General features: G+C 40.2%; 1 long non-coding RNA gene across 1 annotated transcript; it reads left to right on the top strand.

The window, feature by feature from the left end:
• Window positions 1–14,215: 14,215 nt before the first annotated feature.
• On the top strand, window positions 14,216–66,107 carry LOC133570067 (uncharacterized). The gene is made up of 3 exons (XR_009810043.1): window positions 14,216–14,336; window positions 60,551–61,685; window positions 65,636–66,107. It is a non-coding gene; the product is annotated as an uncharacterized LOC133570067 (long non-coding RNA).
• The last annotated feature ends 5,982 nt before the right edge of the window (window positions 66,108–72,089 follow it).

Below are 72,089 nucleotides of genomic sequence, written 5' to 3'. Positions count from 1 at the left end.
AATGATCTCAGCGTCTTTAGTGGACAGAATGGAGCGAATTTTAGCGATATTGCGGAGATGAAAGAAGGCCGTTTTAGTAACGCTTTTAATGTGTGCCTCAAAGGAGAGAGTTGGGTCGAAAATAATACCCAGATTCTTTACCGTTCCAGCTTTCTGCATAATAATTTCTGAGCTCTAGTTTCCTCTGCAAACCACGGGGTGCGCTTTTTTGGAGCCTTTTTTAACTTTAGCGGTGCTATGTTATCAATGGTTTCGCGCAGGGCGTCGTTAAAGTTGTTAGTGAGGTTATCAATAGAGCCCACATACTTTGGGAATGGTGCCATTACCGAGGGCAGTAGGTCAGCAAGAGTTGTCGTTGTGGCCGTATTAATGTTGCGGCTGCTATAGCAGTTATTATTATTATTAGTTTGACGAACATGCGTCTGAACCTCGAATTTTATAAGGTAATGATCGGACAATACTTTAGTGTACGGGAGTATCGTAACTTTGGAAACGGTGATACCCCTGACAAGCACTAGGTCTATCGTATTACCGTTGCGATGCGTGGGTTCATTTATTATTTGTGTGAGACCACAGCTATCAATTATAGTCTGGAGCGCTACGCATGGTGGGTCCGATGGGGTATTCATATGGATATTAAAGTCCCCCATTATGATTATATTATCGGCGTGTGTCACTAGATCAGCAACGAACTCTGAGAATTCATTGATAAAGTCCGAATAGGGCCCTGGGGGGCGGTAGATAACAGCAAGGTGTAGAGGCAGCGGTGTGACAGACTTCATAGTAAGCACCTCAAACGATTTATATTTATTATTTATGTTAGGACTAAGGTTAAAGTTTTCGTTGTATATTAGTGCGACCCCCCCACCCCTTTTAAGCGGACGGGCAATATGCGCATGTGTAAAGCTAGGAGGACATGCCTCATTTAGCGCAAAAAAGTCGTTTGGTTTAAGCCAGGTTTCGCTGAGACCGATGACGTTAAGATTGTTGTCTCTGATAATATCATTAACTAACAACGTTTTGGGAGACAATGATCTTATGTTTAAAAAACCTATATTATAGGTAGTGGGCTGTTTTAGGGAATTTTTGATCAAATTATCCGTAATAGCAATATTAATAATGTTGTGTTTATTATGCCCAGTGCATTCAGTATAATTACGACCATATCTAGGAATTGATACGACGGGAATTTTCCGATTGTTTGATTGTTGCTTTGATAAACTGCACGCATCATGGTTAGCCACCTCAGTAACGGGGATTTTCCGATTGTTTGTTTGTTGCTTTGATAAACTGCACGCATCATAGTTAGCCACCTCAGTAAAACACACGTCCAACTCTGAAACACTCAAAGCAGAAAAAACTTGTTCTAATTTAACTGACTCCTTACCCAGACCAGTAGTCTCGCATTTTCCATTTAAATCCGTCTTCAGGATGGAGGGAAGTGGTGTTCTGTGGGGATTAGCCTTCTGCTTTGTTTTAAGCCCCGCTCGGCATCCGCGTTTCCGATCACTGTTCAATATTTAACTACTTTTTCCACAACTTGCTGTTTTTTTAACAAGAAGCTGTACAACAACAAAAACCGGTAAAAAAAAAAAGAAAAAAAAGTCAAATGTTCTTGTGGTGGGCAGCACCGTGGAAGAGGGGTTAGTGCGTCTGCCTCACAATACGAAGGTCCTGAGTAGTCCTGAGTTCAATCCCGGGCTCGGGATCTTTCTGTGTGGAGTTTGCATGTTCTCCCCGTGAATGCGTGGGTTCCCTCCGGGTACTCCGGCTTCCTCCCACTTCCAAAGACATGCACCTGGGGATAGGTTGATTGGCAACACTAAATTGGCCCTAGTGTGTGAATGTTATCTGTCTATCTGTGTTGGCTCTGCGAGGAGGTGGCGACTTGTCCAGGGTGTAACCTGCGTTCCACCTGAATGTAGCTGAGATAGGCTCCAGCGACCCCAAAAGGGACAAGCGGTAGAAAATGGATGGATGGATGTTCTTGTGGTGTTTCTATATCTCAGTTGCAATCTGCTGATGACACTCTTTGATACTCTAAGCTTATTGGCCACGTTTCCTTTTGAGAACAGCATGGTTGAAGTCTTGTAATGGTTTGGTGGGGTCTTAGTCTCATGATTTAAAAAACAGCATGATAAAGAGGACGGTTTACATCCCAACTCTAACTTATAAACTAAGTGCAAATGAAAACTTGTGCAGCTTGGAAGTGTACAAACAACCAACACCTGTCGAGGTAGTAAAGCGAAATAGAATGATCCAGCCCTGTCCAGAGCAGTCATAAGAAGCATGAGGATTAGCAACTGGGGGCAAGTGTGTCCTAATTGCTAATCAGGCACAGGTGAGGGAGGCAGCGCTCAGGCCAGAGGTGAAGTGGCTGGTAATGGAAGTGAACAGGAAGAGGAAACAAGAAAACAAGAGTGCTGGAATGGAAATAACACCAAGCACAGGAAGAGAATAAATATAATGATAATAAATTATAAATGGGTTGTACTTGTATAGCGCTTTTCTACCTTCAAGATACTTTGACACTACTTCCACATTTACCCATTCACACAAACATTCACACACTGATGGAGGGAGCTGCCATGCAAGGCGCTAACCAGCATCCTTCAGGAGCAAGGGTGAAGTGTCTTGCTCAGGACACAACGGACGTGACGAGGTTGGTACCAGGGGCGTCGCCAGACAGATTTCACTGGGGCACGTGCCCCAGTGTTGATCTGCAGTGCCCCAGTACAAATTTCACCAATAGAAAAAAACGCTTCAGAGTTTTAAGTCTACATAACATAGACAACAGCGCACATACTACTTAGTATGGTAATTGATTGCTACTGTATTCACTCCACGTAACAATGAGCACATGGCTAATTAATATGGTAATTTATTCACATGTGGATGAGACTTCACTTGAGAGAGTGAAAGAGAGAGAGAGAGAGAGAGAGAATGCAAATCACTGCTGAGGTAGGTAACGTTAGCCAACAACAATTTGTTAATTATATTATTTTGATTTTGATTTGACTCAAACTGTAACTGGATATCAGAAAGTTATTCGCCCGCAGCAGAGAAGAAGCAGCAGGAATGAGAGATGTAAGTGAAGTTCTAGCTATCTAGGCAACATCATTGTCTTAAGTTGATGCTAAGTTAGCTAACGTTATTCCTTGTATCAAGACACACATATTCATTTGCTGTACGAGCTGTCGGGGGAATTTCCAATGAACATGAAACATAATGTTGGTTATTGTCTGCTGGTTCTGCATCAATGATGATTTGGAGTAAGCATGTGTGAGTTGAGTGCTTCTCAAATGGTTTATCTTCAGGAAGAAAAACATTTTTCCATATCATCAAGTCGTGAGCCACATTTTTAAATCATTGAAGTTTATTTCACAGAAAAATAGCACAATAGACTTGTCTTGTTAATCGGTGTGACTTTGACTAAAATAATCTTGTTTTGTCACCAGAAAAATGGCTACAGCTAAAGCATCTGGTTTTGTTTCCAGAAAAAATAGTAACATTTCTGTATTTGTTTTCAGAAAGATGGCTGAAAATATTGGGTTTTGTTGCCCCATTTAAATTTTTTTCAAATATATTTCCATGTCTGTCCTGAGTCCTCCTCCAACTTGTGAAGTCGGTTTGCCTTTTGCTAAAATACTCACTAATAGTCACAAGAAAAATGGCTAAAAATATCTGGTTTTGTTGCCACAATTTGATTTTTTTCTCCCTAAACTTTTTTTTTTCATGCACACATCTGACTGCTACTCACTGAAAATGACACACAATCCACTTTTATGTCACGACCCACAAGTTGGGAACCACTGGTCAACTGTATAACAGTTACTGTAATATTTCCATGTCTGTCCAGAGTGATTGACCACTTTGCAAAAATGAAAACGAGACGTTACAGTTTACTTCTCAGAAAATGATTCCCTGAACAGACACACAACAGTTGTTCATTTATTCTACTACTGTGGCTTTATTGTTTTGTGTATATTTTATAGTTTTGTGTATCTGAAATAGGATTAGCCACATTGCCATAAATAGAAATTAAATAATATAAAAGAACCCAGAGATGTAGGGGTGCTTTATTTTTTGTTTTACTTTTGTAGATGTTAAATTTGCAGATGATTACTGCAATATATATTTCAAAAAGATTAATTGCTCTTCCTTTTTGCTTTTACCAGTAGCAGTTTAGAAGTCTGGAGTAAAAAAGTGCACAAGTAGGTCAAATGCATTAGTTAATTTCAGGTGGTTAATCAAAGATCCATACAACATAATCTGATATGATTTCATAGTTTAAAGCACCATTCATGTATTTTTTATGATAAATAAGTGCTAAAAAATGTTTTTGCTTGCGTGTTTTGCACGCTCACATGAATTATTTGTGCCCCAGGTGTGCCCCAGTACAGTATTAAGTCTAGTGACGCCCCTGGTTGTTACTAGGTGGGGATTGAACCAGGGACCCTCGGGTTGTGCACGGCCACTCTCCCACTCTGCGCCACGCCGTCCCTAGGTGAACATAGGTGACCTGTTGTACAAGATGACAACCAGCATATTATAACTGCATACCTGTTGTGAAATTTTTTCAATAGATTTCCTTATTAGAGAATGGCAAGCTACGCAAAAAACACTGAAACATTCAACTATTAAACATTCATAAGTTTAAGAGAAGGTCAAATTAAGTTCACCTGTAGAAGTTATCGTGTATTTTGGATTCACCTAAATTCCCCCCCAAAAACAATATTAGTATTGTATTTTTCTGATAGGTCTCATTCAATTTATAAGGCGGACTGCATGTCTATTTTCATGCAGTAGGCACACCAAATTATAAGGCGCATTAAAGGGGTCATATTATGATTTTTTTTTTCGACATTTAAAACTATCTTGTAGTCCACATAACATGTAATGGTGGTTCTTTGGTCAAAATGTTGCATATTTTATGTTTTACAGACCATCTTCAAGTCGCTTTTGACCGTCGCTTCATGAAGCGCCGTTTTGTGGCCGTACGATCGGAACTCTTTAATTACTAAAGTCCTGTGGGTGAATTATATAAACCCATAACACCAGTAGTTTTAAGCGCTTCCATAGCGATTTTACTGACAAAATAAATTTGAATTTACGTTAATTTATATTGGAAATGGTAACAGCGGAGGATGAATGCCCAATAACAAGAAGATAATGAAAAAGAAGCTTATCGACCACGAGGCAAATCTTCAGGGGTATCTTTAATGCCTTAAATGTCCGGCGTTTTGTGTCAAGGTTGTGTGTATTTTCAATGTGCATACAGGGTTAAGAGGGTTTGAAAACAAAACAAATTGTGAAGGTGTGCGCACGCAGCAACATTCGTGAGGGAGGGGCAGAGAGAGCGAGAGAGAGAGGCAGTGGCTTGATCTTCAATCGAGGCGTACTTGGTCAACAGCCATACAGGTCACACTGAGGGTGGCCGTATAAACAACTTTAAAACCGTTGCTAATATGCGCCACACTGTGAACCCACACCAAACAAGAATGACAGACACATTTCGGGAGAACATCCGCACCGTAACACAACAGAACAAATACCCAGAACCCCTTGCAACACTGACTATTCCGGGATGCTACAATGTACACACCCACTACCGGGTAAATGAATGTTTATAACTGAAAGCTCTATGGAGATGATGATTTAATTTTCCAGCATGATCTGGCACCTGCTCACAGTGCCAAAACCAGCAGTAACTGGTGTACTGACCATGGCATTACTGTCCTCGATTGGCTTGCCAACTCTCCTGACCTAAACCCCATAGAGAATTTGTGGGGTATTGTGAAGAAGAAGCTGAAAGACACCAGGCCCAAGAATGCAAATGAGCTGAAGGCCGCTATTGAAGCATCCTGGGCATCCATAACACCTCAGCAATGTCACAGGCCGATTGCCTCCATGTAACGCCGCATTGATGCAGTAATCCGTGCAAAAGGATTCCCAACCAAGTACTGAGTGCATTAATTGACATTTTCAAATGTTTGATTTTGTTTTGCTGTTATAAATCTCTTTATTTTACTTGGTCTGAGGAAACATTCAAATTTTTTTGTTTTCTTAAGCTGTATGCCATAATCAGCAATATTAAAAAATAATAAAAGGCTTGCAATATTTCAGTTGATGTGTAATTAATCCAGAATTTAAGGCATTTTCATGTTTTTAGTTGAATTACGGAAAATAAAGGACTTTATCACAATTTTCTAATTCTCTGAGACAGTCCTGTATACTGTATGTGTCCTTTTTGAGGGATTTCAGAATATAGTCAGCCTAGACAACAGTAATATATATTTGATTATCCATCCATCCATCCATTTTCCAATGCTTATGGTTGATTAAAGGTGGTTATATGCATGAGTCAATATGCATGTCCTTGAGTATATACAATATGTATAGATGTTTGTTTGTACAGTGAATGTGCATGTGGATGTATCAAACTCTGCACTTACTCTCACTTCTTTTAATGCTGAAGCTGGTATGAATTAAGCTGCAAAGAAGCAAACGTCTGTAAGCCTGTCAAAGTGCAATCAAATTCTACAGGTTGGAGTTGGACACTTACTGTAGCTTACAACCAAATTCCATGAAGAAAGCAATGTTACTTCTGTATTAGCACAGAAAACAAGTGCTGGAGCATGATGGAGCAGCATGTAGACATTATGCCCCCTTCATAGCTCAGTTGGTAGAGTGGCCGTGCCAGCAACTTGAGGGTTGCAGGTTCGATTCCCGCTTGTGCCATCCTAGTTACTGCCGTTGTGTCCTTGGGCAAGACACTTTACCCACCTGCTCCCAGTGCCACCCACACTGGTTTAAATGTAACTTAGATATTGGGTGTCACTATGTAAAAGCGCTTTGAGTCACTTGAGAAAAGCGCTATATAAATAAAATTCACTTCACTTCACTTCACATTTCTGACTGCCCCCTCATCTATGCCAGTCTAAAACCAGCCCTGCGAGTAACACTTTTGTTATTTGAGAAAAGGTGTTTGTCATCGTTTAAGTGGAATATGCCCCTGGTGACTATTAGAGGCACAGTGTGACCACTATTTCAGGATGCCCAATAATACACATAATGTCTACACCTGACTGGAACTCAAAATACTGTGCAGGCATATTTAATGGTGTGTTCTGTTAGCGTGTATACAATGATTAAGTAATCTAGATGTTTTAAATCCATACCAAGCATAATATACTGTACATATAAAGCCATATTAACAAACCAGTAATGACCCAGTTCCTGGGCATTTCCATCAGTCAATATCAGTTACCTCTAGTTAAAGGGGAACATTATCACCAGACCCATGTAAGCGTCAATATATACCTTGATGTTGCAGAAAAAACACCATATAATTTTTTAACCGATTTCCGAACTCCAAATTAAACGCCTTTCTATTATTTGCTGTCGGAGCGATGACGTCCCAACGTGACGTCACATCGGTAGTCAATCCGCCATTTTCTCAAACACATTACAAACAACGAGTCGAATCAGCTCTGTTATTTTCTATTTTTTCGACTGTTTTCCGTACCTTGGAAACATCATGCCTCGTCGGTGTGTTGTCGGAGGGTGTAACAACACGATCAGGGACGGATTCAAGTTGATTTACGTGGAGTGTGCATCGATGCTAACATGCTATTTAGGCTAGCTGTATGTACATTTGTAGCTATATTTGCATCCATCCTTTCCCTCTCCCCACATTTAATGCCAAACAAACACTTACCAATCGACGGATTTAAGTTGGTCCAGTGTCAAAAGATGCGAAATTCCCTTGTTTGGTCTGCACATTTTACCGGCGACGCTAGGACAGACATAGAACAGTGATGTATGGATATCCTGCGACACTCAATCATTGGTTAGAAGGCGATCGCTGAATAGCTTCAATAGCTATTCGCTCAATAGTTTTAGTTTCTTCTTCAATTTCGTTTTCGCTATCTGCTTCCATACTCCAATCATCCGTTTCAATATATGCGTAATCTGTTGAATCGCTTAAACCGCTGAAATCCGAGTCTGAATCCGAGCTAATGTTGCTACATCTTGTTGTGCTAACCACCATGTTGGCATCACTAGATGACGTCACAGGAAAACGGACGGTGGATTTACAGATAACAAAAATCAAGCACTTTAAAGCCTTTTTTCGGGATATTCAATGATGGATAAAATTTTGAAAAAAACTTCGAAAAATAAAATAAGCCACTGGGAACTGATTTTTATTGGTTTTAATCCTTCTGAAATTGTGATAATGTTCCCCTTTAAACAACAACAAACTTACCCTCCTTTATAGCATCATTTAACTCTTACTTAACGCTGGTGCAGAAAACAAGGTTAATCTACTTCCTGTACAGCTGTGCACAGCATGTGGCAGAACTGGCCAGGGAACAATGATACGGAATTTGTGAGTCCAGTTGGGCTGCAGTGCGCTCCCCTGCCAACCAGCTGGTGTCATTGGATATCTTCTGTCCAGGGCTACAGAAGGTGGTTGCTCAGTAGGGGCTGGCAATTTGGATAATAGTTTAGTATCTTAAACGCAGCTCTTTATTGGAGTCATTGTATCAGCAGGGTGCTCCCAAGAACACAGTCCATGGGCACATTGTTACTGGAACATACCCCACACCCCCATCACACACATAGTAAAACATTTACATCAATAGCTAAATGAGACCGGCCATACTGGTGTTTAGGAAATAGAGCCCCACACCATCACTTTCTCTCAGGGACTGGAAGTCATTATGCCTGTCTAGGCCAGTCTAGCAGACACAAGTGTGAAAGCATCTGTGTCCAGAGGCAGCGTTTAAATTAAGTCACCTCACCAAACATTAACCTATGGTAAGCATTTTAATTATTGGTGAGGCCAAAAAAACCTAAGTATGAGTTTTAGTCTGAACTTTCCCTAATTTGTTTGGAGAAGTGGAAAGGTACTCTTCATCTTAATCTGTGAATATAGATTGCAAAGTTGCAAAGTACCAGCCACTGTGCCGATAAAGAGAAAACAAACACATGTGTTGTATTTATTCTTTACAACTAAGAATACAGTATACGATAAGATCTCACTTAGGAAGGCAAAAAAAGAAAAACTTAGAGATTATCAGTGTTGACGATTATGATCTTATCTGCGCAAAGATAAGCAAGCAGCAATTTTCAGTGATTCTATTTGTATAGCATGTCAAATTAGACAAAAGGGTAAAAATTACATGTTGATGTGAATTATGCATAGTCAACCTGGATGTAGATAAAGGTTATGCATAGTTTACCAAACTGCCAGAAGTCGAAATGTCTTAATAAGTCACTGTGCTTTACTCGGGCTCATCGTTCACATCAGGTCCCTTATCTATTGTCTCATGAAAGGCAGTCCATTACTGCATATTAGCAGCCCAGCGAGGCAGAGAGATAAGGAGGACTGATGATCAAACAGACAGACAAATCACTAGTGACAGAAAGACACATTTGTTGCTCAACATTTAACTTTGATCTCACCCTCTGCCAAGAGCCAACGTGAGCGGCAAGTCTTAGCCTTTGAACCACGGCTCTTAAGTGGAGATCTCACTTTCGTTTTATGGAGTTCTATCTGCTCCTTCTAAATTCACCATCTTGCTTTAGCACTTCTTATATAGCCCTATTCAGAAAAATGGTTATGCCATGAATATGAAATAAGCAGAAGGAGAAGATCCAAATCGCTGTCTTGAGTTTGTGACACAACGATGAAGATGGGTTTCAAGGGTTTATAATATCATAAATGTTCTAGGTTCAGCAACAGTAATAACATTGGTACTAGGGATGTGCCAATTGATTGGCCACCGGTCAGTATCGGCCAATGGCTGTGAAAAAAGGATGTGATTGCCATTGCCATTGCCCGAATTCTGATTCAAATGAAGCCTGCATTTTACACATATCCTTTTTTGCTTTACAACAGTTGCAGTATAAGATCCAGGCAATGTTTTTAAATATGTGATATCTGTATTTATTTTACTTTTGCACTTTTTTTTTAGAGTCCAGATTATTTCAATCTGTTAAAGATTGTGATGCTCGCAAGTAGGTTAAATTGTCAGTTGTACTTTTGACTGAATAAATGCTGTATTGTGCCTGCAAATGTTTTGTATTTATTCTCTTGAAAAAGTAAGTAAAATATGTTTGTCTAAACTAGGGTGAATATATGGTTAATTTTTTACACCCACTATAAAGATATACTTTTTTGTTTTTTGCATGTAATCTATTTGATTGGCATCGGTATCGGCCAATCTCACCCATAGATGTTCTATATTTAAGGTTTTTGTTTGATATTCTTCTTTGTTCCCTTTTCCTTGTTTTTTACTTGTTGTTCCCCTTTTTTAATGGCCCAGGTGGAATTTGGCAGTTGTTGAGTGAATTTTGGATGTTTTTCTCTTCTTTGTTTCTATCTTGTTCTTCTGTTATGATGTTCATAGAGTGTTCTCATGACTGATAGTTTGTGTGCTGTGGAATAATAATAATAAATTGGATTTATATTGCGCTTTTCTAAACACTCAAAGCGCTCACAGAGAAGTAGGACTCAACATTCATTCACACCTGGTGGTGGTAAGCTACAACAGTAGCCACAGCTGCACTGGGGTAGACTGACGGAAGCGTGGCTGCCAGTTTGCGCCTACGGCCCCTCCGACCACCACCAATCATTCATTCATCATTCATTCACCAGTGTGAGCGGCACCGGGGGCAAAGGGTAAAATGTCCTGCCAAAAGGACACAACGGCAACAATTTTTTGGATGTCAATAGCAACCTGCAACCCTCAGGTTTCTGGCCGGTCGCTCTACCCACTACGCCAGGGGTCGGGAACCTTTTTGGCTGAGAGAGACATAAAAGCCAAATATTTTAAAATGTATTTCCGTTAGAGCCATACCATATTTTTTAACACTGAATACAAATGCGTGCATTTTTTAAGTAAGACCAACCTTTTTAGGGTATAATGATTCATTAATTATTTTTAATAACATTGTTTTTTCTTGAACAGGTGCGGTAGAAACGGATGGATGGATTAAAATGCAAGAGAATGTTTTATATTTTGAACGCTATCTTTAACATAGTGACTACCAGTGGAATTATTCATTACTTATCGTGTTAAGCAATGTCAGATAAGATTTATCTGAGAGCCAGATGTAGCCATCAAAAGAGCCACATCTGGCTCTAGAGCCATAGGTTCCCTACCCCTGCACTACGCCATGCCGCCCCTAATGTTCGGAGGTCCAGATTAGATAATGGTCAGTATGTGTCGGTTTTCGATGAACAGTAATGTTTTGACTGCTGTCATCTTAGCGGTGGATTTTCCTGTCCAAAAAAGTTATGGTCCCGTTCATTTCCTCTTCATGTGTGAATTTGATGTTTCCAGTCTTGTCAAAACTGTTGAGGTGGTCTGTAAGATCGTGTGTGTGTCCCACTCTTATCTCCTCCAAAATGTCATCCTTGTACCTTCTCCAGGTGTTGGGTCTGCAGTGTATGGGTGCTGTATTGATGGCGGTGGTTTCCATGTCTTCCATGAAGAAACTGCTCAATATTGTTGTTCGAGGGTCTCCCTGAAATTCAGTCGTAATTTGCTGTAAGATTCTCATCCGTACAAAACATGTAACTAAACACATTTTCTGGACAATTGTCTCATCCACCAAGAGTTCTTATGAAAATTGTTTTATTATTAAATGTGTTGTTATACATTTGTTGCATTCCCCAACATTTACTTACTTGTTTGCAAACATTGTTTTGGTCAGTTCTATCACAGAACAGAACCAAACAATCAAATCATGTTGTGTGTCTTTATCTAAACATTTAAATGTATCCTTTGCATATACATAATATGTGCACTGAATGCCGGATAGTTGACAGTACAATACACAATAACCTCTTGACAATTTCAATAAAAATTTGGTATTTGAAGTATTCGATTCTGGTAAGGCTCCAAATCAAGGTGCAGTTCCGAGACTTTTCTATTCTAACAATTTGAGCCTTGAGGATTGTCTGCACTTCTTGTGCAGTCCTGTTTTTAAGCAGAGCTCTGTTTTTCAACTGGTTTTACAAATATCCATCCATCCATTTTCTACCGCTTATTCCCTTTTGGGGTCGCGGGGGGCGCTGGCGCCTATCTCAGCTATAATTCCTTATTTTGTCCACATTTTGCAGTATTTTTTCCAGTCACTACTTTCTCTCGCCACACAATCCTGCATACTAATATCCTTCAATGGGAAATGGAGGTTGGGTTAGGGGTGCATTTCAGGGGGTGGGGGGTTAAATAGGAGCAGCATGCATGCAGTTGCATCTTTTTTGATTCGAAAACAGGTGCAAACAATTGAGCAACTCTTCATGATGCTGCTTATTTCTGTGAACTTTTAAGTGGGGAAACATGTTGGTGTTTCAGATCCAATGTCTTAAGAATCAGCACTTTTGAAGTGTGTGTGTAATAGAGGCTTCGCGTTATGTTTTCAGCGTCACATACAAGGAAATACGACAAAATAAAAATATTATTCCCTACTATCTGCTAGTATGTCTTGATATCACACTTTTCTTTTACACCTGTGCAAACACATATGCACACACTGAGGCCCAAAGATTTCTGAGCGAGATTGTTTTTTCAGCAAAGTAATAACAGATAAGTGGCCGCTGTGTGTCTAAGCTGTCAGCCATGGATCATCTCATTTCCTGACTGGACCCGCCCCTGCCCCCCTGTGTATTATTTCACAGCCCCAGATCATGTGACAGCAAAGAGAGATGACTGGAGCAACTAATTGAGGCTACTCTGTGTGTTCTGTGGCAGAGAACAGTGGGGGGACTGTTTGGCCGAGGGACCTGATACTCGACCCTGCAACCACAGAAAGACTCTTTCAAACAATGACCCTGGCAAAACTAACAGATCTGGCCAGCTTGTAGTCAATCACATTGCTCCTTTTAAGCTTTGGGATTCCCCCTTATCCTGCAGCAAGCGTGCGGGTATAGGATTAAAAGGGCATCAGTGCACCTGGTTCAACATGTCATGTGATTGGCAGGGTCTGACTTCTCGCAGTGCTGTGGAAATATTCTTACTGAAATGGTAGAACTGAGCATGAGCCGCAAAGACAATAGCTACAGTATCTGTCCACCCAGCATGCACTGACCTGGCTGTATTGTTGATAATGCTCTGCCTGCAGTTTAACAACAACAGTGTGGCTCAGAGCATCAACCAGTGTCTTTCAGTGGTATTGTGAACAGCAGCACAATGGAGAGAGGCCACCACCAGCAACAGCTTAAGCCCACAGGTCCTCACACAGGAACAACTGTCAGCTACTATTTGCTCTGAGTGGAGCAGCTATGCTGTCACACAGAGCTATTATTGCGACACAGCCCTGGGTAACACTGAGGCTCTTGGGTAAAACAAAGTGATCCTGAGTCATCACTTCAAGCTATGTTTTTCCGTATTATGAAATGCTGCAAGGTTGCTTTTAGCACTCAATGACATTAAGAACCACAAAAGTTCCATTTAAAAAGCAACCATGGATATGAGAATCTTGAACTTGGAATTGCATATAGAGACCTAATTTTCCAATATTGCTTACAACTGTGACCCTAACACCCACTGTCCTCACATAGCGCATAACAATTATGTATCCGGCAGCCCAAATATCACAAACACATTTATTGGTAGATCCAGGTCCTGGTCACTGAAGCATACAGTGGTGGAAGGGATTGCAGAATTATATATTTCACCTGGTGCCGACAGTGTTGTATGGGTTCTCCTGCCTGATGCTAATGCCAAGAGTAGCAAAGGCAATTTGGCTTGCTAATCAAGTCAGACAACTTTTTCGAAATCGGTTAAGCAATAAGCTTTTAAAGGGGCCACATTATGCAACCCCACCTGATGCTACCTGCTTATGTGTATTTGGGATTTACATAAGTCCTGAAAATTTGAAATCCAACTGTGGAGGTATTGCAGAGACATTTATAAAACAATCTTGCTGGCCCTCCGACCCACTACAAACGATCTGTTTGGAATTTTGTTCAAATGTGATGTTTTGTTCAGAGTGACGTCAGCGGATTATCCATATATGGTAGACTTTTACTGTCACACCTGTGGATCATGTTTTGTTTTGTCATGTTATGTTTTGATTTTGGACATTCAGTCACGTTTTGCACTTCCTGGTTTTGTTTGTTTCCATGCCAAACTATTAGTTTTCACCTTGCCCTCCTAGTCACGCCCCTGCCCTCAGACCCGCACCTGTTCCTAATTATCACAGCCACTACTTAAATTATTTTCTTTCTGTCCATCAGTCTGGGATTTTTGCATTCTGCTTCATGGATTCAGGATTACCTGCTACGCACCCTGCTATCCATGCCCCTTGTTTCGGTCACAGTAAGTGTTTTTGTTTTAGTTGTTCATAGTTCTGCCACAGTGCAAGTTTAAGGTTAATGGTTTATTGTCTTTCATGCCATCGAGCAGGTGTTTTGTTTTCCTGTTTGTATTTTTGTAACCAAGTTTTGTACCTCTTTGTGGGCGCCCTTAGTTTGATTATTTTTGTAATTAGTATTCAAATAAACCATGTACTTACACTCTCGTTTGGTTCGTCCCGTATCCTCTCTGCATCGAAGAAGCAAAAATAACCATAGTCCCAGCTTGACATTTACTCAAACATCCTTCTGTGAGTCAGCCAATTACATTTTATGTAACACTGGCTGTGCTACAACATCATATCGACGATGAAACCCAGTGAAGGAAAATGCTCTGTTGTTTGTTTGCTTTGACCAGCGCAAGTCACGGCACTAACTTTTAGCCTCATGTGATATAAAAAGTGCCTTTCTCTTAAGATTTGTGGCACTGTGAAGAAGTTGCTTTGAGTGTGCAAGGAAGTGCAAATGTGTGAATGATACGTTAGCAATGTTAGCTCATTTGGTTGAGTAGCTCGCTTAGCCTTCTAATGTAAGACAATAGCATCCCAGTCCACTAGCAAAATAAGTAATGCATTTTCCTAAATACGACTTATTGTTGGATCAATGCCTACTGTGTTTGGCAATGGACCAGTTAGTGTTATAATCTGTTATTACATTTGCGATGTTGCTCGTAGCGTGGTTTACTGCATCCGGCTTGAGCCTCAATTGTTTACTAGTGTTCAAAGTTGCTTTAGTGAAAGTATTAACATGATTTAGAAAAGATAAGCACTTTACTATCAATATACACAATGGATTAAGCAAAGAAATCAAACAAAGCACTAATATATTTCAGTTAAAGAGACTGTGTGCAAACTACAAGTGTTCACAAAGTACAAAGAAGAACAATTATAATGAACATCTTGAACCTTTTTTTAAGATAATGATTATTCATGTATTTTATATTTGTTTACTTACTATTGGTATTAGTGCCACACCAAACAAGAATGACAAACACATTTCAGAAGAACATCCTCACAGTAACACAACATAAACGCAACACAACAAATACCCAGAATTCTTTGTATCCATGACTATTCCAGACTTTATTTTACACCCCCGCACCCCCAACCCCGCTCACCTTACGGACCCACGGGGGGAATCTATTTAAATCTATTTTTTCGTCATGTCACCCACCCGACCCGCGGTTTATCCGCAGGTGAGACCGCTCATCTCTGATCTATATATATATATATATATATATATATATATATATATATATATATATATATATATATATATACATATATATATATATATATATATATATATATACATATATATATATATATACATATACATATATATATATATATATATATATATATATATACATATACATATATATATATATATATATATACATATACATATATATACATATACATATATATATATATATATATATATATGGACTCATGTTATCATTAAAGTTTAAGTTAAGTTAAAGTCCAAATGATCGTCACACACACACTGGATGTGGTGAAATTTGTCCTCTGCATTTGACCCATCTCCATGTTCACCCCCTGGGAGGTGAGGTGAGCAGTGAGCAGCAGCATGCGCCGCGCACGAGAATCTTTACTGATTTAACCCCCAATTCCAACCGTCGATGCTGAGTGGCCAGCAGGGAGGCAATGGGTCACATTTGCATAGTCTTTGGTATGACTCGGCCGGGGTTTGAACTCACGACCTTCCAGTCCCAGGGCGACCACTCTAACCAAAAGGCTCTGAGCTGGCCTTAAGAGTGTGCATGTATTCACCTATAATGATCAAAAACTCCTATATTTGCCATAATGCAACTTTATTATTCTTTCTTTCATTAATGTAATTCTAAAATTCAGACAGGGCAGCTTGTTACCATCTAAATAGAATGAAAAAGCACCGCTGTCATGTCCATACATGTTTTGACTATTAATGGGAAAACACTACAGGTAATGTTTTTGATCGTTTTATACAAAACTCCCCCATACACTATGACTTAGATAACTGACCTCCTTTTCACTGTACTCATAAAATGATTTTGAGTTTTTCGAAACAAAGCTCAACTCATGCTGCTTGCCGTTCTTGCGTTAAAGGCCAACACCTGAGAAAAAATGCAGCACATCCAACAAAAATCCCTGAATGTATTAATGTCTGCCACTCCCTGCTTGACAGTCAATCATGTTTTGTCAAGCACACAGTAAATATATTACTTAGGGGATGTCCATTGCATGTTCACCACCAATGGATGATGGGTAGTGTCTCTCAACAGCAAGGGTAGCGAATGAAGTCAGCTATCCATTATCCTCTCCATCCAACCCTTCAGAACTAATGAGTTAAAAAAATACAAGGGGAGAGAGGCATGAAGGACAGGTCCACCTGCAGCCAGGATAATGTTTCCACTTTACAGCCATCCCTCCCGCTTCATGACCCCTCATCCTTTTTCCCTCAGGCATTTTCTCTATCGTTTTTGATGTGTTGTGAACAGGTTGCTGTTTTACAATGATTGCACATATTAAAAAGCAACATGTGTGTGGCTGTGGTGCGCAAGTGATGGCAATTAAAGCAAAATTAGAGGTACAATTCCGATTCATTATGGAATTATCGTTGTCATGGAGCGTTCAGTGCCGCCATAAAAATAATCACACCCCATTAGGAGCAGCTTTGTGGTGAAGGTAGTTGTTAGTATGCCAAAGCACGTTGATGTGAATTTGTTTATTTACAACTGGCTGGCTTTTGAACGCTCAACATTTGACAAGAACAAATCCACAGTCATGCCAATTTTCTCCTGAACCATCCAGCGTGATAAAAACAACAGGGCTTTCATGGGTTCTCTCAGGGGACCGATCATGTCAGCAAGATATCAGAACACCCCTTAAGAGACACATGCAGGGTCTTTTGAACAAATTTGATTAGATTTGTAAATTACATGCATTCCCAGTGGAGTTGCCATCAGGATTCAAAGCATCCAAGGATGCAAGTGAAACTCCAACTGTGCCTTCATTTATAGATGGATGTACAAACTTTATAGGTTGTGTGTATCCTTGCTATTGACTTTAGGAAAAGTGGCATCTCAAAATATAGAAGTGTCTGACAAGTATGCTCTAGAGAAGTGTCAGTTTAATGGCGGAATCATACAGCCTTGATGTATGAGAGTCAAACAGCATATGAATCACAGAGAGAAACCGAGTGAATACGAATCAGGACAGGTCTCCTCCCCAAGCATTTTACCAGCTTCCTAACATTCATTATGATGATCTATGACTGCTCTTTATGTCCTGACTTGATATTCAGACTCATGCATGGTGTGGATCATTAGGGAGAGCTTTTACCATTAATAAGCCAGTGTTGTTTACATAACTAATACTCCAAGAGGCAATGAGGTTGAAGCATTTAGAAGAGGGCATTCATCTTCCCCACACCAGTTAATATCAACCATAAGCTATGAGTGTTTACTGTGCTATTGAGAAAACACTGGATTGGATTTTGGTGAGAAAATGCTTGGTCGCTTTGTTTTATTTGTTCAAATCATAACAGCTGTATTTGCACCAGAGAACTGTGAAAGTATCTGATTGTTGGACTGTTTTGCTTAGGGAGTTAGTCGAAGCTGAACAATTATTATCCAACCAGTGGTAAACCAGCCACATACTGTTGCACAATCAGTCCCCAAAGGGAAAGCAGGTTATTGAATCAAGAAATACAATTATTTGAATACAGTATGGTTACAATGGAAGAACAGGTATGCATTCAAATGAAAAAAACAAAACAGTAAGGTGATGATAAATGAAGCCCTCATTTGTGAACAATGTTTTGTCATGGGGATTAGTGGCATCTTGAGACTGTATATATCGGTGACTTTTAAGCCTATAACATGTTCAGGGCCTATATCCAGGGCCCCACTCACAGGGTTGCTCTGTAAGGATGGACATAGGTTTCAAAAACTAAGCTATACAAATCATGCAAGATCATGTCAAAAGATGTAGCAAACCATGATGTGAAAAGGCATAAAGAAAACATGTTGTATCTATTGGGCAGTCATCTAACCCAGTGGTCCCCAACCACCGGGCCGCAGAAGAATTTTTTATTCATTTTTATTTAAAAAAAAAAAAGTTTTTTTTTTTAAATATAAAATCAACATAAAAACACAATATACACTTACAATTAGTGCACCAACCACGAAAAAACTCCCTTTTTCATGACAAAAACGTTCCTTTTGCATGACAAAGAAAAAAAAGGAGTCAACCCCCCCCTCCCCCGGGCCGTGGGACAAATTATTAAGCGTTGACCGGTCCGCGGATACAAAAAGGTTGGGGACCACTGATCTAACCTATTAGCAATATTACTATTACAATATATCAATAGCTTCCTTAGTCTAACTAAGCATGTGGATTTTGTAAAAGCCTCCAAATGATTAAAAATAAAATAATAAACTCCATTCAATTTAAGTTTCAAGGAACAAAAGATTCACAGGGTGCCATTAACCATGTCCTTTAAAAACAGAAAAATAAGGAACCAGTTCAAGTGTAGAAAAAATATTTAATACCTGACAAGTTTTGACAGTGATTGAGGGTTGACCAGTTCAGGGTCAAAAGTCCCAAAAGGCCCAAGCTCACAGATCAAAACAGTTGACTATTTTTAAGTCAGGGGCTTTCAGTGATAAATTAGGTAAGGTCCGTTTGTAACAATATTCTCAGAGTGAAAGTCTGAACCTTGTATTACCTAGTAAATATTGTTACAACGTTGGATGCTCGTGTTGAACAATGCCCAAGTGCCAACTCAATAGGTTCATGCTTTTTAGGTTCACGGTTTTGGAGGCCTCTGAATGTTTGCATATTCAGACATACTTTTGTGGGCATTCTAGTATCTACTGTGGGTCAGGCTTTTTCCCTCTGCTGTTATTCCTCTTTGTTTTATGCCCTCCTGTCTGCTCTTGAGTCTATAAAGTAAATACGTCTGTGTTTATTTTTCCACAAACATTTTCCACAGGACTTTGTTGTCAATACTGAGCAGTACAAAGTTGGATTAATAACTCTCCTACAAAAAAGATTGTGCTACAATTTGGACACCCCTGGACTAGTAATGACATACTGAACCGCACATCTACCTCTTGTTTTAATAATGTTTATTTTAAAAGGGAACTGCACTTATTTTGATGTTGCCTTTTGTTCACAACCACTATGAGAGACAAAAAGACAAAAGGTTGTTTTTTACCGCTTTCTAATATATAAATTGGCTCATTCTCGGTGGCTAACAATGCAGCTAATGGGAAAAATCCATTCTACATCTAAATAACTTTTAAAATGCATTCAAAAACCGCCAACAATACTTCATTTACAATCCGTAACCTTTTTAATAACCAAGCTGTAGTGACGTAGTTATTGTAAAAGTGAACACTGAGGAACTCTTTTTGTAGCGTAGTACACATCGCCATGCTACGGTATTGGCCGTAACAGCTAACTACGGCAAGAGATAAGCTGGCTTGTACGTGAACACAAAATGCGTTTGAGTCTGTAATGCACAACACAGTAACACGACACCAATTTGTACTGACTGAGAAACATGAACAATTATATGACAGTGTCTATCTATCTGTGTTGGCCCTGCGATGAAGTGGAAACATGTCCAGGGTGTACAACGCCTTCCGCCTGATTGTAGCTGAGATAGGCACCAGCGCCCCCCGCGACCCAAAGGGAATAAGCGGTAGAAATGGATGTCTGTAAAGTATTAGCCCACATTTCATGTTTTGTTTGTAAACAGCTAACCAGACAGCATATGTACGGTAGTTGTACTAACACGCATTATAATTGATATTAAAGTGACTCACTTGATGGACTGTTGTTCGTCTGGTCCAGCTGACTGGGGACGTTTCCTGTATATGTTGGGTAAGCACTCCATTTACTTGGATTCAAGTTCCATATTTATAGCGTCAAAATCACTCTCCCGGCTTCCGTCTGCTCCAACGTCTCCCTCTTCCTTTGTGCCTGCTTCTATAAGCAGTAGTATATTTAGCTTTAGAAGTATAAAGTTGAGAATCCTCATTTGTCAAAAAAATAGTTGTCTATTACCAAGTCTGCCATGATTAGAAAACACACTCGTGTTTGATTCCGGAAATAGGAACAAACATTTGTTGCCAGGAGTCAGACGTGCTCTGACATGGACAAAGGAATCAATGGGCCGGAATAAATCACTGCCGGAAATTATTGAAACGATCAAAATACTGTAAAAATTAAACATATTACATATTGTTGTGAATGTGTCTGTTACTACATTGTATGTATACTTGCAGTATGTATACAAACTTTTTAGAGGGCTTAAAAGACTACAACGGTGACTACCATTAACTGTATCTTTCAAGCGTTTTTACCATCAATCCATCCATCTTCTGCCGCTTGTCCCTTTTGGGGCCGCGGGGTTGCTGGAGCTTATTCCAGCTGCATTTGGGCAGAAGGCGTGTACACCCTGGACAAGTCGCCACATCATCGCAGGGCCAACGCAGATAGACGGACAACATTCAAACAACAGGGCCAATTTAATGTTGCCAATCAGCCCTTTCATCTTTAAAATTGTAAAAAAATAAATAAAAAGACGTGTGTTCTTGGCTCTCGTAATGATTTTGAACTATAGGCACAATTCCAAAAAAGTCCAGTTCCCCTTTAAGTTAATACAAAAAAGTTATATTTTTGTTTAACCTCAAATAAGGTATGTGCTGTGCTGTACATAAATGGGTCATGACTCTTGTACATATTTCATACTAAGCTCCGAGCTCCGTTGTTCTGCAGCACCTAAGGCTCTATATCAGGGGTCCCAGACACGCGGCCCACAGGCCAATTGCGGCCCGCGAGACATTATTTTGCGGCTCGCACCTTGATATTTAATTTTGTGTTAGTGTGGCCCGCATGTTTTGTATGAATGCCGCTTGACAGCGTTATATTTGTCATATTTGCTATAATTACTAACCCTCCAGAATTTCCCGGAAGACCCCGGAATTTCAAGGCAATCATTCAAGAGTAATCATTCCCTCGAACATCGATTTTCAATGGGTACCGTGTTGACACTGCCTTTGACGCCCTCTACAACTTGTACTTACAGCGTCCCATCTCAGACTTCTGTGTATTTGGCTTTTATGAACACACGTCATAGCATCCGTTTCTTCATAAAACCTACAGCCTACAGTCTCAGCCACATGTTCTTCAATTCTTCTGCAAACACGCATCAGTGACTGCAAGGCATACTTGAGCAACAGCCTTACAGGTCACACTGACAGTGGCCGTATAAACAAGTTTATCACTGTTACAAATATGCGCAACACTGTGGGCCCACACCAAAAAAGAATGACAAACACATTTCGGGAGAACATCCGCACCGTACTACAACATAAACACAACAAAACAAATACCCAGAATCCCATGCAGCCCTAAGACTTCTGGGCTACAATATACACACACCCCTTTACCACCAAACCCCGCCCCCTCAACCTGCCCCCCCCCCCCGACACACACACTTCACCACACTAGGTGTGGTGAAATTGTTCCTCTGCATTTGACCCATCCCCTTGTTCATCCCCTGGTAGGTGAGGGGAGCAGTGGGCAGCAGCGGTGACCGCACCCGGGAGTCATTTTGGTGATTTAACCCCCAATTCCAACCCTTGATGCTGGGTGCCAAGCAGGGAGGTAATGGGTCCTATTTTTTATAGTCTTTGGTATGACTCGGGTTTAAACTCACGACCTATCCATCTCAGGGCGGACACTATAACCACAACGCCACTAAGAAATTTTAAAATTGTCAAAAAGTTCCGTTGCCACACCAAGCATTAATTGTTTGGCCTACTCGCCATGTATGTACAGTATGTTCCGTTCCTCACTATTGCTAAAGAACCAACCAAGCGAGACTAATTCCAGTCTCCTTGTCTGGTGCATATGTGTTTGTGCTGCTGACTTGCTTGCACTCTGCAGAGTAGCTCTTGGCACGCCATCTTCTTGCTGTCCACGCCGGATGTTTTTAATGCGAATGTAGCATGGCGTGTGTCTAAGTTCCACTTCACATTGAACTGTTTCATTGAGGACATTTTATCATTGCACATTGTTCTTTCCACAAAGGTATATTCCTCTATCCATTCATTCTGAAATGTATGGTACTAGTCTTCAGTTTTTTGTTCTTTTTTGTTATCTTCTGAGTAAAGGGATTTTATCTACAAAAGGTCAAGCTGAATTGTTGATTGAAAGGCGGGGAATTTGCGTCTAAATCTAAGAATCGGTTGGGTAGACTTGCAGGTAGTTGGAGCCAAACCCTGGCCAGAACTCAACTGGCAGAGAATGAAAAGATGGATTAAATTGTATTGGAATGCTTAAAAGGAGACCTATTGCGCAAAATCAACATTTACTACCTATTGGTTGTTGTCTGTAAATGAATTGATATGGAAATGATAAAAAAGGTTTTTGAAGCGTTACTAAAACGGCCTTCTTTCATCTCCGTAATATGGCTAAAATTCGCTCCATTTTGTCCATTAAAGACGCCGAGATCATTATCCATGCGTTTGTTATGTCTCGTCTCGATTACTGTAACGTATTATTTTCGGGTCTCCCCATGTCTAGCATTAAAAGATTACAGTTGGTACAAAATGCGGCTGCTAGACTTTTGACAAGAACAAGAAAGTTTGATCACATTACGCCTATACTGGCTCACCTGCACTGGCTTCCTGTGCACTTAAGATGTGACTTTAAGGTTTTACTACTTACGTATAAAATACTACACGGTCTAGCTCCATCCTATCTTGCCGATTGTATTGTACCATATGTCCCGGCAAGAAATCTACGTTCAAAAGACTCCGGCTTATTAGTGATTCCTGAAGCCCAAAAAAAGTCTGCGGGCTATAGAGCGTTTTCCGTTCGGGCTCCAGTACTCTGGAATGCCCTCCCGGTAACAGTTTGAGATGCTACCTCAGTAGAAGCATTTAAGTCTCACCTTAAAACTCATTTGTATACTCTAGCCTTTAAATAGACCTCCTTTTTAGACCAGTTGATCTGCCGCTTCTTTTCTTTTTCTCCTATGTCCCCACCTCCCTTGTGGAGGGGGTCCGGTCCGGTGACCATGGATGAAGTACTGGCTGTCCAGAGTCGGGACCCAGGATGGACCGCTCGTCGGGACCCAGGATGGACCGCTCGCCTGTGTATCGGTTGGGGACATCTCTACGCTGCTGATCCGCCTCCGCTTGGGATGGTTTCCTGTGGACGGGACTCTCGCTGCGGTCTTGGATCCGCTTTGAACTGAACTCTCGCGGCTGTGTTGGAGCCACTATGGATTGAACTTTCACAATATCATGTTAGACCCGCTCGACATCCATTGCTTTCGGTCCCCTAGAGGGGGGGGTTTCCCACATTTGAGGTCTTCTCCAAGGTTTCTCATAGTCAGCATTGCCACTTGCGTCCCACTGGGTGTGAGTTCTCCTTGCCCACTGGGTGTGAGTTTTCCCTGCCCTTTTGTGGGTTCTTCCGAGGATGTTGTAGTCATATTGGTTTGTACAGTCCTTTGAGACATTCGTGATTTAGGGCTATATAAATAAACATTAATTGATTGATTGATTGAAGAGATTTCAGAACCTTTAAAATATATCAGCAACCTACCATTTCAAACAGGCAACTTCCAAGACAAAGTGAAAATAGCAAAGGTCATACAAGACTGGAGCCAAGTTTAGAAACAATAGAGCTGTCTTTCTACTTCCACAATTTTCAAAAATTATTGAAAAACTGTTAGACGACAGATCGGAGAAATTCATAAATAAAAATGAAATTATCACAAACCTGCGATGAGGTGGCGACTTGTCCACCGCCTTTCCCCCGATTGTTGTTGAAATAGGTTCCAGCGACCCCGAAGGCAATAAGAGCTTAAAAATGGATGGATGGATACTCACAGACAACAAATACGGATACAGAGCCAACATTTCAACATCAATCGCAATCTAAATAACGGAAGAGATTACAAGTCAGTAGATAGTAAACCATGCGCGACGCCAGTCTTTATGGATATATCAAAACCATTAGACACAATTAATCATAATATGTTTATAAACAAATTAGAACGGTATGGTATCAGAGGGTCGGGATTGAACTGGGTAAGAAGCTACTTAACTAACAGGAAGCAATATGTGAAGATAGGCGAACACACGTCTACGGAGCTAAAAATATCTTGTGGCATACCTCAGAGATCTATACTTGGACCAAAATTGTTCAATCTTTATATAAAAACTTTTGTAAAGTTACAAAGAACTTAAAGTTAGTATTATTTGCAGATGACACAACTGCATCTTGTTTAGGAGAGAAAACGCAATAGGTAATACAAATAATAACAGAAGAAATTTACAAATATAAAGATGGTTTGACAGAAACCGATTATTTTTTTAATCTCAGTAAAACAAAAATAATGCTATTCGGTAACAGTAGAAGGAAAAGTCAAGACAAATACAAAATATGCCGAGCAGACATTGAAAGGGTAAAATAAACCACACTTTGGGTGTTATAAAGGATGATAAAATGGACTGGAAACTGAATGTAAAAATATACAACATAAAGAAGCAAAAAACTAATCAATAATGAATAAAGCAAAACATGTTCTAGACCAAAAATATTTTCATATTCTGCTCACTATAGTGTTACCATAATGGAGTTATTGTGTAGAAATATGGGAAAACAACTACAGATGTGCGCTTCATTCACTAATGGTGTTACAAAAAAGATCAGTTAGAATAATACATAATGTTGGATATAGAGAACATACAAACCCTTTATTTATTGAATTAAAAATATTGAAATTCAACAATGCGGTGCATTTGCAAACATCTAAAATTATGTACAAAGTCAACTATAACCTGTTACCCATAAATGTACAACAATTATTCTCAACAAAAGTGTAGAATATAACCTTGGAAGAAAATCTAATTTAAAACATTTGTATGCGCGTACAACACTTGAAGCCTTTAGCATATCTGTATGTGGAATTTAATTATGGATTTGATTTAACAAAGAAATCAAACAAAGCATTAATATGATTCAGGACTGTTCAAACTACAAATGTTCACAAAGTACATAGAAGAACAATCATAAATATCTTGAACATTTTATATAAAAAAAGAGACAATTATTAATTACGCATTTAATATTTGTTTACTTATTTAGGGTGTATTTATTTTTGATGTATTCACGGTTTTCTTACAAACAGAGAACAAAGAAATGGGATAAAACTGCTATAATCTGAAAGGGGGTAGGATTAAATAAGATATGCTTTTTCCTACTCCTTTTCGGACATGTTATAATGAAACAACTGGAAATATATGATGCATTACATTGTAATTGTATTGTTTACATGTTCGAAATAAACTGAACTGAATTGGTTGTTGTGTATTTGGGATCTGCAAAAGTCCCGAAAATATGAAATTAAAACTGTGGAAGCATTAAATAGATATTTATAAAACAATCTTGCCTTCCTTCATACTTCCGATCAATTATGTTGTTACCCACTCGACCGCAGATTATCCATCTATGGTTAAGTTTTACCCGAAGAGCTTTCCGGCAGGCCGCCTTTGTAGTCGGATGCTATCGTCAATAAGCTCCTTCTGTCAAGGTTGTTTGGTGATGAACCCCAAGATGCAGAGATGGAGGCAGGCATGGAATGTGAACACATGATTGAATTAAATACTAAGACAAAAACAAAACCAAAAGGGTTCAAACAAAGCACGCACGTGGGCGGATATAACAAACTAAGGGCGATGAACAAACAAAAACTAAAAGCAGGGAACAAAAAGCAGTAAGCTACTCAAAGTGACCAAATCTAGTTTACCGCTACGCTGCAACGACACGTCAGGAACCACAATACAAAAGCGACATGCAATACAATGATCCAGCCCTGACTGGAGGAACCAAGCAGGTAAAATAGGAGCTGGCCGATTGACATCAGGTGTGACCAGATGCCAATCAGCCGCAGTTGAGTGAAAACAGGACACAGGGAGACAAACAGGAAGCTGAACCAAAATAAGAGCACTAGACAGGAACTAAGGACAGGAAATACTAAACACACAAAGGAGAAACTAAAACACTAACAAAACTGTCAGTGGCGACTCTGACAATAGCCCCCCCTCCCAAAACGGATACCAGACGCTTTACGAACCCTCCCCCTTAGAAAAAAAACAATCCAAAGACAAGGGAGGGTGGAGGGAGGACAAGGTGGTGGGCCGCCAGTGTCCCCGCACCCAGCGGGGAAGAGTCAAGTGGCGACGGCGACTGGAACGCCGCTGCCATTTGCGAGGCGGTCGCCCATGAAACAACCACCTCTGTGGCTGACAGTTGTATGGTGGTGCCCTCTGCTGGCCCACCGGAGAGGATGGTGGTGGCGCCCCCTGCAGCTGGCCCACCGGAGAGGTTGGTGGTGGCGCCCCCTGCTGCTGGCCCACCGGAGTGCGTGGTGGTGGCGCCCCCTGCTGCTGGCCCACTGAAGTGCGTGGTGGTGGTGACCGCCGCTGCTGGCCCACCTGAGTGCTTGGTGGTGGTGCCCCCCGCTGCTGGCCCACCTGAGTGCGTGGTGGTGGCACCCCCTGCTGCTGGCTCACTGGAGTGCGTGGAGGAGTCTGCTGGCCCATCGGAGTGCGTGGAGGAGTCTGCTGGCCCACCGGAGTGCGTGGAGGAGTCTGCTGGCCCACCGGAGTGCGTGGAGGCGCCATAGGTTGCAGACCCACCGGAGGTGATGGCGCCGTAGATTGCAGACCCACCGGAGGTGATGGTGGCGTCTGCCAGCCCACCGAAGATGGCACCGCCTGTTGCAGACCAATTGGAGATGATGGCGCTGTAGTTTGCAGACCCACCGGAGGTGATGGCGCCGTAGGTTGCAGACCCACCGGAAGTGATGGTGGCGTCTGCCGGCCCACCGGAGGTGATGGCGGCGTCTGCTGCAGACCCACTTGTGATGATGCCGCAGTCTGTTGCAGACCACCCAAAGATGATGGCGCCGTCTGTTGAAGACCCACCGGAGATATGGCGGCGTCTGTTGCAGACCAACTGGGACGAGAAGTAGCTGTGCCTCCCCAGCTGCACAGCCACTGATAGCCCCCCTCTCAAGGGGCGGCTCCAAGACGTCCCCAGATAGGCCCACAGTCAACAGGGGTGGGTGGGAGAGGGCTTGAAATGCGGCCGAACTTCTTTTTAAATTAGCCATTAGCTCTAGCGCTAAATTAAGCCTCTCCGCCATGGACAACTCTGCGGGGTTCGTATTTGGCTGGATCATTCTGTCAAGGTTGTTTGGTGATGAACCCAAAGATGCAGAGATGGAGGCAGGCATGGAATGTGAACACATGATTTAATTAAATACTAAGACAAAAACAAAACCAAAAGGGTACAAACACAAAGCACGCACGTGGGCGGATATAACAAACTAAGGGCTATGAACAAACAAAAACTGGAAGCAGGGAACAAAAAGCAGTAAGCTACTCAAAGTGACCAAATCTAGCTTACCGCTACGCTGCAACGACACGTCAGGAACCACAATACAGAAGCGACATGCAATACAATGATCCAGCCCTGACTGGAGGAACCAAGCAGGTAAAATAGGAGCTGGCCGATTGACATCAGGTATGACCAGATGCCAATCAGCCGCAGCTGAGGGAAAACAGGACACAGGGAGACAAACAGGAAGCTGAACCAAAATAAGAGCACTAGACAGGAACTAAGGACAGGAAATACTGAACACACAAAGGAGAAACTAAAACACTAACAAACTGTCAGTGGCAACTCTGACACCTTCTTTTTCTCTATCCTCTTGTCGTGGGGCAAAATGGCTTGTACATGCATCCTCGGCTGTTGCCATTTCTAATACAATTTAGCGTATAGTTCTAACTTATATCTGTCAACAGACCTGCTATAGATTGGAAGCGCTAAAAACTAGCCAGATGCAGTCATCACAAGAGTCACATTTGGATTGCGAGCCATTGGTTACCAACCTCTAGCAGAGTAGAAGGGAGGAAAGATTCCGTATTATTCGGACTATAAGTCGCAGTTTTTTTCATAGTTTGGGGGTGCGACATATACTCCGGAGCGACTTATGTGTGATATTATTAACACATTACCGTAAAATATCAAATAATATTATTTATCTAATTCGTGGAAGAGACGAAGAAAATGTCAGCAATATTCACACGGACGTCAACCAATAAGAATTCGGCGGGGGAGGGTCATGGCAGAAGTGCATTGTGGGTCATGGAATGCTAACTGCTATATGCTATATGCTACTGCCGCAGTTATTATAATGGATAATTTCATCGTTGGTGGTAATTTATAAAAACTGAGAAGGGTTGAACAAAAATGGCACCGAAAAGGAAATCATGTACTGCAGAGTACAAGCTGGGCGTAGTGAAATATGCAGCAGAAAACGACAAGAGGAAGCGGTGCATACCTTTGGAGTTGGCAGAGTTGTTTAGAAGCGACATCGAGGAAGAAGATTTCATGGGATTTATCGATTAGGAGTGACAGATTGTTTGGTAAAGGTAAAGGTAACATGTAACGTTAACATACCAGGCACCTTCTCAGTTGGTTATTTATGCGTCATATAACGCACACTTATTCAGCCCGTTGTTCACTATTCTTTATTTATTTTAAATTGCCTTTCAAATGTTTTTCAAACAGGTGTTGGATTTTATCAAATAAATTTCCCCCAAAAATGCGACATATACTCCAATGCGACGTATATATGCTTTTTTCCTTCTTTGTTATGCATTTTCGGCTGGTGCGACGTATCCTCCGGAGCGACTTATAATCCTAAAAATACACCTCAACATAATATATGTTGAGGTGTTTGGAAAACAATACAAGTAATTAGGATTTACTGTAACCGGGTCAATTATGTCATGTCAATATAATGTGTAAATTACTTGAGAATACCTGAAATTTGTTTGATGTTTTGTCTATATGTGGAACAAAGTTTTGGCAGTGCAATAATTGTTGTGACACCTACCTCTTTAATTGTGTTGGACTCGCCGTTCTACTTCCCTTTTGTCCACGATATCAACGTGAGGTGGGTCCGTGTGACGACAGAAAAGCGTTGCTTTCTGCCAACGCACCTGAACTCTGGAACGCTCTCCCCGACCATCTTAGAGCACCACAGTTGGTCGATCGTTTTAAGAAGAGACTAAAAACCCACCTTTTAGCACAGTTTTTATCTAATTTCTCTGCCTTCTTTTTTTTTTAAATGCACTGCTTACCTTACCTATCTGTTTTATCCAGTGCTTTCATGTTTTTATTTCTATTTTATCAATGTTTCTATGTTTTATCTAGTGTTTATCTAGTGTTTTTCATGTTTTTATCCATCCATCCATTTTCTACTGCTTGTCCCATTCAGGGTCGCGGGGGGTAGCTGGAGCCTATCTCAGGTGCATTCGGGCGGTAGGTGGGGTACACCCTGAACAAGTCACCATCTTATCGCAGGGCCAACACAGATAGACAGACAACATTCACACTCACCTTCACATTCTATTTAAATTTTTGTATTATATAGATTTGGGGGGTGGTTTGAGGTTGGGGGGGGGGGGGGGGGGGGTTGGTGGTAGCGGGGGTGTATATTGTAGCGTCCCGGAAGAGTTAGTGCTGCAAGGGTTTCTGGGTATTTGTTCTGTTGTATTTATGTTGTTACGGTGCGGATGTTCTCACGAAATGTGTATGTCATTCTTGTTTGGTGTGGGTTTACAGTATGCCGCATATTTGTAACAGTATTAAAGTTGTTTATACGTACACCCTCACTGTGACCTGTATGGTTGTTGATCAAGTACGCATTGCATTCATTTATGTGTGTCTGTAAGACTGGAACGACACGCTGTTTGTATGGAGGAAAAGCCGGAAGACGTCAGGTTGTAGAACAGGGCTAGGGAACCTATGGCTCTTGAGCCAAATGTGGCTCTTTTGATGACTGCACCTGGCTCTCGGATTAATCTTAGCTGATATTGCTTAACACGATAAGTAATGAATAATTCCGCTGGTAATCCATCCATCCATTTTCTACCGCCTGTTCCGCGTTCGGGTCGCGGGGGAGTGCTGGAGCCTATCTCAGCTGCATTCACAGTGTTAAAAGTAACGTTCAAAATATAAAACATTCTCATGCATTTTAATCCATCCATCCATTTTCTAGAAGTCCCATTCATGGTAAGAAGTTTTTTATTTATTATTGCTTAGCTTCAAAATAACAGTGTTATCAAAAAGAAAAAGAGACTTATTATACTTAAAAAATGTAGGTTGTACTTAAAAATGCACACATTTAGTTGTATTCAGTGTTAAAAAATATTATATGGCTCTCACGGAAATACATTTTAAAATATTTGGCTTAAATGGCTCTCTCAGTCAAAAAGGTTCCCGACCCCTATTGTAGAGCATGGGTGTCAAACTCTGGCCCGCAGGCCAAATTTGGCCCGCCGTGTAATTTAATTTGGCCCTTGAGGTAATATCAAATTAAGATGAGAGCTGGCCCGCCGGTATCATACAGCGGCGCTGCTGCTGTAACACCGCATTCAGCACAGCTACTCATACTTGCCAACCGTCACGATTTTCTCAGGAGACGCCCAAAGTTCAGTGCCCCTCCCAAAAATCTCCCAGGGCAACCATTCTTCCAAATTTCTCCCAATTACCCCCCCCAATATTGGGGGCGTGCCTTGAAGGCACTGCCTTTAGCATCCTCTACAACCTGTCGACACGTCCGCTTTTCCACACTACAAGCAATGTGCCAGCCCAGTCACATACTATATGCGGCTTTAACACACACAAGTGAATGCACTGCATACTTGGTCAACAGCCATACAAGTCACACTGAGGGTGGCCGTATAAACAATTTTAACACTGCTACAATTATGCGCCACACCGTGAACCCACACCAAACAAGAATGCGGGAGAACTTCCGCACCGTAACACAACATAAACATAACAAAACAAATACCCAGAACTCCTTGCAGCACTAACTCTTCCGGGATGCTACAGTATACACCCCCGCTACTACCAACCCCCACACCCCCAATTTTTATTTAAATTGTATTTGATATGCCATTGATATTTTTATTATTGTTATTATTTGGGGCAGCACGGTGGAGGAGGGGTTAGTGCGTCTGCCTCACGATAAGAAGGTCCTGAGTTGTCCTGGGTTCAATCCCAGGCTCGGGATATTTCTGTGTGGAGTTTGCATGTCCAGGGTGTACCCCGCCTTTTGCCCCATTGTAGCTGAGATAGGCACCAGCCCCCACCGCGACCCCAAAGGGAATAAGCGATAGAAAATGGATGGATGGATATTAATATTTGAAACTCGGTTTTGCATGTCACTATAAAGTTATATAAGCCTTGCTTGTTCAATATTCAATGCAAAACTTGTTTAGGTCCCTGTTAAAAGGTTAATTTGTTCAACTTTGGCCTGCGGCTTTGTTCTGTTTTGAATTTTGGCCCACTCTATATTTGAGTTTGACACCCCTGTTGTAGAGAATGTTTAAGACAGTGCCTTTAAGGCATGCCCCCAATATTGTTGTCCGGGTGGAATTCGGGAGAATGGTTGCCCCGGGAGATTTTTGGGAGGGTTACTGAAATCCGGGAGTCTCCTGGGAAAATCGGGAGGGTTGGCAAGTATGATAATTACACGCATTGCATGTATACTTGAACATTGGAGAAGACCAATGATGTCAGTAACTCACTCATGTGTATATGTAGGACCCCAACGCAGAGAATAAATAAAGAAATTGACAATAAGCACACTCAAAAAGGAGTCCGGAAAACAATTAATGATACACACAGAAGATGTGGAGAGGAAACAGTTAACACCACACAGCAGCGCTGGTGAGGGCCACAGGAATGAGGAGAGTGAGTGGATCCAAAGCAGAGGAGCTGAACACCAAATGGAAGATCATGACAAATTCTCACCAGATGCAATTAGCCTGCCATCATAAGGTTTTCTCTCTTCTACACGCACCACAGTACCTTTGTCTTCTCCCATCGTTCAGTCATGTTCTGTCAGTATCATGCAGATTTCCTTATAATCATAGGGGGAAGATTTCTGAATGGTCATTAAAACTCACTCACATACTGTGTCACTTTTGTGTCTGTAACGCAGACAGAATGTAATGCTGTCAATGTCAACGCTACAAAGGAGCAGAGCATCAAGTGTGAGACTGAAAAGTGACGTGAAAGGCTGCGTAGCCATTTCAGTTCTTTTTCTGTTTAAGCTGACAGTCGATAGATCTACTTTCTTAGTTTAAATCACTGATGAGCAATGTGTCTGTCCACTTAATGGATCACTGGGATTATTTTAGGACTGCCTCCACGCCTCAGACCCCAGCAGGAGAAAAGGGAAGCTTAACTTGTCATCCCTTTAGAGAACGATGTAATTAACAGGCTCTGATGAGTAGCTCAATCTCCACAGACAAAAGGAGAGTGGCCTGGATTTTTGCAGAAAAGTGTGCGAGTGAGAGAGACAAAATCAAGATACACCAAACAATGTGATGGCCTCTTGTCCTTGAAAAAAGCCGTGTTTATTTCACAGCAATGTGTTTTTTCAATTGATATGCATTTGTACAAATGTAAAATGTAAAAACGTCACTTTTGTTTAGACATATGACCACGTCACTGCCTGGAAATAGACAAACGTGAAACGGACGTAACAGCATTAGCTCAGTGACGTCTTGAAGGGATGGCGAGGAATAGATGAGAGTGCTCACGTCTCCACTCAGTACGGCACTTCCTTCTGGGTCCCCCGGGGATAAATATTTGAATCAAATTATGTCTGTTATTTCTGTCTCTACTTGACGTTGGCTGGCAGCACCAGAGGAAACACTATTAAACACAGGAGCAGAATGTTACATCTTCAATATGAGCTAGGGATGGAGTTTTAGAGCCATTTAAGATGCATGGCTACACAATGCATGTTTTTTTTCCAGCAAAGAGCATTTTGTCAAACGTATGCGATGATGCACACAGTGTGTGCTTGTTAATTCATGAATGCTGCTGCCATTAATAGAAAAATACAATTACAACACTAAAATGCAGTATTATTTTACTACTGAATGTATTTGGCAAATCCATGTTCAAGTTACAAGGTCGGTGTTGATCAGCATTTCTGACCTGGCAATACTTGTTTAAGTTTATTTTAAAACTGCCAATGTCTGATTAACAATATTGTACTTGAAGGAGAACTGCACTTTTTGGGGGAATTTTGCCTATCGTTCAAAATCATAATGAAAGAAATGACAACGGATGGATTATATTTTATGCATTCTAACTCTGAATGTGAATAAATGTAAATAAAAGTCCGCCTACATCGGAGCTAATGGGAGGTCCTCTATTCCGCCTATAAAATCCAATAAATAATTTTCCAAAAAGCGCCAACAATACTCCATTTGTGACTTGAATATTAACTAAGTATTAGTGATATTGTTATTATAAGAGTGCTAAAGCAGACAAAGTAATTTTTGTGATTTTAAGCTGTGATCACAAGCTTGCGTGTCAATGTTGACATCATCGACTGATGAGCTGCTTCCTCGTTATTTTACTTATCAAACTTTATTCTAGATCAGGGATCCCCAAACTTTTTGACTCGGGGCCACATTGAGTTAAAACAATTTGGCCGGGGGCCATGCTGTGTATATATATATATATATATATATATATATATATATATATATATATATATATATATATATACACACTGTATTTATTCCTTGCGCACTAATTGACTGAAAGAGCGCGCACGTTATCGAAGGGAAAATGCATTTTTTGACAATATGATTTGACTGAGCAGCTAGGAGACACCGAGAGTAATAAGCGGTTGAAAACGGATTAGAAAGGACAGATTTTTACTTTGGATTTACGGGCCGGATCCGGTTTGGGGACCCCTGTTCTAGATCATAAATCATGTCTCTCATCTGGAAAGTAGAAAGATGAGGATGTAATCCGACATGTTGGTACACTTCCACAGACAATGTAGACCCGGTAATGGCAAGAACAACACGAAAAGACACTTGGTTTCACCCTGTTATCTTTGTGAGGATTATGACCGCATACCTTATAAAGTAAGTGATGTTTCTTTATATTTGTTGGCCCTTTTAAAGTCTGCAGTGAGTAAAAATCAATAATGTGAGAAAAAAGTGAATATTGTGATACATTTTTGAAATTAATATGCTACGTATGTCTAAAATGTTATTATAAATGTGCTGTTACTACAGTACATATATACTTACAGCATATATATAAACCCTAATACTGGTGTTTGGATGTATTTTTAATGTTTTTTTAGGCAGAATAGAAATACTCCAATAGACTCCATTGTAAGTTTTGAAGAGTTTTGATCGCATTTATTTAATATTTAAAATACATATAAAAATACATTCGTCGACATGTCTTTCAAAATGATTGTGAACGAAGTTCCAAAAAATGTGTAGTTCCCCTTTGAGAGTATGTGCAGATCAGACTCACAGAGGCAGTTCAAAAAAGTATAACTCAAAAGTAGGGTAGTTCCGGTCAAGGTTTTTTGCTGCCAATTCCAATCATCCATGAGCGAGATTGACCGATACCAATACCAATCACATGTATTAACTGTACATTTTTAAATGTATTGTTGGTGAGTGCTCTTGACAATTTAACAAAATTAACACAATACTTAAACTAGATAGTTATTGTCTTTCATTACATACAATTGTTTGAGCAAAACAACATCAAAGCTATACAATAACTAAACAAAAGCAAATCTACTAACTTCTACTCATTAAAATCCTTTGTTTTTTGCCCCTAATGTCAAGAGGAATTGTTACCTGAGTTTGAATACATGAACAAAAACAACAAAAAAAGATTTTGAGAAAATGAGAATATCGATATGATCACTCTAGTATTGTAGTATCGATCACATCCACCTTGAACACCACCAATTTATGGATTGATCTGATCCTCCTCTATCGTGTATTGACTGTGACAATGCTGACATACCAACAGTTGTGGTTATATTATTCTGTCTCCAGACTAGGGGGGTCGCATTGGGCTGTAAAAATTTGTCCCGGGGCTGAAAGCCAACTGCATGTAAAGTAACCACAAATATAGTGCGTGTGTTTACATATTTTAACAATATAATGGATATATAATTTATAATTATTATAGTTGATTATTAAAGGGGATGTAGAAGTTCTATTCCTACCTTGTTTACTTCTGTGACAACCTCTTTAAAGCTTTGAAATATCAGAAATATCAAGCAGCTAAAAGTCAAACATAGATAAGTGTAAAGAGAGTATTTTGCATTTTCCCATCATGCCTTGCCATGGATTTATTCATCCATCCATCCATCCATTTTCTACCGCTTATTCCCTTTTGGGGTCGCGGGGGGTGCTGGGTGTAATTTCTATGTTTTTGTAGTACGTGGTGGGACGTTTTTCTTCATAATATCCAAAAAGTTCAGTGAATAAGTTGCGTTGTATAAGTGTGACCACCTGTGTTGACTTTTTTGGCTGGTAGATTTTTTTTGGTTTTGCAGCATGACTTGGGAAGGGTGTTTGGATTGGGTCATATAAAAAAAAAAATGCTGTGCCTCCAATATCAAGACAGTCATTACATGGTCAATGATCAGAGATGCTCACTTGCTGAGTAGCCTGATGGTCAAAGTGTCCACCCTAAGATTGGTACATTGTGGGTTCACACTCCGGCCGAGTAATGCCAAAGACTATATAAATGGAACCCACTACCTTCCTTTTTGGCACTCAGCATCAAGGGTTGCAATTTGGGGTTAAAACACCAAAAATGATTCCTGGTTGCGGGGACCACTGCTGCTCACTGATCAAGGGTGATGGGTCAAATGCAGAGAATAATTTTGCCACATCTCGTGTGTGTGTGTGTGTGTGTGTGTGTGTGTGTGTGTGTGTGTGTGTGTGTGTGTGTGCGTGCGTGTGCGTGTGTGTGTGTATGCCAAACATTGGTACTTAAACTTTTAACTGTGATGGAGACAATTTGCTTCACCTTGCAAGGATAAGTTGCCCTTTGAAATTGAGCTCATATCAACATCTCGTGGGCCAAATTGAAGATGCCGCCGGATACAATTTGGTGAACTTTAAGGAAGGAATGGCATCTGTCTGACCACTATACCACACAAGACTGGTTATTGGATTTTTGCAGCTATGGTTGTCCACCTTTAAGGTTCTCTCCATAGAGGAATGCTGTAGATCTGAAATTTTCTGAAAAACTTTTTCACATTGTCATTATGGGGTGTTTCGTGTACAATGTTGAGGACAAAAATGAATTTATTCCATTTTGGAACAAGGTTGTAAAACAACAAAATGTGGGAAAAAGTGAAGTGCTGTGTCTGGATGCACTGTAAGTAAACTTTAGCATGTTTCTGTATTTGCCATTTGGATCAAACTCTTTCACTGATTGTCTTCTACTGAAGCCTTCACATCCTAAGTGGTAGCAAAGATGGATGGATCAATGATGCATGGGCGGGTGAATCAATGATGGCTTCAAAAATAGATTAACCTTTGACAAGCAAAAACTAATTCTACACAGTTGAATGAAATTAAAGAGTTAATGGGGAAATCTTAATTAGGTGTTTGGGGGATCGGTGCCTTGTTCAAGGGCACCTTTAGAGTTCTTAGAAAGCATCTATATCTCCAGCATATAGTCCCAGTTTTGTCAGTTTATCTTCAACCTGTGACCTTGGGGCCCCCAATCCGAGTCCACATAGATTTGCGACTGTCACCCCACCCCACCTGATACCATCACTCTTCTTTTAAACAATACCTTTCCACTTTGCTATTGGAGCTTTCATTAAGATGATGTTGTTGAACATGTCTGGTGATCCAATCCAATCAATTGGATGATTTTATTTATCCACATTTGAAATTCAAAACAGATTGGTGGGCCATTAACCCAAGCAATTTGTCAATGTGGAGACAGCAGTGAAAGCACTTAGAGGTAGACTTATAAAAGACATTCAGGGATATTCCTATTAGGGTTTAAGATTAATTCATCTTTAACTTCCTGGGAGAAGGTGTTTTTAAAAAGAAAAACACAACTTTTAGAAAATAAATATTGGATGAAAATATATCGCAACCTTGACGGATCTGTAAATAGTTACGAAATAGCAGAAATATGTCAAATTAACTACACTGCAAAGCGTTCATAAAAGGCAAAGTCACATGAACTGTTTTTCCAACATTATTACCCCTTCAATCATTTTTGTTTTGATTGTTATTTACTTATGCATAGCTCCATTGAATAGACATACGCCACCATAATTTCAAAGTTTGCTTTTTTCTGTTCTGAAATGTAAAACACATGATTATCACTTTCGGTTGAAAACAATGTTACATAAGACAGGTCAGTGACAGGCTAGTAATGTTTAACAAAACAAGGAGTAAATCTTTTTTTCCCTCATGTTTTTCTTTGAAGGACATGAAGCTCTAAATCAGGGGTCCCAAAACGTTTTGACTCGGGGGCCGCATTGGATTAAAAAAAAATGGGCCGGGGGCCGGTTTGTGTGTGTGTGTGTGTGTGTACGGATATATATATATATATATATATATATATATATATATATATATATATATATATATATATATATACATATATATATATATATATATATATATATATATATGTATGTATATATATATATGTATGTATATATATATATATGCATGTATATATATATACATATACATATGTATGTATATATAGATATATATCTATCCATCCATCTTCTTCCGCTTATCCGAGGTCGGGTCGCGGGGGTAGCAGCCTAAGCAGGGTAGCCCAGACTTCCCTCTCCCCAGCCACTTTGTCTAGCTCTTCCCGGGGGATCCCGAGGCGTTCCCAGGCCAGCCAGGAGACAAAGTCTTCCCAACGTGTTCTGGGTCCTATATATATATATATATACATACATACATACACACACATATATATATATATATATATATATATATATATATATATATATATATACACATTTATGCATCAGTGGTTCGATCGAACCCTAGGGGTTCGGTGAGTCAGCCTCAGGGGTTCGGCGGAAGTCAAGAGACACCCGACTCATTGTGTAAATAAAAACCCCCAAACAACGTTCACGCTATTGTTCCATCTGATTTACAGGTGTGTAATTAATTGTGAGTTCATGCACTATGTTGGTGTTGTTCTTTGACCAAGGTGGTGTTCATGCACGGTTCATTTTGTGCACCAGTAAAAAAAAAAAACTAAAAAAAAAAAAAATTCACTAAAGAAGGGTTCGGTTAATGCGCATATGAAACTGGTTGGGTTAGGTACCTTTAACAAGGTTAAGAACCACTGATATATATATATATACAGTATACATATTCCTTGCAGTGGAAGAGTGGTCGTGCGCAACCCGAGGGTCCCTGGTTCAATCCCCACCTAGTACCAACCTCGTCACGCCCGTTGTGTCCTGAGCAAGACACTTCACCCTTGCTCCTGATGGGTGCTGGTTAGCGCCTTGCATGGCAGCTCCCTCCATCAGTGTGTGAATGTGTGTGTGAATGGGTAAATGTGGAAGTAGTGTCAAAGCGCTTTGAGTACCTTGAAGGTAGAAATGCGCTATACAATTACAACCAATTTATCATTAATTTATTAATATTTAATTGACAAAAAGAGTGCACACTTGCCACATGTTCGCCCGACAGCGCGATGATGTCACGTTTTCGATGGGAAAATTCATTTTTTGACAATGTTATTTGCCTGTGCAGCTAGGAGACCCCGAGAGTAACAAGCGGTAGAAAATAGATTAGAAAGCACAAATAAAAAAAAAAAACTTGAGACTTCACGCGGGCCGGATGTTGGACCACAGATCTAAACTTTACCGCTGCCGGGTATTTTTTTCCATAGTTTTATTGTCATGTTTTCAGAATGTGTTTGGTCTATTTTTGGCCAAAGTAGGACAAAGAAAACAATCTTAAGTTGTCTTTTTTAGTTTCAATGCCATAATAGTCCGGCCCGCGTGTGCACAGATTTATCCCTCCATGCGGCACCTGAGCTCAAATTAGTTGGACACCCCTGAATTGAAAAAAAAAAGGGGCAGCATAAAATAGAGAGTAGATCCAGCAGAAAATAGACATTCTAAAAAAAGAGAGGTAGCCAACATAGAAGCGGTCGGACGAATAAAAAAAAAAAAAAAACTTGAAACTTCCTGCGGGCTGGATTTTGGACGCCGGTGGGCTGTATTCTGCCCGCGGGCTGCAGTTTGAGGACCCCTGCTCTAAATGAAGAAACATGCAAGCTGCTCTTGTTTAGCGTCATTTTCAAGTCCTTGTGATGAGATATCTTTATTTTCAACGCTAATTGACAATTCAACCAACCTGGGGCCCTTTCAGACACCACAATGTGGCTACAATGTATAGATTCAACTGGACCCTTGTTGGGGCTTAAATGCTGGTTATGACGCAATGACAGTAGCAATACGGTGCAGAAAAAGCTGCAAGAACAACCTTTGAACATGTATTATTTATAAAAGTCTACCTCAGGTTTTAAACATGTGGAAAACTGTTCCAACTTTACACAGTCACAGCCGGTGAATAAACTTGTGCCCAAATGTCAAATTAAGCTTCTTCTGAATTCCCAGGGGCCCTTTCATTTTCCCCATATCCATCATTGTTGATGTTACTCACTGAGCTATTTCTGCCTTCCTCGGGTGGCTTTCACCTTGTAATCTTTTAAGGATCCCCAGTGCAGTGCACATTTTCAACAACAATGTGAGGCAACAGTACACAAATACAAAGCGCAAACTGCTATTTAATGTGCTCATACCCTTTCAGGAGAATAAAAAAAAGAGCTACACGCTACACTCATACCTCGCTCTGTGTCTTTGGGTTAATATTAGAATAGTAAGGGCAAAGATGTTAAACCAGCTGCATTTTCTCTTCTCTCCGGGGCCCTATCTACTGCTGTATCATTTAGAAGAAGATTAAAAGATTAAATTCTGGACAAGACATCAGCGTATATCTCACAGTAATTACTCTAATCAAATAGAATTACCGTTATTTTTCTGGACTATAAACTACTCCCTTTTCCCCCAAACTTTGACGCCTGCGTCCTATAAAAATGTGCCGCCAATCCATGGATTTTTCTACACTAACGGCTAAATTATGGAATTAAATAAGCAAAGAAATAAAACTATGTACAAAAATGATCCACTTTAAGAAACTGTTAAATTTCACAGTGTGCAACTGTTTGTGCGGCACTACACAATCAATACCGGAATACACAAGAATGCAGAAGTGTCATAAAAAAAACAATTTACGACTTTCTAAATACGTTTTTTTAACTTTCATAATTAGACTAAACATAAAATAACATCCAGACAGACACCCTTCCACTCATCCGATATAGTGAGCCTGGAGGATCCTCTAAGTGTCATTGCTATGGCTGTTGCCACTTAAACACGGCCACTATGTGGAAATACTTTGGCGCATCCCGGGTAATTCCTTAAATTTGAATTGGGCGTCGAGTGCTGAAACCACAAAAAGTAAATCTGCAAAAAGTAAATCGACTTGACAGTCGCAGCTATTACATATTAGGAGCGTAGTTAGCATTTTATGTTATTAGGTGTCCGACGTCATTCCACATTGCCCTCACCAAAGTTCAAATTTCATGTGGAGCGAATAATGGCTATGTTCACACTGCAGGGTTGGATGTCCAATTGAGATTTTTGTCAAATCCGATCTTTTTAGTGACCGTTTACATCACCAAAAAAAAAGTTATTTTTCTAACGTGAATGCAATCTGAGCCGTCATGACATGTCACACACTGCAATGATTACGGAAGTAAGCATAGCTTCCACTCTTGAGTCTGGACTCAGTAATGGCACATTTGCGGAAATTTCAAGGATTGTGTACAATCGAACTCAACTTTTTATAAAAATCAAATTATTGCACATAGAAGATTAGGAAGAAAAAGGACAAGTATTTTGGTTTTGGCATTTTTACGAGCTTCTATGTCTGCTTGAAGAGCTTATGTGTGGGCTAGCAGTCAGAGACAGGAGTAGTAAATCTTTCACATGAGTTCCTAGAACATTATTTTCACCTGTTTTCTGCTCCGTTGACAACTATTTATTTTGTAACTGTGTACTTTGGCGAGTAATTATGACGCGTATTGGTTTTTGATGACATTCTGGTGGAATGAATGCGACGTCAGTGCGGGGCCGTTTACATTCAGGAGGCATTGCATATATATCCGATATATATCCACATATGAGAGAGGCCTGGGTCGGACATGAAAAAATCCAATAGAGGTCGCATACAGGCAAAAAAAACATAATTGACCTGCAGTGTGAACAAGGCCAAAGTCAAAGATTAAGTGAATCAACTCAGTTCATCTCTTCTTAACAATGTCCGGACAGCTGCTGATAGCTGAGCTGATAGCAGCCATTTTTCCATCCAGACCTGTTACGTCTTGCGTCTTGTCTTATGACATCGCTCACTTCAAAGTATCACCGAAGTGGAGATGTGTGATTGATGAAGCAGGGGTTGAAGACTATGTGAACCAAAATGTTATTGTCACGGTGAAGATATAGTCGCACCAAGATTAACCGGCTGTTGTTAGCGGTGTTCACCTGTGACCCGGAAACAGAAAATCTCGCATGGTGAATCGATCGCCACAATATGTACTAATAGAAAATATTACAAATACTGCACTGTAATACATAAACAATAATGGGGAACATATTCACCATTAATTAGTTGCTTATTTGTGCAACAAAGATTTAATTTAGAGTTATTTTGGACACTATAGGCGGGCAGCACGGTGGAAGAAGGGTTAGTGCATCTGCCTCACAATACGAAGGTCCTAAGTAGTTCTGAGTTCAATCCCAGGCTCAGGATCTTTCTGTGTGGAGTTCGCATGTCCTCCCTGTGACTGCGTGGGTTTTCTCTGGGTAATCCAGCTTCCTCCCACCTCCAAAGACATGCACCTGGGGATAGGTTGATTGGCAACACTAAATTGGCCTTAGTGTGTGAATGTGAGTGTGAGTGTTGTCTGTCTATCTGTATTGGCCCTGTGATGAGGTGGCGACTTGTCCAGGGTATACAGTGCATTCCGCCCGATTGTAGCTGAGATAGGCTCCAGCGCCCTCCGCGACCCTGAGGGGAATAAGCAGTAGAAAATGGATGGATGTCTTACTGACAAGATGCAGTGTGTTTCCCATAACAATGTGACCTTGGACTATGTTAAGGTAGCGTGTGGAGTTCCGCAGGGTTCGGTCCTTGGCCCTGCACTCTTCAGCATCTACATGCTGCCATTAGGCGACATCATACGCAAATACGGTGTTAGCTTTCACTGTTATGCTGATGACACCCAACTCTACATGCCCCTAAAGCTGACCAACACGCCGGATTGTCGTCAGTTGGAGGCTTGTCTTAATGAAAAACCGGAAATGCTGATTATCGGTCTAGCTAGACACCGACCTGTATTTAATAATATAACTTTAACATGTGACAACCAAACAATTAAATAAGGCGACTCGGTAAAGAATCTGGGTATTATCTTCGACCCAACTCTCTCGTTTGAGTCACATATTAAAAGCGTTACTAAAACGGCCTTTTTTCATCTCCGTAATATCGCTAAAATTTGTTTGATTCTGTCCACTAAAGACGCTGAGATCATTATCCATGCGTTTCTTACGTGTCGTCTCGATTACTGTAACGTGTTATTTTCGGGTCTCCCCATGTCTAGCATTAAAAGATTACAGTTGGTTTCAAAATGCGGCTGCTAGACTTTTGACAAGAACAAGAATGTTTGATCACATTACGCCTGTACTGGCTCACCTGCACTGGCTTCCTGTGCACTTAAGATGTGACTTTAAGGTTGTACTACTTACGTATAAAATACTACACGGTCTAGCTCCAGCCTATCTTGCCGATTGTATTGTACCATATGTCCCGGCAAGAAATCTGCGTTCAAAGGACTCCGGCTTATTAGTGATTCCCTTTCACAATATCATGTTAGATCCGCTCGCCATCCATTGCTTTCGGTCCCCTGGGGGTAGGGGGTGGGGGGTGGGGTTGCCCACATATGTGGTCCTCTCCAAGGTTTCTCATAGTCATCATTGTCGACGTCCCACTGGGGTGAGTTTTTCCTTGCCCTTATGTGGGCTCTACCGAGGATGTCGTTGTGGTTTGTGCAGCCCTTTGAGACACTTGTGATTTAGGGTTATATAAATAAACATTGATTGATTGATTGATGGACACTAAGGGAACATATAAGGGTTAGGGTTACTAATAGGGCAATAATTCTGAGGTTATTGAGGGAAGACTCTTAGTTAATGGCTTACTGGTTGTATAATAAGGCCATGCAGAATAAGGAATTAATAAGTCCTTAATAATGACTAATTAAGAGCCAATATGTTACTAATTTGCATGTTAATAAGCAACTAATAAATGGTGAACATGTGTCCCCGTACTAAAGTGTTACCAAATTAATTCAATACTTAGTCTAAGCCAAAAAAATTGTAGAAAATGCTCCATTTTTTTAAATTAGTGTGTTTGTTTGTTTTTAAGTGAATGTGACCATCTGTCACATCACGCCTGCCTTTGTTTGTCATGTTTCCTTATTTTTTGCATCTGTTTTCTGGTCAGCGTTCTTGTTTTGGTTCCGATTCTTACTTGTCTCCCTGAGTGCTCTTTCCCTCAGCTGTTCCCTGATTGGCTTTAGCACACCTGCTTGCCATTGCCAATCAGAGTATTATAAATGCCTGCCTTGCCCTTCAGTCAGGGCTCAAGGATTGTTTTGTGTTACTGACTCTGTTAGCATGCATGTGAGCTGCTGTTACCTATGTTAAAGGAATTAAATACTTGTCTAACCTGCAAGTCGTCCTCTTTTCTCTTGCATCTTGGGAGTCACAACTACTGAAACCATGTGAGTTTGTGACAGTGAAGCTGCAATGTTTGAAGCGCGATGTGGTGGGGGACGACTGCATTTCCTATTGAAAATAAATAAAATAGTTTAGATAGGCTCCAGCAACCCCTGCGACCCCAAACGGGTCAAGCGATAGAAAATGGATGGATGGAATTTCCAGATCTAAACCTGTTGGAGGTTAACCAGGGTATCAGGCAAAATTTTGTATTACTATTAATGAAAACCAAAATCATTATCATGAACACATCGCTGCGGTTGTGTGACCGCAAATTCCAATCTGGCTTCAGAACTAACCACTCCACTGACACATGCCTTCTCTGTCTGACCGACCACATCAAACATGAGGTGGACACGGGCAAATACTGCGGCATGGTCATTTTGGACATTCAGAAGGCCTTTGACACCGTTAACCATTCTATACTGTTGGATAAGCTCAGAGCAATCGGATTCGATAAAACCTCATTGAGCTGAATGCAATCTTACTTGGAGGGGAGGAAACAGGTGGTAGAGGTGAACAGCATCGTGCCCCCCTTCCCCCTCTCAGTAAGCTGTGGAGTCCCCCAAGGCAGTATACTAGGACCTTTACTGTTCCTAATATACGTAAATGACATGCCATCAGCATGCGCCTGGGAATTGTTCCTGTTTGCAAATGACTCGGCCCTGATGGTTTCTCGGCAAGGACAAGTCACAGGTTGAAAAAATCCTCAGTGCTGAACTCTTTAATATTTGCACCTGTCTCGCTGGCAACAAGCTATTCATACACTTAGATAAAATGGAATCCATCCTATTTGGGTCCCATATCAACCTTAAGAAAGTCAGTGACTTCACTATAAAAGTGGGTGACATTGTTATCACCAGGAAAGATGAGATCACCTACCTAGGTTCCATTCTAGAGGCTAATCTTTCCTGTGATAAAATGGCAACCAAGGTAATCAGGTCAACCAAACAACAAGATTTCTCTACAGAACCTCCTCTCTGGTCAACAAAAGCACCTTGAAGATTCTAGCGGGAACTCTCGTTCAACCCTTTTTCGATTAAGCTTGCATGTATATACTCTGATGATTAACTTGTGTGATGACTGTATTATGCTGATAGTATATATTTGTACCATGAATTGATTAATGAGGGTCCCGACTTAAACAAGTTGAAACACTTATTCGGGTGTTATCATTTCGTGGTCAATTGTACAAAATATGTACTGTACTGTGCAAACTACTAATAAAAGTTTCAATCAATCCCACAATCAAAAACCCCAAGATGCAGCGGCAGGGGGCGACGTGCATGTACAAGTCTTTTAATTATGGCAATGTAAGTGTGTCAAAGCAAAAGCAGACTTCATTCCAAAGTACAGCAGACATGTAACAACATGAAGCCAACAGTTGTCATGCAACACCGACGGTGACGTCACAAATCATCCAGCCCTGACTGCAGGGCAGGCTGGCATATAAGAAAGCCTGAATGGCAACCACGACCAGGTGTGCTCAGGTTGCCAATCAGGGACAGGTAAGGGAAACAGCGCTTAGGGAGCCAGACAGGAAACTGAACCAAAATAAGAGCACAGACCAGGAAATGAAAATAGAACACAGGAAAAAATATATATACAAACCCCGTTTCCATATGAGTTGGGAATTTGTGTTAGATGTAAATATAAACGGAATACAGTGATTTGCAAATCATTTTCAACCCAAATTCAGTTGAATATGCTACAAAGACAACCTATTTGATGTTCAAACTGATAGACACTTTTTTTTTTTTTTTTTGCAAATAATCATTACCTTTAGATTTTGATGCCAGCAACACGTGACAAAGAAGTTGGGAAAGGTGGCAATAAATACTGCTAAAGTTGAGAAATGCTCATCAAACACTTATTTGGAACATCCCACAGGTGTGCAGGCTAATTGGGAACAGGTGGGTGCCATGATTGGGTTTAAAAGCAGCTTCCGTGAAATGCTCAGTCATTCACAAACAAGGATTGGGAAACGGTCACCACTTTGTGAACAAATGCGTGAGCAAATTGTTTAAGAACAACATTTCTCAACGGGCTATTGCAAGAAATTTAGGAATTTCACCATCTACAGTCCGTAATACCATCAAAAGGTTCAGAGAATCTGGAGAAAGCGTAAGCGATGATACAACGGACCTTCGTTCCCTCAGGCGGTACTGCATCAAAAACCGACATCCGTGTGGAAAGGATATCAGCACATGGGCTCAGGAACACTTCATAAAACCACTGTCAGTAACTACAGGTTGTCGCTACATCTGTAAGTGCAAGTTAAAACTACTATGCAAAGCCAAAGCCATTTATCAACGACACCCAGAAACGCCGCTGGCTTCGCTGGGCCCGACCTCACCTAAGATGGACTGATGCAAAGTGGAAAAGTGTTCTGTGGTCTGACGAGTCTACATTTCAAATTCCATCCATCCATCCATTTTCTACCGCTTATTCTCTTTTGGGGTCGCGGGGGGCTGTTTTTTGGAAACAGTGAACGTCGTGTCCTCCGGACCAAAGAGGAAAAGAACCATCCGGACTGTTCTAGGTGCAAAGTTGAAAAGCCGGCATCTGTGATGGTATGGGAGTGCATTAGTGCCCAAAGTATGGGTAACTTACACATCTGTGAAGGCACCATTAATGCTGAAAGGTACATACAGGTTTTGGAACTACATATGTTGCCATACAAGCAATGTTATCATGCTTTTTTCAGCACTTGTTACAACAGCGTGGATTCATAGTAAAAGAGTGCGGGTACTGGACTGGCTTGCCTGTAGTCCAGACCAGTCTCCCATTGAAAATTATGTGGTGCATTAGGATGCCTAAAATACCACAACGGAGACTCCGGACTGTTGAACAACTTAGGCTCTACATAAAACAAGAATGGGAAAGAATTCCACCTGAAAAGCTTCAAAAATCTGTCTCTTTAGTTCCCAAAGGTTTATTGAGTGTTGTTAAAACACAGTGGTGAACATATCCTTTCCCAACTATTATGGCACGTGTTGCAGCCATGAAATTCAAAGTTAATTATTATTTGCAAAAAAAAAATAAAGTTTATGAGTTTGAACATCAAATATCTTAACTTTGTAGTGCATTCAATTGAATATGGGTTGAAAAGGATTTGCAAATCATTGTATTCTGTCTATATGTATATATTTAACACAATTTACCAACTCTTATGGAAATGGGGTTTGTAGATGTAACCAAGTCTTTTGCAATTTAAGGCCTTAGTCCGTCGTTGAATAGTAGCTAAACAATACATTTCTGGTGATATTAAATACCATGCACTATCAATGGGTGTTTGTTGTCAGGGCCACAGGAGACAATAAATACTGTTATAAATCCATGTTTTTGTTCACTTGTTAACCATCGTCCATCATGACATTATCCTCTCTGGCAGTAAAAAGCAACTGACCTTGAAATTGTCTTAAGCCATTACGACATATTCACGGCAGACCACATCAGCCCAGCTGTACAAAAGTAGTATTTCCACGGTATGGAAGGGCAGACAGAAAGGGAAAATGTGTGTGTGTGTGTGTGTGTGTGTGTGTGTGTGCGTGTGTGTGTGTGTGTGTGTGTGTGTGTGTACAAATATATACATGTTAGGTCATGAAACAACACAGAGGCTATTTCATCCCTACAAGCCTGTTTTGCAGGTTTCACTGCTCTTCAGGGAATTTTATATGTACATATATATATATATATATATATATATATATATATATATAGCATCCCCTGAGGAGCATTATATATATATATATATATATATATATATATATATATATATATATATATATATATATATATATATATACCGTATATTACCAAATAGTAGCCCGGGCGTTTATTTCACAAAACCATTTTTGGAGACAAGCGTTTAAAAGAAGCAGGCGGTTATTTGCACAAGGCTTTTATTTATTTTTGCACCAGCCTGCACCAGGCCATTATTTGCTTACAATGGTTACTGTCCAGTATTTTTTTTCGTACAAAATACTTTAAATGTAAAAGCTATTGTAAACATACAAACAAAAAAACAAGACTATCAAAAGACAAGAGATCAACAAGGCCTCAACATGGCAGTGGTGCGACAATTGTCAAATAGAATACCAATACTGAAAATAAATTAAGTTTTTGAATAAAGCAGCCTACCAGGAAAAAGAAAATTATGGTACCACCATCAAAACAAAACAATAATAGTGTCAATTAAATAAAATAAAGGCCACAGTATTCCAAGTTTTCAATAAAGCAACATACAGGAAAAATAAGATTATGGTACCAAGTACTCTATAAAACCATCAAAACAATAATACTGCAGCAAACGCAACCCCAAATGAAACTCAAACCCACTCATCATTCTCCTCCTCCTCCTCCTCTTCCTCCCCGTCATCTCCCTCACCCCCCTCATCATCATCCTCCTCTTCAATTACAAGTTCATTGAGGAACTACTGTTCCTCATCACTCTCCTCCTCTTCCTGAACCACAGCAGCACCCTGCTGTCTAGCCCTCAACAGCATATCTCTGCCTGACATGGCTGTCCCTCCTTGAGGCAGTTATTGAGCTGGTCCACACTCCAATCAGCTGCCAATCAGCTGCCACCATCAGCCAACACACCTTGATCAGGCGGGCCGGTTCTACAATCGGAATGAAACTGGACACACTGGTGACGGTGGCAGAGAAGAGGACTGTTGAAAAACTAGTGAGCATCCTGGATGATGCCAGTCACCCTCTGCATAGCGTTATCAGTAGCCAGAGGAGCCTGTTCAGTGCTAGACTGCTTCATCCCAAGTGCAGGACTAATAGACTCAAAAACTCCTTTGTCCCACACGCCATTAGACTGTACAACTCCTCTCTGGTGCGGGGGGCGGGGGGTACTAGGATGACAGGGGATGCAAAACAATAACAGTGCAATACGTTTTCATAACATGGTCACTCCTGCCTACATTGTCTTGTTATATTCTTATTTTACTGTTATATTGTTATTCCCAATGTTGCTTTTTAGTTTTTATTATTATTGTAATATTTCTCTATTTTGTTTCCATTTAAACCCCCAAAGGGAATAAGCGGTAGAAAATGGATGGATGGATTAAACCCCCATTATTTACTTTTTACTTTTATTTAAATTGATCTCAACTCTGTACACTGCTGCTGGAATTTTAATTTTCCTAAAGGAACTCTCCTGAAGGAATCAATAAAGTACTATCTATCTATCTATCTATTGTAGGAAACCAGAAAGCAACAATCAACTATGGCTACTGTTTGCAACACACGCACACATACACACAGCCAGCCAGCCTACCTTGAATGAGTTGATCAGAGCGTCCCGATCCAGAGCAACCCAGGCTCCCAGGACCCAGTCCAACCAGGAGGCGGCGGGAAGGGGCTCTCAGGTTCCCTGACTTGGTGTAAGTCTTGTCTTTATCACCAGCCATCCAGTTATTGTAGTATTCACAGAGCTGTGCTTTGAAAGGGCCATTCCACAAAACATCGGGGACATGCAGGTACTTTTTGCAACCTCCAGATATAACAGCCATTGTAAGGTTGTAGCCCCTTTTGAGCTCTGCCTTCGTGGCCTCGCTGATATGGCATCGGTACGAGTCCCATGCAAGTAGCCTCGGTCCGAAGTGAAATTTCCCCACTGCCCTCTGGAGCCAGTTCTTTGTCAGGTCATCTTTAAACCAGCCATTCTTGGAGGAAGCTATGATCACCCCCGGGATGCTCTGCATAGCCTTTACATCACGGACAGCACCTTTAAACACAATGTAAGGTTTTAGCTTCGTCCCGTCTGCTTTGGCTGCAAAATCCACCGTGACGCGTGCCTTCTCGTGACGGGTGGTTTTGAGGCAGACGGAGTGGGCGCCCCTCTCATTGACCGTACTCAAACCAACCATGTCAAACCAGACGGCTGTTTCATCCATGGCGATGATACTCCTGGGCTGGATTTTCTTGGCCTCTATCTGTTTAGTAGAAAAAACGAGGAAGTTGACAATCTTCTCGACGGGAGCGTCCTTCTGTGCAACAGTTGTTCTCCTTCTGAGGGTAAAGTTGTTCCGACGGAGGAATCGATTAAGCCAGCCACTCGTTGCACCAAACACCACCCCGGTGTCTCTCGTGTCACTCGTGGTGGCATACAACTCCTTGGCCTTAATGCGGATCATTTTGCGGGACACACGGTGGTTCAGTCCACGAAGGTGATGTATCCACTGACACAAATTAGCATCAAGCTCTTCGCTCACTTTCTTCCTACCTCCGCCAGATAAGCGAGCCCGTTTTCCATCGATTGCCGACTGAGATAGTAGATCTCCCTTTTTTTGTTTCCATTCGCGTACACGTTTTGGGTCAATGTTAAACTGCCTGGCCGCTGCCAAACCAGAATTCTGCTCCGCATACTTCACACCTGCTAGCTTGAACTTTAAGTCAAACTTTCTGTTCTTCTTCCCCCTTAAAGTATTCCCATCCATCAGTTGTGGTGTACCGCTATACATGGGCTATTATTAGGAAAGGCGTTTAATTCACAAAATGGGCTCAGACGGCTATTAGGACATGGGCGGTTATTTGCCCAAGGGCGTTTACTTGGTAATATACAGTATACATACATATATGTATATATATATATATATATATACATGCATATATGAAACCTGCTAAACAGGCTTGTAGAGCTGGAATAGCCTCTGTGTTTTTTCATGACTTAACATATATACCGCTCTACCCCGGTATTGAACACTGTATAACGGATAAACCACAGAAACCTCGACTATATATATATATATATATATATATATATATATATATATATATATTTATATATATATATATATATATATATATATATATACATACATATATATATATCGAGTATGTATATATATACATATGTATTTTTTATAACAACAAAAACTGGCTGTCCTTGATTTTGTTCTTGCTGCATCTCTCTAATTGCAAATCATAATTTTCACTGTCAGGATTTTAAAATTGTGCCAAATGGCTGTTGTTTTGATGGACTTTATGTCTCCCAGATGCACACAACAACACACTCGTTAGTCACCCTGTCATAAAGGCAATGTCAGCATGAACAATAAACATGGCTTATCCGAAACAAGGCTTTTTATGCATTTAAAAGAAGTGCTGTTGGCAGGCAGGCTTCTACAGTAGGCCACACACACACAGACACACTCACACACACACACACACACGCACACACACACACGCACACACGCATACGCACACACATACCCACCCACACACCGAGCACTCCATTTAAATCAGTAACTCATTTAGGCCTGTCTGAATACAATGATAAAGCAGTAAAATTAGCCTACCTGAAGCTCAAACAAACACAGGGAGGTAGGGCAGCATACAGGCGGCCGTTTAAACAAGCATAGAGATGGAATCATCAGAAGCTCGTGAGGAGGAGGAGGAGGAGGAAGAAGACAGGGGATACAAAAGCAAAAACATAAATATTTGCTTAGTCACCCGTACACTAATGACAGGCTGAAAGGCATTGCTTGTCATGTATGCAATACTCGTAGGTGAAGTTGAATATAAAACAGTGCAGTGCAAGGACAGAACGAAGAGTGTGAGGACATACTCCAGCATTGACCGTTTTGGAAAGTTGGAGGTCTAATGTTGATTGTCAAGCTTACAGTAATGTTTAAAACAATGACCATGTACACTTTTCACCCCACAATTTTCTACACCTGTTTTAAAGGCTATAGCTATCGATTATTTTAGTAATCGAGGGATCCATCAATTAGTTTGTTAATAGAATAATCGGATAAAACACACTTTGTAGCCTCAATGTGTATTTTTAGGGAAAATTGTCAAAATAAACAAAGATTTTATCAAATTAATTTGTATTGTCAAATAAATACGCATGACCAACATGGAAACTAGCATTTTTAACAGGCATAATAACTAATTTTTTTCAACTCTATGGTGTTCAGATCCCAGCACTGCCACGCTCATGTGTGTTCTATTACAGTGGCTGGGCAGAAACCATGTCTGCGTATTTATAATTCTGACCATTGCATGCGGTCTAAAATTCATACATTTTTATTGGTTGCACTCACTAAATGATTAATCAAAGTATCCGAATATATATCAAAGCTTTTATCTAATCAAAATAATCCATTTTAATCTTTGCAGCCCTACCTGTTTTATCATTAGTAGTAAATCAAATCATGAAAGTCTCAGTCATTAGTACCAGTAATGTCTAAAGCTATACAGAAATTTCTCGCCACACATAAAATAATTAGAGATTTGTTTTCACGTGTAGAATTTTCCAATTCAGACAAATGCTCCTTTTTAACTTACAGACTCAATGTAAGTAATCACTTAACTCCTAGGTCAAGGTTCGGTAACCTTTACCACTCAAAGAGCCATTTTGACCCGTTTCACAAAATAAAGAAAACAATGGGAGCCACAAAACTCTTTTGAAATTTAAAATGAAATAACACTGCATACAAAGTTTTTTTTTTGCTTTGTGCTATGTATAAACCAGGGGTCTCAGCCACGTTGCCCGCACCTTAATATGAAAATTCAATGTTAGCGCGGCCCGCGAGTTTTATATGAATGCCGCTTGACAACATCACACTTGCCAACCCTCCCAATTTTTCCGGGAGACTCCCGAGTTTCAAAGCAACTATTCTCTCGCATGTCTGCTGATTTCCCCCCAAACAACAATAATAAGGGCGCCCTCTTCAACCTTTACAAAAAGCTTGGCAGCCCAGTCACATGTTGTATGTTGCATCTGCAAACGCACGTAAGCGACTGCAAGGCATACTTGTTCAACAGCCATACAGGTCACACTGAGGATGCCCGTTTAAACAACTTTAACACTCTTACTTATATGTGCCACACTGTGAACCCACACCAAACAAGAATGACAAACATTTCGGAAGAACATCCACACCATGATATAACATAACCACAACAGAACAAATACCCAGAATGCCACGCATCCATAACTCTTCCGGGCTATATTATACACCCCGCTACCACTAACACAGTGCACAGGAAGCCAGTGCAGGTGAGCCAGTATAGGCGTAATATGATCAAACTTTCTTGTTCTTGTAAAAACTCTTCAGTATAAAAAGTATAAAGTGTTATTGTTATTAGTATGTACATGCACTCAATGGAATATTCTCTCTCTCAATTGTTTGCCTTTGCAGTGTGATTGCTTTCTTTCTTACAGCCATTCATTTATGTGCCACTGCCAGCTTTTCGCACATTTTAAACACGTTAAGTATAGACGCAAAACAGAGGCCGCAGAACACTTTAGTGTTGATAAATCACATTGCGAGAGCGAAATTTATATATTTGCATCTTCTTTGTGGGTGTTCTTTTTTTATTATTGTGGCTCTTCTTATCGGCGTATAATCTGCATGCTAATGAAGACAGACACGCTAAACGGACTGCTCTCTGTACAGTATTTTGCTCATTTAAGAGACACAATCTTCTACGCACCAGCTGAGAAGAATGGCTTTGTGTGTGCTATCAAGTTTCCTATGTGTTTACCTTTTACCTCTTACACCAGATTCAAACAAACGACTTGAGCATCACATTTTGGGCTAAGAGGGGATTGGCTCAAGACTAGTTGGGTAGCAACAAAGGCGCTGTTGATTCAGCTTTAACGAGTTAGTGGTCTGAAAAAAATCACAGTATATTTAATTCAACCATAATTGATCCTTAATTTTTCCCATAGTCAAGGACAAAACTTTTATTTCAGAGGTGGGAGGGGGGAATGACAACCAATTATCATGCATAATTACCAAACATGTTTGTTCGTCTGCAAACAGACACAGTTTCAAATATTTATGTCATTGAAACCTATGATATAAAAATATGTTTGATGGCCTGACCCAGGCAGAACGAACGGCCAACATGTTAACAATTTACGTTGGCAGATAAACACAGACTCCTGACCACAACTGGAGTGATAGCAGGGGCGGCCAATCTCACTTTCGCAAGAAACGGCAGAGCCAGTCGATGAGCTTGTGGGCAATGATGGAAAAAACTGTATGGGACCGAAACTGCCTTTTTGAAAGTTCAGGAGACATGTTTCTCCTGTCCATAACCTCCTGACTCCCATTACGTCCCTACCCATAGTCAAAAGGCCATTCCTCATTGTAATTTTGCATTTAAAACTAGATAATTCCCACCCTAAGCACAAATGAGTCTATTTGTGCACTACATCTCTTGATGCTCATCACGGTACAAACAAACACACACAACTCAACCTGAGACCAGATGGTTCCAAATTCACACATGCACATGGCAACATACACAAAGAGGGTGGGGAGCTCTCGGTGCCAGTTAATTTTAGTCCGCAATTCTAGACGCCACATACGCAGCAGGAGGGCAGGTTCCAATGATAGTTGTGCGGATGCATAATTAACAGGCTGGTTTGGCACCTGACAGCCGCAGAGGTCACGGTGCCCTCCAAATTCGCCAGGCGCCAATCAGCCTCTGGATCACGCGAGCACGTCCTTGTCCCAACGGCAGATTGCCCTGAGGACATCAGTCTCATTATACAGCCCGGACTATAGAGCAGGGACTCGCACGAAAGTAGGAGCAGAGGTAGAGCACAGGGGTGATCTCTACTAATTGATGTTAGGCTGCTACTCAGGACAGAAGAATCAAAAAGACATGTTAGCACAAGAATTATTTCCGCATCCAAGCGCATGTATCTATGGCCTGAATCAGAGCAGACAGATGGACACAAACTTAAATATGTCATGTCTTTTCGCAATGCTGAAAAGATCCATAGGTAGGGATGGGAATTGAAAACCTGTTCTTGTTCAGAAACGGTTCCCAGCGTATCAATTCTTTGGAATCGCTTGCCATTGGAATCGCTTGCCATTTTTTTGAGCGGTTCTCTTAGCAGTTCTTCCAGGTCACTAAGCAGCAACATGGTGGCACCAGGCGAAAAGAAGCGCAGCGAAGTTTGCTGACATTTTACGAAAAAAGATTGCAACAGCGCTACCTTTAATAACTGCAAGGTTGCTATTTCATCAAGAGGAGGACATACGAACAATATTTGAACACACAGCATGCAAGGAATATCGCCTTTTTGAACCGTCGTCAGCAGCTGCCATCTGATGTAAATACAACAGATACTAATACCGCCTGTAATGCTTGTTAAATTGAAATGCATGCCTTTTTATTTAGATAAGCATGAGGAGACATATTCTGACTGGTTTGGAGGCAGGCAGTAGGAGCTCCAAAACACGTCTGCTGCCACTTTTCACCACGGCAGGGAAGAGTACCGCTCGTCCAAGAACGGCGAATGTCACCGAGAAGTGACTTAGCTTGTGGTCAAAAGCTTCAAATATTTTGCCACCTCTATGCTCCTTTGGTAGGTGAATGTTCAATTGTAGTCGGAGAAAAGTTGCATGTTTACCTGCAACCACATTTTCTCTCAGTCATTATATTAGACAGGTTGAAGCCATATCATTTGAATATTGTGTAAAAGTCCTTTCATGTCAGGAATTTAAATTCAAATGTGAAACTAATTCCTGATATTTACTCATTACATGCAAAGTGGCATATGTCAAGCCTTTATTTAATACAACTTTGATGATCATGGCTTCCAGGTTTTTGTTTAAAAAAATAGCACATTTCCTGAGATTTTCAATTTAAGGTTTTCTTAGGCTGAAAGCAACAATCATCAACATTATATCAAACGAAGGTTTGCAATATCAGTATTTATGAATATGCATGTTATGAGCCTGTGTCATTATATTAGTTTCATTTTGTAAATCTAAACAAACCTTTTCACGGAAATTTTCGAGGTAGATGTCAGAGATTCTTAAATATGTTACGAAATGTTTTTGTGTTATTGCCACATGTTTCATTTTGTTCATTTCTACATAATTTTTTTTTCAATTTATGTTCAAAAGTATTGTTCTGTTCTATGTGCCTCTTAAAGGCCTACTGAAACCCACTACTACCCACCACGCAGTCTGATAGTTTAAAAATCAATGATGAAATATTAACATTGCAACACATGCCAATACGGCTTTTTTAGTTTACTAAATTACAATTTTAAATTTCCCGGGAGTTTCGTCTTGGAAACGTTGTGTAATGATGACGTGTACGCGTGACGTCACAGGGTTTTAGGAAGTGTGAGCGCTGCACACACACACAGGTAAAAGTTGTCTGCTTTAACGGCATAATTACACAGTATTTTGGACATCTGTGTTGCTGAATCTTCTACAATTTGTTCAATTGATATTGGAGAAGTCACAGTAGAAAGATGGAGTTGGGAAGCTTTAGCCTTTAGCCACACAAACACACGGTGTTTCCTTGTTTAAAATTCCCGGAGGTGAAAATTTACTATGGATCAGAGCGCGGTCAAGCGAACAGACCAAATGTCAACCAGCAGGTTTCGGTGAGAAATTTGTGGTTAAAAAGTCAGTTCTTACCGGATAAAAGCTGAGCTTGTGCCGTTCATAGCTGCCGTCGACTCGCCTGAGACACTGCGTGTCAACACACGGCCGTGGACACACCCTTCCGCCTATCAGGTAATATTAAGCTCACTAAAACACTAGCAACACAATAGAAAGATAAGGGATTTCCCAGAATTATCCTAGTAAATGTCTTTAAAAACATCGGAATACGTCCTAACGCTATCACGTTTTTTTTTTTTTTAACTCGTTTTTGTTTTTTTTCTATTCTGTCGCTATCAATATCCTCAAACACGAATCTTTCATCCTCGCTCAAATTAATGGGGAAATTGTTGTTTTCTCGGTCCGAATAGCACTTTTTGTTGGAGGCTCCCATTAAAAACAATGTGAATATATGAGGAGCCATCAACATGTGACGTCATCGTCTGCGACTTCCTGTAAAGGCGCGGCTTTTTCAGGAAGTACCAAAATGGGCGAACTTTATCGTCGATTTTCTCTACTAAATCCTTTCAGCAAAAATATGGCAATAGTGCAAAATGATCAAGTATGACACATAGAATGGACCTGCTATTCCCGTTTAAATAAGAAAATCTCATTTCAGTAGGCCTTTAAGACCTTACTGTTGGCTTTGTAAGGTCATGTTAGCTCTAAATTAAACACATTTGATGCTAATCCATCTTTTTTTCCAAATAAGAACCAAATCGTTCGGCAGAATCGAAAGTGGAATCGGAACCGTCAAAATCTTATCAATTCTCATCCCTACCAACATGGCTTCCAAATACGGATCTACTGCAGTAATTCTGCTGACAGGGGCATATGTGTTACTTTTAAATGTCAGCCCCTAGCTGGTCCTTTTAATTGTGTTTCTAGAAATGCCACAGCATGTGTCCCCAGATTTAATTTAGCCCGGTCATTCCATGGTATTTTGTTGAGACATGATGAATACGTTTCAAAATATCAATAACAAGTAATGGATGATATGAACTTTTGTTTTTGAGCGCTTCCACCCAGGCTGAAGTGATATACGATTCAGCGCCTCCCTCATCACCGTCACGTTAGTTCTGCTGCAGGAAGACTAAAGAGCTCTACGTCAGCAATACCTTCAGTGTGATGGAAGTTCTAAAGCTACTTTAGAGCTCTCACCAAACAAACCATTTGTTCCCACTCATTCTGCACCTCTAAATCTCTGGACTCCTATTGACCTGGAACCGGGCCTCAACACAATACTGAAAGACTCCTTTGAGAGGAGTAGTGCAGCAGTGGGGGGAGGTTGTGTGCGGCAAGCAGTTGATGGTCCTTTAGCTCCTGATTCACTACTTGGACTCATAGGCCCTGGGAGATGAAAGACCCTCACACTCTGTGAATTCAGCGTGAGACAAGTCTCACAAAACTAGATGGGGTAACATAAGACCCCCTTAAAAAACACAGAACGAATGTATTCAACACGCTGCTTTGTTGTCTCTACTCAGAAAGATGCTGCTTGACTTTTTATTTGATTCAATTGACTAGATAGTTGATATTGTTGGGGCTCAATTAAAGGCTTTATAATGAGATTACAGACTAAACAAGTCATATGTCATCAGTAAGGGAGCGAGACAAATGTATGTAGCCAAATAGAGACGGAACAGATGTACATGCAGGAGCGTGGAAATTAGTTTAACATGAGGGAGGCGGGGTACACCTATTGAGATAATAAACAGGAAAAAAAAGTTAATTGTTCACAATGGTGTATCATTTAACCCGGCGCTTCTCAAATATTTTCCTTTACGCCCCTCTTGGAAGAATAAAATATTTTGCGGGTCCCCCCCACTCTCCACCGTGACCTTCGCATGGCATTGTAAGCCTAGTAACATTACAGGAAACAACACACCAGTCTTTCCTCGTCTCCCACCATGGTTACAGTTAAACCAAGTGCTACATACGCTTCATCATTGTCTTGTAGGGCAAAAAAGCATGTTCCCCGAGGTCGCACACACCCCCTCTGGCATTGCACCGCCCCCCCCATTGGGGACCCGCCCTACTATTTCAGAAGGACTGATTTAACCATACTGTACGACAGCGATATCCATCCATCCATTTTCTAACACTTATTCCCTTTTTGGGGTCGGGGGGGGCGTTGGCGCCTATCTCAGCTACAATCGGGCAGAAGGCAGCGTACACCCTGGACAAGTCGCCACCTCATCGCAGGGCCAACACAGAAAGACAGACAACATTCACACTCACATTCACACTCTAGGGCCAATTTAGTGTTCACTGTAAGAAATGACTGTGAAATTTACATAAAAACTATGTAAAATCACTACAGAAAAGTATTGTAAACGCAAAAATATATATTTTTTGTTTAAATTACAGTGAACTTTTATAAACTATTAAACATAATATTTTTGTTATATTTGCAACAACAACATGTGATTAGAATCAAATTTAGTTGTGAAAACTACAAATATTGGTAACAAAAACTGACAAATATTGTAATACTCATAACAAAACAATTGTGTTAATTTGACATAAAAATATTGTAAAAACTATAGTTTTAGTCAGTTTGTTTTGAAAAATACAAAAAAAAAATGTGTAAGTCACTTTATAAGTGTATGCTGTACTTTTAACATGATTGATGAAACAATGCAAATTGAGGTAATAAAAATGTTTTACACCAAAAAGAAAATCATTGTGAACATGAGAGGCTCCCTATAGGCCTATTCATAAACAAAAATATAGGCTACAATTATAATAATTTGTTTGGAAGATTTTTTTGTTTCCCTCCTCACCTTACAGCTATTGATAAATATGATTGATAAAATAATATTAATAATGTAAGCATTGTGTCATTACCACAGGCTAAACAACCTCCTCTAACCGCAGACTTGTAGTTGTAGGCTACTTCTTTCTCATTGTACAGTCCGCCTAATTTTTTATTTCAAAAAGTGCTCTCGAAAAGTGCGTAGCTGAAGCTCGTCTCTGATTGGATAGTGACGTGAGGGCGGAAGGAGCAGGAGAAGCTCCTCGTTAACGGCTGCAGCTGACGTCACTATCGAGCGAGCCAGAGCTGTAACTTGGCCTGTTTGAGACAAAAATGTCCAGATTTTAAGAGCCTAATCTTCTGGAGGTAAAAATGCTCCCAATTGTTTTATGCCATATACTGTTGAACATTCCAGACAGGGAGTGTCGGTTGTTGTTGGGCACCTGGCACTTAAACAAATGTCCAGATTTAAAGAGGCTAACCTTCTGGAGTATTTCAACTTGTATTCAGTCAAAAGATCCATTACATGTTCCTTCTTTGCATGTTGTATTAAAAAAAGAAGAGGGAAAAAAAAATCAGATTATTTTCAACTATTAATGATGGCTGTTAAATAAATGTTCCAAAAGTGATATTTTCCTCTTGTCTTTTCTGAAGATGTATTTTTGTTTTGGTGTACAGGTAGCAGAAATAATTTTGCAGGTTTATATGTGAAATTTTACATAACAACTGGATTATTAAAACATAAAAATACATCATATTATGAATAGATTTTATGTATAATATACAGAACAGCTCCATTTAAAATGCAAAGTTTTACTGTTGTTCTAGCAGTTTAAATTATTTTGTTGTTTGATATTTCCCTGTTAATTTGATCATATATTGATGCACACTAAGCAACTATTACATGTAAAAAATACAGGAATTGGTCTGTTTGTATACAACACCGTTATGCAAAATTAACACATTTTTTTTGTATACTTAACAGTTTTTTTATGTGATTCAGACGTAATTTAATTCACTGTAAATCAATTTGCATATTTTGACCGTAAAGTTATCTACTGTGCTGCTGTGATTTTTACAGGAATTATCTGGTAACCCCAGCTGCCAGCCTTTTCCTGTAAAAACTATATTTTTTTTTTACAGTGTTTCCAATCAACCTATCCCCAGGTGCATGTCTTTGGAGGTGGGAGTAAGCCGGAGTACCCGGAGGGAACCCACGCAGTCACGGGAAGAACATGCAAACTCCACACAGAAAGATCCCAAGCCTGGGATTGAACCCAGGACTGCAGGGCCTTCCTATTGTGAGGCAGACACACTAACCCCTCTTCCACCGTGAAGCTCCACAACAGCGATATTCAAAATAATTAGTTTTTGGTGTTACATTTTCAGAAAGCTATGGACCGGGGTCCAGATGTCTCCTTTCAATATTAGTGTTAGTTTGTATATTCCAGATTTTTGTCTATTTTGGTCTATTTTGTCAGAGTTAGAGGAGCGCACTGCTGCTTTTAGTGACCTTCTGCAAAAAAGCCAGTCAAAGATAATCTCTATAACAGCACTGTAGCGTTTTTAAAAATCTGCTGCTAAAATGTGACCCTCTCACAAAGGTTTTTGTTGAGTAGCACAAAACGATGAAAAAGAGAGGACCTAAAATGTAACCTTCATGGACACTAAGTTGAATGATTGACTGCACCTGAAAGAAATAAGCGACCGCAACACCTTAGTTACATAAATCACATGACAGAAAAAATGTGTAACTGCCAAAAAAGGAGAGGGCGTATAAATCCCAAATTTGGAACAAAATGGTTCATGACTGCTTGTTTAAAATGTCATTGCAAGAATGTGCCAATATGTTTACAGTGGTTCAGTTTTGATTAGTATCCTGAACTGCAGTGCACCATCGGAGTCCAGAAGTCTAACTGCTTGGGGAAAAAAGCTGTTCCTTAGTCTGCCGGTTCTACTCCAGATGCTTTGCAGCATCCTGCCTGAGGGAAGGGGGATCAAAGAGAGGGTGTGCAGGGTGGGTGGAATCCTAAAAGATGCAGAGAGGCCAACTCCTTCTGATAATGAAGATGTCTGTGGTGGTGGAAAGGCTGACCCCAATCTTCTGAGCAGCTTTCACAACTCTCTAAAGTGCCTTTCTCTCTTCAGCCGTGCAGCTGCTGTGCCACACCGGTATACTGGTGCTGAAGGGGCTCTCCACCAAATAATTGTCGAGGATCCTAAGAATGGAGCTTCCTAGTCCAGCAGGCCACAGCTTCCTGAAGAAGTAGAGACACTGGTAGGCCTTCTTTAGCAGGCAGGAAGTGTTGTGGTTCGAGGTGAGATCTATAAATAGATGAGCCCAAATATACCTGAAGTGCAAGGGGAAGAGGATGTCTGACCTTTTTGAAGTGCACCACCATCTCGTTGGTGTTTTTACATTGATGCAAAATAAACATTTAAGTGGGATACCCACAATAACAAAAGCATCAGAGAAAGACATGTTCTTTGTAACTCCTAGTCTCTCAGAAAGTGGATTCAGTACTGTTGTGTCAAAGAACCAAAAGCTCTATAAAAAAACATATGCATTTGCGTGAGAATTTTCCACACTTCAGACCTAACTGCTTAAAGGGGAACTTTATCACCAAACCTATGCAAGCGTCAATATATACCTTGATGTTGCAGAAAAAAGACAATGCATTTTTTTAACCGATATCCGAACTTTAAGTGGGTGAATTTTGACAAATTAAACGCCTTTCTGTTTATCGGTCTTTTAGCAATGACGTCAGAACGTGACGTCACCGAGATAACAAACCCGCCATATTCATTTTCACATTACAAACACTGGGTCTCAGCTCTGTAATTTTCCATTTTTTCAACAATTTTTTGGAACCTTGGAGACATCATGCCTCGTCGGTGTGTTGTCGGAGGGTGTAACAACACTAACAGGGAGGGATTCAAGTTGCACCACTGGCAAGAAATCTTCCGCCAGACCCCCATTGAATGTACCAAAGTATCTTCACATTTGACCGGCGATGCTAAGGCAGACATGGCACAGAGATATATGGATAACCTGCAGATGCATTTGCAATGATTAAGTCAACGAAATCACAAAGGTGAGTTTTGTTGATGTTGTTGACTTATGTGCTAATCAGATATATTTGGTCACGGCATGACTGCCAGCTAATCGATGCTAACATGCTATGCTAATCGATGCTAACATGCTATTTACGCTAGCTGTATGTACATTTGAAACTAGATAACCATATTTAATGCGAAACAAACACTTACCAATCGACGGATTTAAGTTGCTCCAGTGTCACAAGATGCAAAAGTCCTGATCGTTTGGTCCGCACATTTTACCGGCGATGCTAATAAGGCAGCCATGATAAGGGCCACTTCATTAGGTACACCCACGCTATGGCCGAGTAGCGTCAATAGCTATTCGCTCAATAGTTTCAATTTCTTCTTCAATTTAGTTTTCGCTATCTGCCTCCATACTCCGACCATCTGTTTCAATACATGCGTAATCTGTTGAATCGCTTAAGCCGCTGAAATCCGAGTCTGAATCCGAGCTGATGTCGCTATATCTTGCTGTGATAACCGCCATGTTGTTTGTATTGGCAGCCCTGTATGACGTCACAGGGAAATGGAATGTGGTTTTGAAGACAGCGAAAATAAAGCACTTTAAAGCTTTATTTAGGGATATTCCGGGACAGGTAACATTTTGAAAAAAACTTCAAAAAATACAACAAGCCACTGGGAACTGATTTTTATTGTTTTTAACCCTTTTGAAATTGTGATAATGTTCTGCTTTAATGCTCACCCACTTTCAAGCCCACACAACACGAAATAATGTTGCTTTCTCGTGCCCAAAGCAGCCCGTCACCCATTAGCTAAAATGTACTTGCACAAGGTTTAAAGTACCAGTAGAGTGGAAAACAAGTTGCCTTTACATTGAAGCTATTATCTTATATATCTGATCGATGACATTGAAAGACGTACAAAGTTAGCGAGGAAATACAATCAAAATCGTATCAATCTCACAGTGATTCCCGAACCATTTTGAGAGATAACAAGCTAGCCAGACACGTCATTGCGTGATGTAAAGGTAGGAACCACAGATCCCTTCCCCACCAACAGCAATGCAAATCATGCAGACATTGTGAGAGCCAAAAACAATTACTTTGGGAAAAAATATGATCCAGAAATTTATATTGTTGATCCTGAATATAAAGAGAATGAGTTACAAGTTTTAGAAGCTATGCTGAACAGATCCAGCTTCAGTAAAACACTAAGCATCATGTCGGACTATTGGTATGTGCTAAACAAGAAATACAAACTACAAATATTGTAAAACGATAAGCTTACTGTACTATGTCTGCTCTTGCTTCGATGTCCATATCTTCCCACTTAGATGAAAGATTAATTATGACGCACACAAAGGGTTACCAAGGAAAAGTCTCCCTGCAGACACTGTCTTTGGTTTGGTATTTTTCTCCATCTCCGGGTATGAATTAAATGTCACAGATCAACAACCTCTAGATTTTTGGAAAAATCCTCGTAATATCCAGATGAGAGGCATGATTTGTAACCTAGAATAACTTTGCCTGAGCCAAGAGGTGATGATGCTCGAGCAGAAGAACATAACAGGCCAGCTAGCAGTAAAGGAGCAGAGTGCTAATTAGCTGTGTGTTATCAATCCGCTGCTAAAAAATAGTTTGTCTGCAAAAGCACTTATAATAACAACATCGCTAATATTTCGTTAATATTCAGGTCATGATATGTATACAGAGTATTGTTGGCAGGTTTTGGATGGGTATTTAGAGAGTTTTGTGGGCAAAATAGAGAGCCCCCATTGACTACATTGTTAACTGACTTTTTATGTATTTATTTATTTATGACTTACAATGCATAAAAAAAGAAAATGTGTTCATGTCTTATATACAATTTGTAAATCATAGACAGCACATCTCTTTTTAATGTTAGCGTATTTTCAGCATGACTGATCTGATAAAAAAGTGTTACTCCACTGATGTCAATCTACGGAAATTACTGAAGATGTTCGGGTACGAAGGTCCTGAGTAGTCCTGGGTTCAATCCAGGGGCTCAAGATCTTTCTGTGTGGAGTTTGCATGTCCTCCCCGTGACTGCGTGGCTTCCCTCCAAAGACATGCACCTGGGGATAGGTTGATTGGCAACACTAAATGGGCCCTAGTGTGTGAATGTGAGTGTGAATGTTGTCTGTCTATCTGTGTTGGCCCTGCGATGAGTTGGCGACTTGTCCAGGGTGTACCCCGCCTTCCGCCCGATTGTAGGAGAGATAGGCACCAGCACCCCCCGCGACCCCAAAGGGAATAAGCCGTAGAAAATGGATGGATGGACGGATGGATGGGTGGATGGATGGATGGATGGATAGTCGGAGCAGAATATTGAAAATAGCTGACTGAATTTGTGGCATTGTGCTGATTGTAAAGACAACTGGATATGGTTTAATGCAGTGGTTCCCAAATGGGGGTACGCGTACCCCTGGGGGTACTTGAAGGTATACCAAAGGGTATGTGAGATTTTTTTTAAATATTCTAAAAATATCAACAATTCAAAAATCCTTTATTAATATATTTATTGAATAATACTTCAACAAAATATGAATGAAAGTTCATAATCTGTGAAAAAAAAATACAACAATGTACATATTGTCAGTGTTGACAGCAAATTTTTTTGTGGACATGTTGCATAAATATTGATGTTAAAGATTTCTTTTTTTTTTTAAAGAAATGTTTAGAATTAAATGCATGAATCCAGATGGATCTCTATTACATTCCCCAAAGAGGGCACTTTAAGTTCATGATCACTTCTATGTGTAGAAATCTTTATTTATAATTGAATAACTTGTTTATTTTTCAACAAGTTTTTTGTTATTTTCATATCTTTTTTCCAAATAGTTAAAAGAAAGTCCACTACAAATGAGCAATATTTTGCACTGTTATACAATTTAATAAATCAGAAACTGATGACAGTGCTGTATTTTACTTCTTTATCTCTTTTTTTCAACCAAAAATGCTTTGGTCTGATTAGGGGGTACTTGAGTTAAAAAAGAATTTCACAGGGGGAACATCACTGAAAAAAGGTTGAGAACCACTGGTTTAATGGATTTAATGAAAATCAATTAAGCATAGAAAGTTAATTTTTTTTTTCCACTCTAACGGTACTTTAATGTCTCACACTTCATTTTAATTATGTTTGCAGGTGTACACAGATGTCACAATGCAGTTCACGCCATGATTTGGGACATCTAAAGTCCAGCACAGGTTTCACTGAGCTGAACAAAAAGCAGCAAAGACCATTCATGCAGGAAATTCTACTTGTACCAACTGTGATGTTGTTGCTTTCTGGGTTGGTGTGTGCAATATTTGCTTCATTCATGAATTGTCCTATTTAGGCTATTGAGATGACTTATTAGACCACATGCTCAAACAACACCATCTGATATGCTTCCTTGGTTACACTAACTGCTTTGAAGGCCTCAGTGAGCCATCTTTCAGACCTAATGTGACAACAACACTGCAGGGCAGCTTGTGTTATATTGTCACCTCTGTTGTGGGACACAAACCCATTCCGGACTTGTCTTTGCCAACATAAGCAGGAAACAAAGGGAACTGAACCACACAACCTTTCTGACCTATCGGGACTGTTTCCCTTTTTCCTCTTCCATCCTGTTTGTCGGTCAGCTAAGATGTGAAGTTTTTGTTTTTAATTTGCAAGTGCTTTCAATCCTCTCATATGTATGAATGACGTTGGATGGTCGTTCTCGATCATTAAAGATATTTTTATCCTACTGAAAGGCTAGATATGTGTGTGGGTACTGGTGAGTGCTCCATAAGGAGGTTTCTACTGAAAATACATCAAATTAAAACATAAATATTGCTTGAACCAAGATAAAACTACATGTTTTTTTCTTTTGCCATAAAGCAATACATGTGTATATACTATCCTATATACACACACACATATATATATATATATATATATATATATATATATATATATATATATATATTAGGGGTGTGGAAAAATCTACGACTCTGCTAGCATGTCGGCAGACTGAGGTGGATCCTGCTGAAATCCTATGTATTGATTTAATACAGAATCGTTTTGAATCGGAAAAAAAATCGTTTTTGAATCAAGAATCGCGTTGAATCGGAAAAATCGATTTATAAACGAATCACGACTCCAAGAATCGATATCATGGGACACCCAAAGATTCGCAGCCCTAATATATATATATATATATATATATATATATATATATATATATATATATATATATATATATATATATATATATATGTATACATATATATAAATATATATATATATATATATATATATATATATATTAGGGCTGGGCAACGATTAAAAATGTTAATCGAAGTTAATCGCACTATTTCTCCGATTAATTGCGATTAACTGCATTGTATACGCAAAGCCCAATAATGAATTCAAAAGTAGTGTGTAGTGCACCTTTATTGGAATGTTCTCCCACATGAACAAAAGCGCCAAAACATTTGTTGTGCAAACACAATTTAAATCAGTCCTTGTTAAACAGTAGCAGTTAAATAGCATATTTTATGAAAATCAACTCAAAAAATGTAAATACAAACATTTAAGCTTATTGCCACTGCCAGAGTATTTAAGTTATCTTGTTTGTTATGGAAAATAAATATAATCTACATACAAATCTCTGAGCCACAATCATAACATCTGAACAGGAAATTTCTGAGGTAAGAGCAGAAACATTTTTTTTATCAGGGATCTTATGTTTAAAAAACCTATATTATAGGTAGTGGGCTGTTTTAAGGAATTTTTGATCAAATTATCCGTAGTAGCAATATTAATAATGTTGTGTTTATTCTGCGTAGTGCACTTAAAACAATCATGACCGTATCTAGGAATTGATATGATGGGAATTTTCCGATTGTTTGCTTGGTGCTTTGATAAACTGAACGCATCATATACATGGTACTATATTGTGATGTTATGAACCTGGGAAAAAAGAACTACCCTACCCAGCATGCAACAGGAGTGACGAGCATGCGCGGTAGCCCGGTATAGGTTGTGTCGCCATGACGGCATCTTGTATGTTGTGATATGCACGCTCTGAAAGCAAACGTTAGGAACTCAGCCAACACTCCTCGTCTGCATTATTGATAAATAGACAGACAACACATATACTCCGCTGCTTCACAGGCCGCTGGATGTAGCCGGCAAAGTATTCCCATGCTAGCTAGCCGGTCTAGCAAGCACGCGTCATTCAGTCCAAAACGGCCCGATCTATCCACATTCAGAATTGTCTGGCGGTCGTAAGTGATCCCGGAGTGACCACGCTGTAAGCCAGCCATGAAATTTACAGAATTGTCCGGTATTTTTGCCAAATGTTCCATCTTTACCAAGAGATCCGGGCGACGCCGAAGCCCATCCGGGCGACGCCGAAGCCCATCCGGGCGACGCCATCTTGTTAAGAAAAGGCGTTAACAAAATAAAAGCATGTAAACAACATACGCAAATGTGCGATAAAATAATTGTCGGCGTTAATAGATTGATGAGTTAACTCGTAATTAACGCATTAATTTGCCCACCCCTAATATATATATATATATATATATATGTATATATATATATATATATATATATATATATATATATATATATATATATATATATATATATATATATATATATATATATATATATATATATATATATATATATATATATATATTTGTGTGTATGTATGTATGTATATGATAGGTTCCAGTGACCCCGAAAGGGAAGAGTGGTAGAAAATGGAAGGAGATATATATCATACTTGCCAACCTTGAGACCTCCGAATTTGGGAGATTGGGGGGGCGGCGACTTGTACAGGGTGTACCAAGTCCTGCGCCCGATTGTAGCTGAGATAGACACGAGCGCCCCCCGTGACCCCAAAGGGAATAAGCGGTAAAAAATGGATGGATGAGGGTGGGGGGGGGGGATATTTCCATTTCAGTGTTCATTCACGTACACATATCCACACACATACCACTCCTCTACTCATTGTTGTATTTGAAAGTCCAATGCTTCACAGCCAGTAGCACAGCCTTTGAAGGAGCATTGGTATGTGCAGCACCTGTGAACTTTAATTTGCAGGAAAGTAGTGAGTTTAGGGTTGAATTGTCCATCCTCGTTCTACTCCCACTCTCTTTTTCTAACCATGCTGAACATCCTCTCTGATAATGCATTGCTGTTTGGCATGCACAAAAGTGCCTTCATCAAATGCACCAGAGTCTGGAATCTTCCAACTCTCCCGAGCATACCTCTTCCCCTTTGAGCTGTCCTGGATGAACTGAAATTTTTGATTCCAATCATTTTGGAACTTGCAAGCGTACTTGTTCTTACTCGTAGTCGCCATGACTGTCTCTTCTTTGTTGTTCTGCTTCGTTTCTGTTATGTTTTTGGACATTACTTCTTGCCGTACTTTTGAAGCAATGCATGATGGGAATCCGGATGTTTCAGTGTATTAATGTGCCAGCTGGAATAAACACACACTGAGCAATAGCTCCGGGCCTTCCTACTTCATGGGTTATAGATAAACCTATGGATAATGGAGACTTATACAATAGTCTCCATCGTGTTGTGTGTGCAGTTGTGCACTCTCCAAAAGCCGTAGATGTTATAACGTGACTGGGCCGGCACGCTGATTCGGGAGAATGGTTGTCCCGGGAGATTTTTGGGACAGGCACTAAAATTCGGGAGTCTACCGGAAAATAGTAGAAAATGGATGGATGGATATTACCATTAATGAATAATGATTAATAAAAGTGTATGTTTTGACCGGTGCTTACGCATTGCGCAGGCAGTGATCACGTCACACACCAGTAATAATTACAACAATGTACTCAGTGCCCACTTTCACTTAAAAATTAAATTTGATGGCCCTAGTGTGTGAATGTGAGTGTGAATGTTGTCTGTCTATCTGTGTTGGCCTTGCGATGAGGTGGCGACTTGTCCAGGGTGTACCCCGCCTTCCGCCCGATTGTAGCTGAGATAGGTGCCAGCGCCCCCCGTGACCCCAAAAGGGAATAAGCGGTAGGAAATGGATGGATGGATGGAACTTAAGATAAAACTGAGATAATCAGTCAGTATTGCATTGACAAACTTTCTTGTCATCGGCGCACATCAAGTTTAAAATAGCAACTTAAAGCGAAACATGAACATGACGATGGCACTGCTAGCATAAATGCTACTTAAATAGGGTTTCTAAACGTTCCTTGAAACGCGGAATCATTCCGTGTTTAGAAACAAAAGTATGTGTTCGCATTAAGCTGTCAAGGGACGTACTTAGTCCAATATCTTTATTAAGTAAGTGGCCAACATGGCCGATCAATTTTTAATGTTCTCAAGTTGTGAGTGACGTCACGTCTGTTTGAATTTGCACTTGCGAGTGGTGAGTACATGCTCGCACTTGAGAGGAAAACAGGTGATTTTAAAGCGGACATACTCTTAGTAATCCTGCAACTCATCAATGTTTCATAACAAAAACCCAACCATGACGAATAGAATAGTGTTTTTCAACCACTGTTTGTGCTGTGAGATACAGTCTGGTCTGCCGTGGGAGATTATCTTATTTCACCTATTTGGCTAATGAAAGTTTGCAAATGATGTGTTGTTGTTGAGTCTCGGTGCTGTCTAAAGATCGGCAGCGTAACCGTGTAATACTCTTCCATATCAGTAGGTGGCTGCAGGTAGCTAATTGTTTTGTAGATGTCGGAAACAGCGGGAGGCAGTGTGCAGGTAAAAAGGTGTGTAATGCTTAAACCAAAAATAAACAAAAGGTGAGTGCCCCTAATAAAAGGCATTGAAGCTATGCAGAACGGAACTAAAACTAAACTGGCTACAAAGTGAACAAAAACAGAATGCTGGACAACAGCAAAGACTTACTGCAGAGCAGAGACGGCGTCCACAAAGTACATCCGAACATGACATGACATTCAACAATGTCCCCACAAAGAAGGATTAAAAATTACTAAAATATTCTTGATTGCTAAAACAAAGTATATGTGGGAAATATCGCTCAAAGGAAGAGATGAAACTGCTACAGGAAAATACCAAAAAAAGAGAAAAAGCCACCAAAATAGGAGCACAAGACAAGAACTAAAACACTACACACAGGAAAACAGCAAAACAGTCCAAATAAATCACGGTGTGGTATGACAGGTGGTGACAGTACACCTACTTTGAGACAAAAGCTATAGTCATGCATGCTTGGTTATGATTAAAAGTCATATCCAAAAATTGCGACTTTTTACTGTCGACTAAGTTTAGTTTTTTAGTGATTTCTGCTGGTGGTGGGCCTCCGCATTTTTTCACTGCCAAAAATGTGCCTTGGCTCAAAAAAGGTTGAAAAACACGGGAATATAAAACGCTCTAAATTGTGTCTCGTCTTTTCCAAATGCGATGCAGATGCAGATTATACAAATCAAGGCAAGTGGTGAGAATACTTCCAATTAGAGGAAGCACCTGGTTAAACACAGGATTTTAGTCATGGCTGAATAGTGCAGCCAGGTTAGATGTACAGCACCTTTAGAGACTTGGCTGCAGCCAACAACACGGGGAAAGAAATGGCGTTAACATTTGGTGATGATAACAGCAACATAATCATTCTCTACGTCTGTTCAAGGTAAAAAGTATTTACGTGCAAAAGTCATCATAATCAACTTGGTTCCTCATACTGTACTTTGTAATGTGAAGGTTAAGTTTTTGTTTCACTTTCTTTTAATACTTAAAAAAAAATAATTATTGGTCTTTATTTTTAATCCATTCTCTTTTGCTCATTTGTTTTTAATTTAATTGTACATATTTTCCGGATGGAAAAAAAAGGAAATACATTTGAGCAGGTGTTATGAAGACTATTAACCTCTACAACATGTAATGTAGAGAATATCAGAAGCATTTATTTAGTTAGAAATATCACAGATTAACGCTGGGATAGTCTCCAGCCTATACTAGCTGGAGCCTCTATATATAAATATACAAACCCCATTTCCATATGAGTTGGGTAATTGTGTTAGATGTAAATATAAACGGAATACAATGATTTGCAAATCATTTTCAACCCATATTCAGTTGAATATGCAACAAAGACAACATATTTGATGTTCAAACTGATAAAACTTTTTTTTTGCAAATAATCATTAACTTTAGAATTTGGTGCCAGCAACACGTGATAAAGAAGTTGGGAAAGGTGGCAATAAACAACGATAAAGTTGAGAAGTGCTCATCAAACACTTACATGGAACATCCCACAGGTGTGCAGGCTAATTGGGAACAGTTGAGTGCCATAATTGGGTATAAAAGCAGCTTCCATGAAATGCTAAGTAATTCACAAACAAGGATGGGGTGAGGGTCACCACTTTGTAAGCAAATTGTCAAACAATTTTAGAAAAACATTTCTCAACGAGCTATTGCAAAGAATTTAGGGATTTTACCATCTACGGTCCGTAAAATCATCAACAAGTTCAAATAATCTGGAGAAATCACTGCACGTAAGAGATGACATTACGGACTTTTGATCCCTCAGGCGGTAATGCATTAAAAACCGACATCAGTGTGTAAAGGATATCCCCACATGGGCTCAGGAACACTTCATAAAACCACTGTCAGT

This window comes from Nerophis ophidion, linkage group LG02 (assembly GCF_033978795.1).
Source record: "Nerophis ophidion isolate RoL-2023_Sa linkage group LG02, RoL_Noph_v1.0, whole genome shotgun sequence".
Lineage (NCBI taxonomy): Eukaryota > Metazoa > Chordata > Actinopteri > Syngnathiformes > Syngnathidae > Nerophis > Nerophis ophidion.
Note: the sequence above shows the minus strand (reverse complement) of the source record. Positions and strands in the feature narration are given on the sequence as shown.